The sequence below is a fragment of the Cricetulus griseus genome, chromosome 2 (genome assembly GCF_003668045.3).
Source record: "Cricetulus griseus strain 17A/GY chromosome 2, alternate assembly CriGri-PICRH-1.0, whole genome shotgun sequence".
NCBI classification, from domain to species: domain Eukaryota; kingdom Metazoa; phylum Chordata; class Mammalia; order Rodentia; family Cricetidae; genus Cricetulus; species Cricetulus griseus.
Genome location: NC_048595.1, coordinates 106,775,175 through 106,836,122, shown reverse-complemented (window position 1 = coordinate 106,836,122; position 60,948 = coordinate 106,775,175). Strand labels below are relative to the sequence as shown.

The 60,948-nt window shown below is 39.2% G+C and overlaps 1 protein-coding gene across 4 annotated transcripts; it reads right to left on the bottom strand.

Annotated features, from left to right (window-relative positions):
• Nucleotides 1-243: 243 nt before the first annotated feature.
• On the bottom strand, nucleotides 244-31,096 carry C9orf72 (C9orf72-SMCR8 complex subunit). Of its 4 annotated transcripts, XM_027403386.2 has the most exons (12): nucleotides 30,843-30,891; nucleotides 29,327-29,580; nucleotides 23,394-23,879; nucleotides 22,203-22,262; nucleotides 18,064-18,159; nucleotides 17,020-17,084; nucleotides 15,165-15,237; nucleotides 12,959-13,075; nucleotides 6,240-6,475; nucleotides 3,146-3,203; nucleotides 2,148-2,257; nucleotides 244-2,031 (listed from the first exon to the last, which is right to left on the bottom strand). In XM_027403386.2, exons 3-12 carry the CDS (start codon nucleotides 23,835-23,837, stop codon nucleotides 1,845-1,847), a joined length of 1,446 nt encoding a protein of 481 aa, XP_027259187.1. In that variant the 5' UTR covers nucleotides 23,838-23,879; nucleotides 29,327-29,580; nucleotides 30,843-30,891; the 3' UTR covers nucleotides 244-1,844. The 4 variants fall into 4 exon arrangements, with proteins under 4 accessions (XP_027259187.1, XP_027259188.1, XP_027259186.1 ...); XM_027403387.2 differs by lacking the exons at nucleotides 29,327-29,580; nucleotides 30,843-30,891 and adding an exon at nucleotides 30,972-31,096; XM_027403385.2 differs by lacking the exon at nucleotides 29,327-29,580 and having other exon boundaries at nucleotides 30,843-30,912.
• Between the last annotated feature and the right edge of the window lie 29,852 nt (nucleotides 31,097-60,948).

The window sequence follows — 60,948 nt, the reverse complement described above, 5'->3', positions numbered from 1 at the left end:
CCTTGAACTTCTGGTCCTCCTGCCTCTACCTCCCAAGTACTGGAATTACAAGTATGTACTAACATACTTGGCAGTTTTACTATTATTTTTTAAATGTAATGCTCTAGCATCATTCATAAACTTGAATGTCTTCTCTGAAAAGATTAAAAACATGGTTTGGATTCAACATGACTCAGCATAACAGGAAGCTAATCACGCCCCTCTCTCCCAGCAGTATTTTTTCCTGAATGAAGAACTAAAACAGAATTTCAAAAGTATTTTATTCAAAATTCCCCACCTAGGAGAAAGGACATATAACAGTGTTTACACATGCTTCAATAACTTATTTCACTGTACAACTTACATTCTCTATAACACCACAGTAAACCAGCAAAGGAAAACAATTAGCGCTTAAGTAAGACTCTTCTGTGTAAAGCTTTAAGTGTGGGACACTAAAAGGTGGAATCTACACACTTTACCACAACGACCGGCTTGGAGTTCATAAGCTATCCTGGTCAGTGTGTGTTTCAAAATTAAGATGGCTACACTTTTCTGATTTGTAATATCAAAGCCACTGTGACCTTTCAGAATAGAACTTTTTTTTTTCTTGCTAAATTTGATGGGTGGGGAAAAGGCTCCATTCTTATTCCTTTTGTAAAAAATAAATATATTCTCCCTTTTATGTTAAGTCCACAGTTTTAAATAAAATACTTATTTGTGTTTATGCATACTCCTATGTCAACACTGCTCTATCACAGAACTCTACTAATCAGTATTTCACAGCCAGCAAGATGTCAAATATTACAGGAACAAAAACAGACCACTGAATTTGCCATAATAGCACCTAGAAAAATAGCACTGGGGTCAAATTTCTCCCGCTGTTCTTATGATGCAGGCAACATGGAAAACACACAGATTACAGGCAAAAATGGAAGGAAAGCAGCAAGAAGCCTTCCTGATCTTGAAAGAAGATTTATCAGCTCATGTATTCTCTGACATATTTCACAAGGACTTCCAAGCCAGGCACATGGCAGACCGTGCCCAAGGTAAGTCAGACAGAGACAGCCGAGCAGTGAAATCTGACCCTCCTCCAAGAAATCATATTTCCAAGACTGGGAAAGGCACAGGAGGTGCACTCAGCTCAAAAATAATGAAAATTAATTTTAAAAATTGGCAGCAATTATAAAACAAAATGTCACTTTCTTTGACAAAGTTACGACAATAAACCAACATAAAGCATACCACGGTTCAGTGACCACACACGACTGCTCGGCGTTTCTATACAGACTAAATCTGAAGGACTAAGTCTATCAAGGAAGTTCTAACGATTGATTTCATGTAAAACTCTGCTTTATCAATGCCTTCTTCCAAAACGTCCTGTAGTCAAGCTAAGTTCCTTTCTGTGGAACTGAAAAGTTGGAAGGCTCTAATTTTCAGTTGTTGCAGAAGAATGTAATTCTACACACCACAGAACACTGAGGGACAGAGAGTGAACTTGCACTGTATCTGTAAAAGTTAACTAGGGCTTCACTATGATACATGTAAACCATTAATCATAAGTTTTTATTTTATTTTTTTAAAAAAACAAGCAGTTATGTCAAGTTTATTTCCTATCATTCATATCTTTAAAAGACAGCAATAGCATTTAGGATGACTGTAAACATAAGTCCCTAAGAGTACATCTATTCTAGGAAAATGGACATTCACTGTAACGCTGCACCTGACACTCCTGTACAGACCTCCTGTGACAAGTGTAGTGTAACTAACTCCTAGAGCAGGATGCTGGAGGAAGAATGTGTCCACACCACGGAGCTACTGTAACAGCAAGCCTGACTGTGATGAGATGTACACAGCAAACCACATGTTCAAAAAGTCATTAGAACATCACGTTCTTGTACACTAGTGTAGAAAGGTCTCCCAAAGATGAAAGAGTGTAGGCCTGGCTTAATTTTCTCAGCTAGAGCCATTATTATGTTAAGATCGCCCTCTGCTGTTAAGTCAAGATCTATCTTCAGGTTCCGAAGAGACTTAAAGGGCTTTTTCCCCTTCTGCCTATAAACAAAAGAAACAAACAAAAAACCAAACGTTATATTACAGACACTGTTCAAAGGGAACCAAACAGAAACTTACAATGCATAAAGGTTTTTCTATAGCAGAACAGGACTCACGTATCGTCCTCTATGTATTTGATTAGTGTCAAGGCTTTTCTGTGAAGAACGAGTAGGAACTGTGCAAGGAAAGTACTCCTGAGAGACAGGCCAGGTTTCAAATGGAAGACCTGCAGGAACATGAGACAATACAGTTTCAGTATATTTTTATGTAGCAGCTTCCATGTCATTGTTGACAGGATCTGACGCCCATCACCCATTACAGCCACTTCTTCTGATTCCCGAAGGGCAGGGCTGTGGTAGTGGCAATCGTCTGGAAACAATGACAGTTTTCCAGATTTTCTATTTTAATGTTAAAAATGAACTGAGATTTTGCATTCTACATATAAATGTATCCTTATTTTATTATGTAAAAATCATTATGTGAATTGTTTTAGGTTGTGTGGAGTAGAGGACACGTGCAATTTTATTTCAGCTTCAGAAATGTGGAATTACATGACTATGGATTATCCTCTAACTCTGTACTGTCACACATCACACACAGACCCAGATCGAGACCTAGACCCAGTTAACAGGAGAATCTCATTATGTAAAGCCAGGTCTATGACATAGGGTCCTGGCCTGATTCCCAGAATGGTATTATGATAAAACTCTGGTTGTGGTTAGAAACAAGTCCCATACAATCCACCACCTTTCCAAATGTAGAGCTCAGCAGATATTTTAAAAACTCGAGACAATAAAGATGCTACACTTTAAGTACAAGTATACTAAGTTTAAGAACATTTTCAATTCAATTAAGGCAAATAAAAGTACACTCCTATTCAATGAAAAAATCCTTAAGATACAGGATAGTACTTAAAACAACTAGTAGGATAGGGAATACTGTTTTTAACTGCTAATATACAGGCTATTTCTGATTAATAATTCCAAGGGAAATTTATTTACAGACTTCAGAAAGGCCCATAAGCATTTTAATTCTTTGGTTCTTTGTATGTATTTTGTAGGCATTGTGGGACATATTTTAAAAGAAAACATGTCATGGCTGGTATCATGTTTACCTGATCCAGGAAGGCTTTCACTAGAGTATCTCTGTGTAAGACATCTTGGAAAATATTCCTAAGAAGAAAACAGTCCAAATATTAAATGTTTTTTTTATAGAGTCAGTTTCCATAACCTCTCACTCCAGTCAAAAAGTTAACATTTTATAAACAGATATGTGAGAATATGGATGTGAATATTTGGAATGCATACTTAGTTTGTATGAGGCCCTGGATTCAATATTCAGTGCGCGCGCGCGCGCGCGCGCACACACACACACACACACACACACACACACACACACAAACACAGATTCATTTTAACTCAGGGGAACATTTGTATATTAGTGGTGTCTTTTTCTAGCCAGTATAAGCTGGGTATACACCCAGAGAGGGCACCTGCCTATCTGTCAATGAGTTTTAGAACCCACACCTTACAAATTGGGTTTATGTCAAGAGACTAAATACCTGTAAATATGAACCAGCAACTCAGAAAGTTACTACTACCTCAGCAAAGACTGGCGTGTAAAGTCCAGACAAAACGGCCAATTGAAGTGAGCTTTGTCAGCACAGGTCAGAGCAGAAGCTCACAGACAAGACAGATGTTTTTTCTCAGACCCCATTCCTTTCATTGCTTCCCTTCCATCTTCCCTACGCTACTGTATTCATGTCAGAGGGAAAATATAACGTTCATTATGATAAGACAAATGAAAAGCAAGACCGAGGAGTAGAGATCACAATACACCTGGATAGGAACAGCAGAGGAAGAGCGAATATGCAGAAACAGTGGAAAGCACTGCAGGTTTCGTAGTCTTAGGAGACGAGTGTGCAAGCCAGAGAAAGAAACCAAGAAGGGGAAATACCAGCATTTCACGACAGCACTGGGCACTGACAGCACAATCATTAGGCTTCACGGACAGGTTAGGACTTAAGTCTACCACTTTCCAACTTCTGTTTTACTGAATAAAAATCTGGATCACAAAAGAGCAGGGAAAGCAAAGACTATCTCCAGGGAAATCACATATTCTTTTTTTTTTTTTTGTGACAGGGTTTCTCTGTAGCTTTGGAGCCTGTCTTGGAACTCACTCTGTAGACCAGGCTGAACTCGAACTCACAAAGATCTGCCTGACTCTGCCCGGCTAACACATATTTTAATGTATTGTAAGTGACTGCTTTTATCTTAAAAAGGTTAAAATTAAAAATTAATTGGGGACGTGGCTCAGTGGTACAGCAATTGTCCAGATTGTGTGAATCCCCAAATTTGAACTCCCAAGCTTCCCAAACTTAAAAGTGAATATTATTTAAAGTGTGCTAATACTAATATGAGTCCACAATAATAGAAGTTACAATATAATTTTCTGCTTGAAAATATTTTTGACAATTTTATATTCAAAACATTTACTTAGAACTGGAAATAAAATTCTAAAATTCACAACATTATTTTGTCATGCCAGAATAGCCGATAAATTGCTTTTGTCAAATCAATCAAACAAACACTCAAAAACAAAAACACTAACAGGGTGCAAATCTATTCAAATCTACATTTTCTGAGAAGAGACTCTAAGCAATCAACTAAAAAAAAAAAAAAAAAGAAAGAAATAAGCAGGACTTCAAATACATTAGTTATGAGGAAGATGCTGGCATGCTGACTCAGTGAGAAGACTTCTACATGTTTTCCAAGACTGTCAGTATGTGAACTAGTGAAATGAAATTTCAATTTGACCAATTAGTTTTCTGAAACAATTCCTCTCAACGTTTCTATGCAAATAAAAAGAGCCTAGGGGAACTGTCAAAAAAGGTTCTTCTACATGCTAGGACCTCTGGGCATCATGTTCCTATTGTGCTCATGGCCAGCAGTTTACTGTGGCTATTAGTGTACCCCATGTCTCTTGTTTCAGCTCTGTTTTCTTCTGCAGAGACACAGGATACACACATTTGCACCAAATTTACTGCTGCCTAAAGCCCTTCAACCCATATAATCACAATTAACGTATTCTGAGTATATTCTAAGGACTATCGCTATTTCAAGCCCTTAGTTGATTCAAGTGGACAGTAATACTGTATCAGTTCTTTTTCAGACTTTAGAATATCATTTAAATGCATTCTAGAAGTTTCATAATTCAAGATCATAATTTTTCTCCTAACCAATCAATACTTACTTATTTTTTAATATTACCAACACATTTATTGTCCTTAAATTTTAATTCAGCACTTTTAAACTATGCTCTAGAGCAGTGAAATTATTACTTTGATTTGCAATATGTGAGTGAAATAAGATTTCTGTTAATGTGTAATCCTAAATTAAAACCATAAACAATGTGAATTCTTCCTTCCTTTCTCCCATTCCTTCTCCCATTCTCTTCCCTCCTTCCCTCATTTTCTTTCTCCCCCCTTTCCCTTCCTTCTTTCTTTCCTTGGAACAAATCTAGGTCCCTGTGCATATACGCAAGTGCTCTACCATTGAGCTACATCTTCAGCCTAAAACATATATTTTATTGTCAATACTTACTTATTGTCTTTTACTTTGCTGACCACATTTTCTGGTAGGAAATAAAAAGCAAAATGTACAATGCAAAGGAAGAGTGTTCTCTTCATATATATGAACTACTTTGTTTTTACACTCATATCCAAGAAAAAAAGGCTTTGAATTATTGCAGTTTAGTGTACAAGGATGTTCAATGACCATTAAACACTAAATTACTAGCAGTAGGAGCTGGCATTTTCTGATTGACAACTGTTAACCTTGGCACTTCAACTGTTAACCTTGGCACTTCAGTAAGTAAGTAGAGTTCAGTATGTATTTATATTTTTGGTTGTGAGCCTAGCCTTTAACAGCTGAGGCATCTCTCCTGCCTTCAGTATGCATTTATTAAACATTTGTTTTTAGAGTAAATCCAGTGAGTTCTCAATTGGCCATATAAGAGTCTGCATCATCATCATCATCATTTAAAAATTAAAAAAGTAAAGAAAAAGTGGCTGATTAAATGCTTCTTCAAGCATCATTATGCCTGCTACATTTCTTTCCTTTTAAATGCTACTTGCATTGTTTTTACTTGTAAACGACAAAAGTTTTCTGTTGTTTGACAATGACACCCAAAGCCCAAGTGTCACATACAAATCAGGAGTGAAGCTTTCATCTGTGTAGATGATGGTGTCCTGAGCCATGTCCTCTTCTGATGTTGCCCTCCAGAAGGCTGTCAGCTCTGATCTCATGTATCTGCGTTGATTATAAATATGTTCATGACATGGTGGCATCTGCTTGACAGTATTGACATCCACATCAATGTGTGTGGTTGGATACGGGGCATACATAACTTGCCGGAAGGGTAGTACAAAACTTCCCGTTGCATCCTGTCAAAACGAGGAGAAAACTTACTGCCCATGTGCCAAACAAGCAGCCATTAAAAAAAATAATGCAATAATGATAATAAGAGATCCATACCCTGTGCATCTGGTATAAGGCTCTTTCAGAAATAACATTCAAGACGTCACTATATAAAATTGCAGTTTGGGCTTACAGTAAAGGAAGTATATAGTGTACCATTTAAAAAGTGGGTCAGGCCAGGAGGGGGAGGGTGGTGGTGCATGCCTTTAATCCCAGCACTTGAGAGGCAGAGGCAGTAGATCTCTGTGAGTCTGAGGCCAGACTGGTCTACAAAGCTACACAGAGAAACCCTGTCTCGAAAAACAAAAACAGAAAAGAAAAAATCTACAAAGACCTTGACCAATCATTAAGGGTGATTAGTTGCTGGTCTGTAAAGTTATGATTACCTTTCTTTCTCAATTGTTTTATCCTACCTGTATCTAAACAAGTATGTATATTAATAGGTAAAATATTTGCCTCTTTCCAGTTAGTCAGGCAGCCAGTTACTAAGTAGCAAATACCTGCTGTGTATGTAGTTATTGTGCTAAGTGGTGTGAACAGAATAGAAGATAGAAGCTGCCTAAATCTTTAACTCTTAACAGGTTAGGGTAACCACTGTATGTCAACCACCGGTATTTTCTGGAAAGCTACACAACTTAGCTTGGCTTGGAGAACTCTCAGTGTTTCAGGAAATCACAATTTTACATTTCCCCTGTGTATCTGGTAACAGTAACAGTACATAACAATGTAAGTGACAGTAACAGTACATAGTAGCAGTATATAACTGAATAAGGCGGTGGTGCTAGCAAGTCCTCTGTACTTCATTGTGCCTTTAAAGAATGATAAAACTGAGATTTGGAAAGTTAAAATTAGAAATGTGTTTTCTTTAGTTCTGAGCTCATGGCAGGTGCATGATTGGAAACTCCCAAAGCTGATTTTCATTTTGGGGGTGAAGAGGGAGATCAAACTCAGTGCCTTCAACTTTCTAAGTCAGCAGTTCTTAACCTTTGGGGATGAACGACCCTTTCAGGGGGGGGGGTGTCACATATCAGATTACTGAGGAAGAGTTCCTGCCAGGAAACATAACAAACATTCCTTTGAACTGGAAGCCAGCTTCTCCCTGGCCACTTTGGCCTTTTTTGTCTTTTTTGAGACAGGGTTTCTCTGTGTAGTCCTTCCTATCTGTCCTGGAACTAGTTCTTATAGACCAGGCTGGCCTCGAACTCACAGAGATCTGCCTGCCTCTGCCTCTTGAGTGCTGGGATTAAAGGCGAGTGTCACCATCTCCTAGCCCACTTTGGACTTCTAATGCCCTTAAGCATTCAGGCTAAGGAAGAAATAACAGTGTTAGGAGGGATGATTGATCAGATTATCACGGGGAAATTGGATTGCTTCTCCACAATGGAGGTAAGAAGGATTATGTCCGGAGTGCAGGTGTCTCTTGGTGCTACCATGTCCTGTGATTGAAGTCAAAGGTAAACTATCACAGCCTAATCCAGGTGGGATGTTTTCTTTCCTTATTTTCTTTATAATGTTATATAATACCAATCAAGAGAATATCAATGGTTATCATATTTAAGTTTGAGATACCAAAAGAATGTATCTCATGGAACAATTTATAATATGTTTGCAGTTGTATGTTAGGCATAATTACAATCCAGTCAAATAGATAATGTGTTTCTGATTGTATGTGGGATAGTTATACATGTTTAGGTGTTGTTATGACCTGGTTATTGTTTTCATTTGGAAATTAATCATGGCATAAAGATATATAATTGTATGTCAAGTTGACAAGGGTGAACTTGTGACAGCTGTCTTTGGTTGTTACTTGATTATATCTGGAACTTAAAATCCAAAAACGGAGGGCACACCTGTGGAATATTTTTGCTTAATTTGAAGTAAGAAGATCCACTTCTAATATGGATCTTTGAGGTAGGAAGATATGCCTTTAATTCAGACTATTTGAGCTAGGAAAAGACATACCATTTAATGCCATTTAAAAATTTCATTCCTCCCCCAAATTAATGCCATTTAAAACTACATTTAATCCAGATCTATTCTGGGTCATGCCTTATGCTAGAAGCCCATATAAGGAGTTGGAAGAAGGAAGCTTTGCTCTTTTCCTGCTTGCCCTCGACTTGCTAGCAAATACATTCCTTCACTACCATTAGAGCCTACTTATTTCCGTATATTTCCGAATATACGGAAGACCAGCTGAGACTTCCACTCTCATGGACTGAGAAACTTCTGAATTCTTGGACTTCCTGTTCACAGCTCTCCACTGTCAGATTAGTTGGACTGTACCCACAAGCCATTCTAATAAATCCCACTTATTAGAGACAGACAGACAGATAGACAGACAGACAGAGAGAGATTTATTTGATAAGTTTTGTTACTCTAGAGTCCCTGACTAATACACATCCATCTATCCATCCATTCAATCAACGAAGAGCAATTGTATTTGCAGGGTACAGTGTGACATTTCAAAACATGCATATAAAGTGTATGATTTACTCATGGTGTCGTATCTATCACCCTGGTGGTTATCATTTTCTTTTGTTAGCAACACTCAAAATCCCCCTTATGAGATATTTTAAAAAAATAAAACTAGAGTTGAGGTGATGGCTCATTGGGAAAAGTGCTAATTGCTGTGCAAGTATGAGGACCTAACCTGTGTTAAGATCCCCAGCATATATGCAAAAGTCAGATGCAGCAGCCTGTGTCTATAACCCAATGTGTGTATGTGTGTATGTGTGTGTGTGTGGGGTGTGTTTGTGTAGGCTGATCTCAGGGTCTCACTAATCAGCTGGTCTAGTCAAAGTCAGCCTAGGTTCAATGAGAGCCCTGCCTAAAAAACACTGGCAAGTTATAGATACCCTGTATTAACCTCTGTCCTACATTTCTCTCTCTCCCTGTCTCCTATATATTAAACAGAAAAGTAGAATTGACTGTCATAATCATTCTACAGTACAAGGGAACATTATAAGTTATTCTTTTTATGCAACTGCAGTCCTAAGCCTAATAATCATTCTCCTCTCCTTTCTTCTCCCCCCTCCTCTATCCAGTCCCTCCCCAGTATCCCTTCTATGTTTTGGTAATTCTTTTACCTTCTACTTCTATGACACAAATGTTTTAGCTTTTACATATAAATTATATACAGCATTTATCTTTCTGTGCCTGGCTTATTCCACTTAACACAATGTGCTCTAGTATCACCCATGTTGCAGCAAACAATAGACTTTCCTTTTTGTGATTAAATATCCCATTGTGCATATGTACCGTTTTTTTTGATCCATTCATTTGTGGATGGGCATTTAAATTGATCCTATATGCCAGCTATGGGGAACAGTGCTGCTGTAAACATGGAAGTGCAGGTGTCCTATCCACATAATGATTTCATTTTCTTTAAGGACTTGGCCAATGGTGAGCTATCTGGATCATATGTCTAATTGCTCATTTATTATAGTGATGAACCTTATATGTTCCAGGAGAGTACTCTACCACTTCTAGTTTTATTTTTTTAAATGCCATACTGTTCTTAATAATGGCAAATTAATAATCCATCAGTGATGTGACAAGTATCCTTTCCCCATGTCCCTGTATCCTTGTTAAGTGTTTATTGTGTTGTTGTTATTGATAATATCCATCTAAATGGGGTAATATCTCATGGTTGTTTTGAATTTACCTTGAACCACTTCATACATTTACTGGCTATTTTCCGATCTTCAAAGATGTCCACTCCATCAGTCTACCTGCTCATTTGCTTTGATGAAACACTTATATTAACCATCTGATGAATTGTTCACAAATATTTTCTCTCATCCTATAGGCTCTCACTTCACTCTGTTGATTGCTTTCTTGGTGGTGCAAAAGCTTTTCAGTTTGATGTAATCTGTCAGCTTTTTGGCTTGTTGCTTATGATTTTGGGTTATAAAAACCAAACAAACAAAAAAACCAAGCAAACCAAATCCGTTTCCCAGATCAATGTCCTGAAGTGTTTTTTTGTGTATAGGCTCTCAGTTTCAAGTGACTGATCCAGCTTGATTTGTATCTGGGAAGAAAGGAGCTTTTCTACATAGAATAACCAGGATCCCAGAAGCCCTACTGCAAAAGACTTCCCTTTCTCTGATGTGCATTCTTACTGTAACCATCAGAATTCAGTCACCATAAACCTGAGGATTTAAATCTGGGTTTTTGATTCTGTTCCACTGGTGTCTGTGTGAAGTCAGGTATTTCTATGCTACCAGCTTTGTTCTTTTTGCATTAGATTGCTTTGCCTAGTCGGTGTCTGTATTAATCAGATTTTCATTAGTATGAGAAAATCAGCTTTAGGGAGGAAATACCTCTTCTGACTCACTGTTTAAGTCTATGGTCATAGTTGGCCTTACTTTGGGCCCATGGAGAGGTGGAACACCATGGCAAGGCATGCAGGGCGGAGCCTGGATGGATAGGAGTGAGGCTGCAGGCCAGGCTCCTACTATACCCTCCAAGGGCATGTCCTCAGTGATTTACTGTCTCTTGACATTCCAAAATTCCTAACATTTCCACCAGTTCTCAACAGTAGCACCAGCTCAGATGAAACGTTTAACAAAGTATGTGAGCCTTTGGGGATACTGTGGTTCCAAATGGCAGCAAACGGAGGGGTGCTGTTTTTAGTTCTGTGAAGACATCTTTGTAAGCTCTTCATACACTTCTGCACAAAGCTCTGGACTGGACCGATGTTTTTAGCAGCAGTCTTTCAATCCATCAATACTGGGTATCTTTCTTTCATTTGCCCATTTTTTTCTTTCACCAGTGCTTTCTAGTTTCTGTAGCAGACATCATTCACTTCTTGGGGAAAGTTATCCACAGGGTTGTTTATTTTATAGCTACAGGGAGTGGCATTGCTTCCTTCATTTCTTTTATTTAGCAATCATTACTGGCATAAAAAAGGTTGATTTTTTTAGGTTGTATACTGTACACCCTGGCTCAATATATCATTTATAGCATTATTTTGGTGGAGTCTAAGGCATCAAGCATGTTAAGCAACTGAGGTATAGCCTCAGCCTGGAGTCTATGCTTTTCTGCATTGGCAAAGACTTATGACACTAGCCTGAATAAAAGTAGTGAAAGTACTGCCGGGAGTTGGTGGCGGAGGCCTTTAATCCCAGCACTCTGGAGGCAGAGGCAGGCGGATCTCTGTGAGTTCAAGGCCAGCCTCGTCTCCAGAGCGAGTGCCAGGACAGGCTCCAAAGCTAGAGAGAGAAACCCTGTCTCAGGAAACCCCCCCCCCCAAAAAAATAGTGAAAGTAGACATCATTATCTTGTTCCTGATCCTGGACACAATGACTTCAGCTTTTCCTTATTTGGTATAATGTTGGTTGTAGGTCTGCTGAATACAGACTTTGCTTCACAGAAGTAAGAAAGTTCCTTGAATACATAAGTTTATTTAGGGTACCTGAAGCAATACTCACTTCATTTTCTTTCAGTTTGCTATGCTTACATCCTTAAGAATAATCATGAAAGCCCTGGTGGTGGCGGCACACACCTTTAATCCCAGCACTCGGGAGGCAGAGGCAGGAGGATCTCTGTGAGTTCCAGACCAGCATGGTCTACAAGAGCTAGTTTCAGGACAGCCTCCAAAGCCACAGAGAAACCCTGTCTCAAAAAACAAAAAAAAAAAAAAAAAAAAAAAAAAAAAAAAAAAAAAAAAAAAAAAAAGAATAACCATGAAAGACCTGCAATGATCATGAAAAGCCACTTCTTTATGGCTTTGTGTAGTGTATACACTACACACACATGCATTAAGTGTAACATGCATGCACGTGCATATGAGTATTCATGTGTGCTGAGTGTACATGTGTTTGTACGTGCACATGTATGTTTGTATGCATGTGTGTGGAAAACGGAGGCTGATGTCTGGGATTTTCCTTGATGGCTCTTCCACCTTAATCTTTTTTGACATAGGGTCTTTCAATCAAACCCAGAGCTTGCTGAAAAAATAAATGTTTCTACTTAATTATTGAAAAAAATTGCTAATTTATATTAATCTGTTTTACTTCTTGAAAATGAACTAAATTTAATATAAAAATTAAAAACATAAGTACTAAACACAGACATTTTGCATAAGCTTTAAAACACATTTCAATTACATATCCAAATATCCTCAGTAAGCAAAAGAAACATTACCATTTCAGAGGCTCAGTCTGATTCAAGCATGTGTTTAAAAAGAAAATACTGAGGCTAGACACACAGCTAGCAGGAACCAAGTGAAATGTAAATACTATCTCATGGTGCTTCATGGATGACTCTAACTATAAATCCATAAGACATACACTCCATGTTCAGAACTATTAAAAGAAACCAGTTCCAAGAAAACTACAAATATGATACATTAAATAATAATACACTTTACAAAGATTCTTAGTAATTATTCTTAAAATTCATTTTTACTTGTGGATTCACATATGATAAATAAATGGCAAGTATACCTTTAGCAGGCCTTGTACAAATAGTCCTGATTCATACTTAAAGGATGATTCTGCTTCACACAGCCTAGAGCATTTCCTCTCTGCTGGAGTCAGAAAAAGGCATAATGTTCTCACTATCTAGAGAAGAAAAGATTTGGCATTGAAATGTGAAATAAAAAGATCACTGCTTGCTATGAAAGAAACTTAAATAGAAATTTTTGTTGCCATCACTAAAACAGATCCCAAGTAAGGAGTATCCCTTGGTTACCTGAACAGGGCACATATAGTTTACAAAAGGGATTTTGTGGTCAGTTAAGATTAGGAAGTAGTTGGTAAATCAACTGCATGGTATCTCAGAACTTGCTGCATTTGAATAAACGTTGTTCTCTAAGTGAACAATATTTGTTCTTTTCCAAATTTATTTGACCTGTATCTCAGTGAGAAATAATAACCTAAAGCAATAATTGACTGAACCTCTATCCAGCAATAAGTGCTTTTTAAGTAGGCAAACAGCTCTGGGAAGAAAGTCATGTGTTTAAATGAGGGGACCACCATCTGATGAATGCACAAATTCTGCTACAATGAACAACAGGGACTGTCCAAACTTTCCACAGAAAAAACTACAAAGTTTTACTTGAAACAAGTGCCTGTGGTGGGTTAGAAATCGGTGGCACTAAGAAGAGTTGACCTGGAGCTGTATTAGGGAACAGTAAAAAGCCATGTAAGTGTGTGTATGCAGAACTCTGATCATATCATCAGACAGCTTGAAGACAGTGGTTTTCAACTAGAGTAGTGACAACTTATGTCTCAAAATGAAAAGACAAAAGACAAGCTATTCAACTGAAAAGAAGATGAAAGATGAAAAATGTATTTAATAAATGAAGTCCAAACCATGGAGCTTTTCTCCTTCATAAAGCCAACCAAGATGCCCCACCCTTAGGGAACCTAAGGCTTCCAGCAACTCAAGTGGAAAGCTACTTTTGGGGGGTCTCACATGACAGTCCCAAATGAGAGGTTTATTATTCTCTCATAAACGTATGAATGAGAAATATAAATTTGGCAAATTAAAGTTTATATAAGTACACAGGAACTGCTTGCAAAAAAAAGATAATTCTGTAAAGCAAGTAACCATTCCTAACATATTTACATGTTAAACTTTTTGAAAAAAATTAATATGAATTTTTAATATCAAATTGATATGGATATATATTATGGATATATATTTGTGTATCTTTAGTGACTATAAAGACAGCAGTACACTTGTGGTTTAATTAAAGCAGTACACTAACCTTGAGGAAACAACTGATCACTTATCTTAGTTCTCCCCCCATGTGTATCTCTTTTAGGGAGCGACCCTGGAAGACTCCCTGAAAAGGTAGTTTTGTAGTGTAGGACTCACCTACATCCAAGCTCAAGTCTCTCAGTTCAATGCTGACCTTTCTATAACTTCCCTGACAACAAGAAAATTAATGATTTATGTGCTACCCCTTGTGTACATGGCAATAGATTTATATATTTCATACATCAACTCCAGAAGCTGAATGAATTATTTAACTTGCTCTTTTATATTAACTACTTTTTCTTACTCTCAAATTGTTTTGTTTGCTGATCACGGCTGCTCTATATAACAGTGCTGGCTGCCCTGTTACTTGCTCTAATTTATTTGTTTTAAACTCTGTACGTCACGGTTATATTCACCAATACAGTTTCCCATTACCTCACACATCCAATAACAAATTGTTTAGTAGGTAAAGTCATACAGGAATAAGAAACAACTGGGAAATAGAAGAAAAGTATTTGGAAAATATCTCATTTAAAGGCCAGGCAAGGTAGTGCATACTTTTAATCTCAGTATGTGAGAAGAAGAGGCAAGTGTACTGTGGGGAGTTTGAGACTAGCTTGGTCTACATATGAGTTGCAGTCCAGCCCAGACCATAGAGTGAGACCCTTCTGAAAAAACAACAAAGCAAAAAGAAAAAAAAACAAACAAGAAAAACAACTTATGATACAACTGAGAGTAATGAATTATCAAAATCAAAGTGGAAATTGAATTCTTACACATTTTACTACAGTCATTTTTGCTAGATGTATCAGAATAATTTGGTAAACTTACATTGTCTCCTTATACTATTAGGGTGTTTCAACTGCAACCTAATATTTAAATGATAATTGACAACATGCTAGTAGTATTAAAGTCAGACCTTATTTGAACTATAAAAGGAGTTACCTTATTTACTTTCTCTGCACTGCTGCCTACTACGACAGAACAGCCACAGGTCTGCAGATGTGAGCTGATGGCACTGCAGGTTAATTAAAACATTGGCAGGATTACAACTTCACAAACGAGAAAAATAAGTGAGCTTTATTTACTTGACCAACACCAAAGCTATCAGATAATGTTATCTTTTATTTGTATAAAACTGCATTTTCCAGGGGCCTTTCACAGACATCATATTACTTGAGTCTTAAGACAATCCAGGCTGGAGAGATGGCTCACGGCTTAAGAGCACTTGCTGCTCGTGTAGAGAAGATATAGCATTCATACTAAGACTCACACCATCTATTTCCATGAAACCCAAAGCTCTCTCCTGGCCTTCACACAGGTACACGTGTGGTGCCCATAATACATACATACATACTCACACACACATACAATTACATAAATATTAAAGAAAAAGATACCCCAATTAGTTAATAAAATGCCATCACTTTATAGTAATTCTGTTTAAGACATATCTGGAAACAATATATGGATGACTGATATGGATGGCTGACACTAGCAAACTCTAAAGTGCTTCCGATTCAAGCCATGAAGACCTTTTCTGCTAAAGCTGCACACACCTGGCATTTAATTGTGAGATTAAAGGGAGAAAATGTAGATCTTGAGGTGAATACTTAAAAAAAATGCTCATTCACTTCTCATTTTTAAGAATAAAAGCTGGTGACAGTCTGCAACTTGTACAGGAGCCCACCCAGGAGATGGGGTGCACATGCAGAACAGTCATCACTGCAGATGAGCACATTAGTGTTCAGTAAGTATTGGCTCCACCACTTCCTATTTCGTAGAGCAAATATAAATAAAAAAACATTAGCTATTGGTCACTGAGGGAGCTGACATGCCTGGCACTGTCCGGGTGCTTTCTATGATTCCTCTCACTCAGTGCTTACAATGAACCTATAAAATAGCTGCTATTGACGGGCAGTGGTGGTGCACGCCTTTAATCCCACCACTTGGGAGGCAGAGGTGAGAGAATCTCTGTGAGTTCAAGGCCAGCCTGGTCTACAGAGTGAGTTCCAGGACAGCCAGGACTGTTATATAGAGAAACCCTGTCTTAGAAACAAAACAAACCGAAATGAAAAAAAAAAATCTGTTATCACTGTTCACTTTTTTTTTCTTGGTTTTTCGAGACAGGGTTTCTCTGTGGCTTTGGAGGCTTTCCTGGAACTCGCTCTGTAGACCAGGCTGGTCTCGAACTCACATCACAGAGATCTGCCTGCCTCTGCTTCCCGACTGGCTGGGATTAAAGGCGTGCCACCAACACCCGGCCCACTGTTCACATTTTATAGGTAAGAAAATGGAGGTACAGCTTTTGGTAGTTAGCTTGACCAAGCTGACCCAGTTGTAACCCAGAAAATTGTAAGCAGTCTGGTTTTAGAGCTCATGCTCTTAAGTACTAAATTCCATAGTTAGATGAAAAAGGTCAGTCCAAAATACGATTTCTATTTCTAGATCTACAGAGTTCACAAAAATGTATAATGCAACTTAGTTTGATAGGTTTCTGAGGTTTATCTTTAATGAGGATTACAAGAAGAAAACAGAAGCAAACAAAAGACCAGAACTTCTCTGGCTACTATGGAAACTGAGCTTTTTTAGACTGTGGATGGGGTAATGTCAGATATGTCCCTACTGTCTGAGTGTAAACAATACACATGTGAGCAACAGTTCAAATGTGCAATGCTACCTCTAAATAATTGGAGTAAGTAGATATTCTATCAATTTTTCCATTAAGTCTTGTCATGGGGGAGCATTAAGATTTTTATCTGCTTTATTAAGCATTCAGAAAAAGAAGTAAAATTCTTACTTGAGAAGAAAGCCTTCGTGGCAGCTGTCACCAATGTCATCATCGTTGAGGACTGTATCAGCTATCTAAAAGGCACACACACAAAGTCAGTCTGTTTACCACAGGGGGAGAGAACTCTTAGTAATATGTATGCTGACGTCTAGAGTCAGCAGGACCCAGCACTCTCATTATGAGCATCAAGAATACCTATAAAGTGCTGCCGCATGAACTTTTCAGAGGAACAAAGGGGAAAGTTGGCCAGGCAGGTTAAACAACAATTTTTACAACTTCCCCCTCCAAGCTATCAGAATCAGGAGACCAAGCATAATGACAAGTCAGCATTAGGAACAGTGTCTAACGACAGCTATACATGGAGAATATGTGACTGAAATACACTCAACAAATGTCAAAGAACTGGTGAACAGGGAGCTGGAGAAATGGCTCAGTGCTTGAGAGCACTGGCTGTTCTTCCCAGCACAAATACATGGCAGCTCACAAATGTCTGTAACTCCAAGGTCTTAGGGATCTGACACTCTTCTGGCTTCCAGGGTACTGTATGCAAATGGTATACAAACACACTTGTAGGTAAAACACCCAAACACATAAGAAAAAAATAAATAAAAAAAGAAGTCAGAGAATGAGGCACCCACTCACAGCTTAATTGGTACACTGCTCTGTTCAAAAGCACTGTATGTAACACTAGTTGCTTCTATAAAAGCCTGGAATTTCCCCTCTTCTAGGAAATACAAAAGTGGAGAAGTAGTGAAGCAAACTAGTTTTATCAGAACATGTCTGATCACAAAACAAAACAAAACAAAACAAAAAAAACAAACCTGTTTGGTAAGAAAATTCAGCACTTTATGTGTGCTTACTGGATTGAAGGTGATACTTCATATGAATAGTATTACAACATTACATTATTAAAACAAGAATATTAACTCTCTCTCTCTCTCTCTCTCTCTCTCTCTCTCTCTCTCTCTCTCTCTCTCTCTCTTTGCCCCCCTCTCTCCACACGAATCACTCAAGGGAATCCATAAAAGGGTACAGATGCCCCACGGCAGTTACATCTATTTCTTCGGGAACACTGTGTGACTTCATAGATGCAAGCAGCTCCATCACAGGAATGACTTCCCCAGTAAGCATGGGAATGATACTCTGACCCTGTATCAAACATAACAAAGTGAAGGAAATCACAGTGTGGGTAAGCCAGGTAGTAAAAACATTTTAAATGGATGCAAAGAGTAAAACACCCTCAGAGAAACTTGCTCAACACAGTCCCAAACAAGCCTACCATTCCAGAAACAACTGTCAAGTATTTTCATGCTTTTTAAACTTATTTTCATTCTTTTAGGAAAAATTTCCTTTGGTGAGTATGGTTTATAACATGCAACAATTAAACTACAATGCCACAATTAGAAAGAATCTCCTTTGGAATTTAACTAAGACATAAAAGCTCTTGAAGGCCATCATTATATTTTCCTTTTTTTAATTTTTTTTTTCCTTTTAAAAAGAGAAAAGTCAAGCATGAAGAGACATTGCATCATTAGAAAGGAACCAGGAAGGTTCCTCTCAACATCCAACCTTCACATTCAAATGACATAATCTACTCAAGTGCATACTAAAGTTACCACATAGAGAAGACTCAGTAAGACAGAAGATCTCCTTTGCAGAACTTGCCCAACTACCGTTTACTTTATCTCCCAATCATCACTTTAAAATTTGTATGTTCTGGCATCTGGTCTGTGGCATAACTGCAGTGTGTGAAACAAGAATGACACCACTTACTACCACCTCTCCCGGCAGTTAGTGATCACCTAAGTGAAATGCTGAAGATGCCAAGTGTTTATCCATCTCAGTTAAACAGATTTTAAAATAATTAATCACTTATATTCACTTCAGGAAGTTTTCTTCGTTCACTTGGGTTTCATTAAATGATTATTTAAACCCTCACAAATATTTTAAAGTTAGAACCTCAAATTAAGGGTTGAGGATTATGAACCACTTAGTTAAAGCAGAACAGCTGCCCGACATGTATGAGACTCTAGGTCTAATCCTTAGCACACACAAGCAAACAAGCAAACAAACAAACAAACAGAAATCCATTTTCAAATCCCCTTATCATGGAGGGTACTCATTTCCTTTGGAAAATTATCCTAATCTATAAATGTCTTTGCAGACACAGAAAGTTTTATTATTTCAAAAAATTCATCTTACAATAACCTCCAGAATAAACTACTCATTGTTTCTGCTTTTTAAAGTAATTGCTGAAATGTCTGTTTACAAATACGATTAAGATGTGGCATTCAATAATGTATGTTAAATTTCCTTCCTTGTTCAGTGACTTTGTCAGGTGACAGATGTAAGGACCCCAAGCTAACCAGGGCTGAAGCTGTTTAGGAGTGCTGCACCATCCCGAAGCGGTAGTAAGTCTCATAATAGAGCTGTTGCAAGCACATTTCATCAGCTATGCAAGTATAAAGCAGAAAGGGTGAGCTTATCTTCCCTTGGGTTCTGGCATTTACAGCACTTTAGACATGGACTCCTGGGCATTTGTCATCACCATGAGTAATGAACAGTCTCATTGGGGCTCAACACAAAATCTTACAGGACGAATGCAGAAGAAACTGGCTCCTTGGGTTTCTCTAACTTAAACTTCTGCAAGACAATGTTTCCACTTAAAGTCTCTTTAGTTTATCCTCTGTGTACTTCCTTCTTGACACAGAAGGTGAGGATAACATTTTTAGAGTAGAGCTGAAAAGCAGAAACTCACCCTAGTAAGTAGAGGGCTCTGGCTTTCAAGAACAAAAATCTCACTAAATGCAAATTTTACTTAGTTCTAAATTTCCTTCTGTTGAAATGACTCTCCCTAATTACTCCAGAAATACAGTTCAGAGGTCAGTGAAAGAGACTTTTCTTGGAGACCCTGCTTACTGATCAGCAAACAAGTAAAGATTAGACTTTCAATCCTTTAGTGTCAGGTCTTTTCCTAGACTCTTTCTTTCTTGTTTTGTTTTGGAGACAGCATTTCTCTGTGTAACCCTGTCTGCCTTTGAACTCACTTTGTACACAAAAACTGTCCCAGAACTCACAGAGATCCACTTGCCGCTGCCTCCCAAGTGCTGGGAATAAAGGCGTGAGCCACCACTACACAGTCCCTGAAAAGCTATTTATCATTCATAAGAGTATAACACATGATTTTGTAAAGGTCATGTGTGTGTGTGTGTGTGTGTGTGTGTGTGTGTGTGTGTGTGTGTGTGCTTGAGAGGTATGGTGGCTTGCATAGTAATGGCCCCCATGGTAGACTCATGTTTGAATGCTTGGCCCATAGGGAGTGGCACTATAAGGAGGTATGGCCTTGTTGGAGGAAGTGTGTCACTGGAGGCGGGCTTTGAAGTCTCATATATGCTCCCACTGCCTTCGGATTAAGATGCATAGTAGTGGCACAAACCTTAATCCCAGTATTCAGGAGACGGAGGTAGTCGATCTCTGAGTTAAAGGCCAGCCTGATCTACAGAGAAAGTTCCAGGGTAGCCAGTGCTACACAGAGAAATCCTGTCTGAAAAAACAAAACAAAACAAAACAGATGTGCAGCTCTTTGCCTGCATGCCACCTGCCTGTAAACTAGCCCCAATTAAATGTTTTCCTTTATAAGAGTTGCAGTAGTCATGGCGTCTCTTCACAGCAATAGAAAGCCTAACTATGACACGAGGGATCAAACTGAGAGTCATGCCACCACATTCTCAAATTCTTAGAAATATTCAAAACAATTACTTTTGTCAAGTACCATTCTGTTTCAGTCATGCTAAGGAAAATGAGAGAAAAGACCACACAGCCGTGTTTAAAGGCTGGAGTTTTATAAGGAGAAATAATGAGGGTGGGTGGCATGCTGGGATAATGGGAAAAAGTAGCCCTTTCCCGATGGGGATTCCTCTCCACTGACACCCCTTCAGAGGAACTTGTCTGCCCCATACTGATACAGTCTGCATTTAACTTCTACCTGGGAAGCCACTTCATCATAATCATGTTTTTAAAGCTCCAGGATAAACACGGCAGAATTCTCTAGAGTCAGTGTTACTAGAAGCCTGGATGTTAAGAAGATAAAGGATATTACCAGCAAATTTCAATAATAAAACAAATAACTCTACCATGGAATACATATAAATAGTCTGAGTTTTAAAAACTGCCTACTGCTGGCTTTGAACTTCTAGACAGATACCTCAGGCGTATTTACACTCCCTTCACACTGTAGCATCTTCTGTGAAAATAGTTGTAGAAGGAATACCTTTTAACAGTTGTATGCACACAGGGCTTGCACAGGTCTGGACCTAATGAGGTCCCAATGCTAAGGGGAAGTGGATGTAAGCCCACATCCCTCACCCAAAAACTATCTTCAACTGACAACTGCTCATAAGTGAAAAATTAATTTTCTCCAAAAGTCTCACTGGGTATACAGACCACTCTGAAAGCCAGGCCCCATGCTCAGCAGTAGATGGCCAACACAAAACAGAGTCAGTGGCATTTTTGGAGGTTCTATACTCATAATGCCATGTCAAGGATTTTCCTTTTCCTTACGAACATATTATGATTTTCGGTTTTGTGTTTTTAATGGGATGTCTGTGTATGTAAATGTGTATGTCTATGTCTATATGTGTTTCTTGAGCTTTTTCTTTTGTTCTTTTTTCTTCTATTTATTTGTCTTGTCCTATTCTGGTTTGTTTTCCTTTAATTTAATGTCACTTTATTATTATTATTATTTAGATGTTTGTTTATGTAGTCATTAGAGAGAGAAAGAATGGGTATGGTTTGGGTGGGTAGGGAAGTGGGGGAGGTTCTGGGAGGAGTTGAGGGAGGGGAAACCATAATCAGAATATATTATACTTAAAAAACTATTATAAATAAATAAATCACATGTAATTTCTTACTTTTGCTATGAGTAAATGATCCCAGAGTTATTCTGACAGATTGAAAAAGGGTGGCCAAATATTAATTTGTAGACATAATTATTTTTTTTTAATTCAAGGCTTCAGATTTGGGCTGCAGAAATTTTTATTTAGTTTATTCTATTCAGCTTCACAAGAATTATTCGTTTTCAGGCTCCCTTTGTAAATCACTACATCTTTAGCTCCTTCACCAAGGTACCCACCAGCTTTACACAGACATAAGCAGTGGGCAGTGTCACTGGCAGCATGTGAATTGCACTCTACCTGATCTTCCATTCTCTCTGTGCCTTCCAAAACAATTTTCTGGACATTTTCTTGTCTTTCCTAAGAAAAAGAAAATTTACTTAACAAATACATTTTGATGCCTGTTCATTTTTCAATGTACATGCGTTGTCATGTGTATTTCACAAGAAACTATCCCAACAAGTCCACGCTCCCCAACACAACATAAAATATAATCAAAGTATCCTTTCTTCTAGAGTAAAGATATGAGATAATTTGGCAGAAGAGAGTCCACATAACACCTGTGGCTTCAAAAGAAAATAATTACACACTATTCAAATCAAACGGGATTGACTTGTATCTGAGGAACAGAGGAACGCCTGCTTAAGTTTTGTTCATTTCTGGGACCAGATCTCACTAGGCAGACCAGGCTGGCACAGAACTCAAATCCTCTTGCCTGAGACTTGAGCCCTTCAACTACGTGCCTGTGCTACTACCTGCAGGTAAGCTTTTTAAATCTGGTGATTTTCATCAAGTGTGTCAGAAATAAGGAAGCGAGTCCAAGACAGGTGTAACAAAGAAAACTAGTCTTAAGAAAATGCTATTTCCTTTTATAATACATCAGAGGCCTTATAAAATTAGTCTTATAAAATTAATGGACTTTCAGGATGGTATTAAACCATAAAATAGGAAGAATTGAGTTTGTTCTTTATATATGCCAAAAATACACAGCAAGGTAAATATCAGGAGAAAACAAGATGTCCTTTAGCTAAATTTGCAAATTGAAGAAATGAATTTCCTAGAATCCATTTGGTCTGTGCTCCCCATTTTACAAAACTGGGAATTTGGGAAAGTGGCTTCTCAACAAAATGTTATGTGGCTGGCAGCTTATAAAACCTTTCAACTTTTATATTTTCACACAGTTGTAAGTCATCCGTGAAAGGGAAAACAAAAAGGATTTACAGTCAAAGCTTCCGAAACAAATTGAGACTAAATGTCAATTCTTCTAAGCCTTAACTTTTCACTTGCAATGGAGAGCCACTATCATCTTCCATTATCACCATGAAGACCACAGTCACTGAGACCAGATCTCTCTGTGTCCAGGAAACACAAAATAATAGCTACTGTCTGGATTTGGCTGCATATAATTGCCAAAACTTAAATTTAAATGTACCAGAAAAAAAAAAAACTTTCAATGATCAGGTTACCAGGAACATGCTAAAAAGCCCTTACCTTATGCATCCATATCCTTCCTTTCCGAATAATGTGTGTTAATCTGTCAACACACACTCTGTGAAGTGGGAGGTAGAAACTAAGTTCTGTCTGTGGAAGTATAATTGATAGTCCGTAAGTGCTTCGGTCTCCATTCCAGTTTCCATCGAAGATTAATGAAACAATAATTACTCCTTTTTCAGATAAGACAAAGAACTTTACATCAATAGCTCCACTCTCTGCATTTCGAAGAATTTCTCCATTTAGAGTGTGGTTGGCAAGAAAAGTTATTTCTCCATCACTGAGAAGTACCTGTTCTGTCTTTGGAGCCCAAATGTGCCTTACTCTAGGACCGAGAATATTATCCCAGTAAGCAAAGGTAGCTGCCAACAATGGTGATTCACCACTTAAAGCAATCTCTGTCTTGGCAACAGCAGGAGATGGTGGTGGGCAGATAGTAGACATCCCTGCATTTCAACTCTCACATTATCCAAATGCTTGCAAAAGCTAAACAGGAACATATAAAAACAGTGATTAGGCTCAGCCATTTAAAGATATCCATCCAAACCCCAATTGACTTAGAAAAATGTTATATTCTAATATAAACAAAGAATAAGCCTTTATTATCTCCAAATTCTAATGACTGGATATTGGTCCCTAAACCATTTCAACCAAAGAACAAAAGAGGAAGGGGAGGACTTTGCATAAGTGAATGAAACCTCATTTGCAAGTAGGTACAGTTAGATCAAGATAGTCCATGGTAGAGTAGAATGGATTCTAAGACAATGACTGTGGTGCTTAAGAGAAGAGAGGGAAGGGCAGGGAGAGGAGAGGGAAGCAAAGCAAAGCAAGCCAGCTGCATGAAGACAAAGGGCAGGAACCAGACTGCTGAATCTGGAAGGCAAGAGTACCCTGGAATACTGGTCACCACCAGATGTGGAAGAGACAAGGAAGTTTCCCTGGAGCCTTCAGAAGATTGTGTTCCTGACAACCATTTGACATTGGCATCAAGGTTAGGGTTTATAGAACCGGGACCACAAACTGCTGCTGTTTTAGTTTGTGTTTTTGTTATAGTGTTCTTAGAAAAGTAATTAAAAAACCTGACAGCAGAAATACCATAAAACTATAAAAAGACGTGAGATCAGAAACAACAACACAGAGCAAACAGCTCTGTCCCTTTCAGTGAGTTCTGGCTACTAAGGAACTGAAGCCCAATACTCCTGCTTAAAATGACACTGAGACAGGGAGACAAGCATAAACAAAGACATTAGTTCAGAAGGCAGCAAAGCAATGTGAAGGGCTTATACTAAGTTGTTAAAAATAGAAGAGTTTCAGTTACTCAGAACACAGAAAACAAACAGAAGAGCGAACAAGCTTGCAGCCAAGCAGGAGTCAGGGTTCCACATCTGGATCTTCATTCATTTGAACACATTTCTCTGGAAGAAGAAACTCTACATACTATTTGAATAAAGTCAATAATTTTTACAAATATTATAATTAAAGAAAGACATGTAATCAAAGTAGAAAAACCACTTATAACAAAATGTAAGGTGGCAGTACTGGAGGAAGCTAATGGGTAAACTATGATAAACCTGTAATTTGCCTGTATGATTACTTTGGGAGTGAACATCTGATCTGCAACAAACTGATGTCCACGTAAGTAATTTTACTTGAGAATGTTTATCTACTGGGCTGGCAAAACTGTTCAAACAGTAAAGGTTCCTGCCACCATGCTCAGTGACCTGTACTCAGTCCCTAAGATCCACACGGTGAAGGACATAACTAACCCCTCCCATTTTCTCTCTCTTATCTAATCTTGTCAAGAGAGTTTAGAGTCTCCTGCAAAGGAGTAACATCTATATTTAGAATGCTGAGTGAGTGTTTTTTTTAATCATATTATGATTAGGCATACAGAACTTGGCAAAATGCTTAACTCTAGGGAATAGTTTACTCGGAATTTTTACATGTGCATTTTTAATTTCAGAAATTCACTTAGGTAATATTTACTTTTAATATATGTCAATTTGATAGTCTGAAGAGACCACATACTGTATAAGATGCACAGCTTGAGTAAGGTATTGAATATTTTGGATACAATTGGAAACGTCAGTTTTCAGTGAGGGCATAGAGAAATGTAATGTGAATTAAAACTGTAACGGTGCCATTGTCCTTAACAGCAGCAAACTGGAGGCCAACACGACAAATTAACTGAACATACAACCATAAACTTATATGGCAGACATATTTCTTTTCCATTCTTTCTTTTTGTTTGTTTGAAAAGTGAATAATTCTAGGGTGGGCCCAAATGAATGAATAATGTGCACAGAAAATATGGTCCTTGAAGATGTGACCAGCAGTGAAATAAATTCAGATGACGTTCCACAGACACTTCTTTCCTCGATGACATTAAAATACGATCTTGTAAAAGAATGTTTCAGAGGTGGGTACACATCTCAGTGGTAGAGCCCTTGCTTAGCATGTGCAAGACCCTGGGTCTCATCACCAGCACCAAAGGAAGAGAACATTTCATGTTTATGTCCCATACTTAAACATGCAAAATCAATATAATATAGTCAAATTCCACTAGAACTTTTGTAGCATTACCAGCAATAAAATCTTTAGACATGAGGATTTAAATTTTTTTAAAGACCTATCATTATTCCTTTCATTAGTTGAGAAATATTTTCATCTATCTAAAGAAGCAGTTTTCAACCTGTGGGTCACAACCCTTTGGGGGTCACATATCCTAGATATTAGACATTTACACTACAATTCATAACAGTAGCAAAATTACGGTTATGAAGTAGCAATGAAAATATTTTTATGGTTGGGGTCCTGACAACATGAAGAACTGTATTAAAGGGTCATAGCATTAGGAAGGTAGAGGAACCTATTGTGAACCAAGCACTATCTGATGCTTGATCATAAACCTTTGCCTTGAAAATTGTCTCCATTTTTGGTCTATTCCCCATATTTATATGCTAATGAAATCTATCTTTACAAAAAGGTGAATAACTCTAAATAGAACAGTACAGTTCAAATATTCCATCATTACACTGGAAAGAAAAGCACTTTTTAAAGCAGAGCATAATCCTAAAGAATTATGGGAAAACTTTTAACCTGATTGTTAATTAGACTATTATCAGCCATTAATTTTACTTAGCCTTTATTCCTAGTCTAATTATCAAGAAAAGAAAAGACCAAGGATCATATTGGGTTGTTCAGCTTCAAATTTAGCCTGCCCCCAAATAGTACTTCCTTCTTACCCCCAGGATATGAAGTTTAAGCCCTCCACTGAATATCTAAATTGCAGAGTATATCTATGTGCTGCCCTTTTCTTTACATTTTATTTATTATAAGGTGTAACTTACAAATTAGACACAAAGAGATCATTAACAAAATATAACTATTAATAATGCACTAGAATAATAATGAGCTATATGAATGTGTTCTCTTTCTGAAATCTTATTGGATTAGACTCACTCTTCTTCCTGTGATAAGTCATGATACACACTACAAGATGCCATGAGCTGTGATGAAGTAAGGTGAATGGCACAGGCCTTTAGGCTACTGCTGTCCTTCTGATTCGGTCAGATCTCTGAGCTACGGCAACCATGATGGTTAGATGTTAGGAGAAGGAAATGGTCCAGAAGCTTCCACCACTGAAAGTTATGCCCAATTCTTTTGAAAAAAACCATGTATTGTGTTTCTTTTTAAGTTACCCATTTGTTGCTGCAGCAGTTATAATCCTTATGATGGCTTTATGCTGAGCTCTTTCCGAGGCCTGTATTCCATAGCTCTGTCCTTTAATGCCTTTGCAATTTATATACATCATCCTCATCATATTTCTATGTCTACATCTCAGGCTGTTTCAGTTTCTTCTTCCCCTTTTTCTGCAGATTAGTAAACATGTTCTTTTAATTCCTCATTTGTGATAACTTCCCAGAAGCTTCAGCCTTTCTACACATCAAGCGTGCTAGCAAAGTCTTCAGCAGCTTGAACTGCAGCTTCTCTTTTAAGCTTTATGTTTCTCTAGTTCATATCTATTCCTGCATCAGTGCAGCCACCTTGTGAATGGCTTAGTGTCACTCGCTTTCAGAGAACTTTAAAATTTATTTAATTGTGCTTATTTACTTATGATGCATATTTATTCTTATTTATATATTTGCTATTGTTATTATTATGTATACATATTTAATTTTATGTTTTGCCTGCATGTGCCTGCCAGGTGCCTGTGAAGGTTCCTGGGTCCTCTGCAAGAGCAAGTGCTCTTAACCACTAAGCCATCTAACCAGTCACTTCAGAACTTTAGCTGAAATCTTTTAACAAGACTAATGCGTTAGACACAACATGCTGTAAGCATCTCATCAGAACATGGCTTCTTGATTATGTCTTCCACCTACAAATTCAACTTCTTAAAAGATATGAAGTATTTATTGTGCATTGTGGTTATCACTTTGTAAAATGAATTCAACAGTAAGACCAACGTAACTTTTATCCCTTTTTACAATTTCACAAAAGATTTAGTCTTATAGTAATATAAGCATATCCCACCCCACCCCCACTCCCATTTATGGTGAGAACTTCCACCTTAAAAGAGGTTACTTCATCGCTTCTCTTAGGCAAATCCAAATTACCAGTATCATTTCCTATGCTATGAAGCTATTATTAAGTAAAATGAGGGTTAAATACAGGTGACCTTATAAGTAAAATGTCTACCAAGTGACTAGGAAGCAGGAGGTATTATCCAGTGTGGATACAATGAACACAGATGTACTGGACAAAGGGATCAACCATGTCCTGGGCAGGACCAAGCAGAAGGTGCAAGACAGTATCAGGCTGTTCCAAATAGCATGTTGCTTAAAACTTAAAAATGGTTTATTTCAAGAATATTTTTGGACTGTAGTTGAATGTCAATGAAATCATGAAAAGGGGGAAATTACTATAACCTAAACAATGAAGTATTATTGAGAAGTATAATTAGGGAAGCTGTATGATTTTTACTATCACTTGAAATGAAAATCCATATACAAATGTGGCAAAAAAATTTCAGTTTAAATTTTTAAAATTTTTACAAGACCTGGGTCTTCTGAGGGAAGCCAGGATCCAAACTGAGTGAGATGGTGTCTTGTCACTTTACAAATAAAACTCAGGGTTCATGAGGGTTTAACTAATACTTCCAAAAGTAACAACAGTGTATTTATGTAAATAAACAGGTTAACATTGTTAGCAGACAGGTACATTTGAGTCTTGTTTTTCTTTAAACCTGTGTTAAAAAAAAAAAAAAAAAGAGCTACCTCTTTTTTTTTTTTTTTTAACCTCAGGTTCCTTTTAAGAAGTTTTTGCCTAGGGCTGTGAAGAGCCTTATACCACCATACAGCTCTCACTTGTAACAATGCTTTATTTCTCCCAGTGGGGGAGGGGGGGCACAAACCAGCTCCATTAGCCTAACAGGAACTAGCTAAGGCCTCTGTAAGGCAAGGAAGACCAGCCTTTGACATTCTTTACAAATGTTCAATTTCAGTCAAGACTCACACATTCATGACATGATCACTATACCATCTCTCATAGTTTCTCAGGCAGACTAACCTAACACTTTGGAACTATTCAATTAACATGGGGCTCTAGGGCAGGCTTGAAAAAAATCTTACTCATTCAATCATTCTCTAAAAGCAAATAGTGGATGGCCAACATAGCCAAGCAGGCTATTTTTACCAATAACTTCTTAAGTTATATTGACAGTTCTCTCCCGGAACATTAAATACTTGCTTATTGTACAACCTGCAGTGCCGTCTGTAGTTTCTCATTTTGTGTGGGATGAAATAAGAGTGTGATCACCTCCAGGCAGTCTCCTACTAACTCAGCTTCCCCACAGTGCAGTGCTAGTCAGCAGTGTCTCACACAGACAGCACTAGCTCCTCCTGACCCAGATTATTTATTTGAAGGTTTAGTACCTGTAGCAAACTTTAATCCAAAAAGAGTAAATGAAAATCTCCGGAAGAATATAGTTTGTAGGTTTTAAGCGACATATCATGCTGGGTAGTGTGATGAAATCGTGTGCTGTCTGCTCCAAGGTTGTGAGTCACCCTTTTGTCCAGCGTATTCATGCTATCCATACCGAATGCCACTAGTTACTTCTCTGTCCTCCTGGTTATCAGATCAGGTGTCCAAGTACCAAGGTGTCTGCATTCGGGTGAGCCTTGTCTTACTTAACAGGGGTGAAAGTACAGTGAGCTACTTTGAAACAGAGAGATTATATTCACAGAGCTTTTATTACAGCATTGCTGCAATAGTTCTACTTTATTATTAGTTATTTTAATCTCTTATTGTGCCTAGTTTCTAAACTGTATCATATGTATGATATATAGAGGGAAAAACACCCACACTCAGGAGATAGTATATATACGTGCTTCTTTTCAATGGGTGCCTTCTGGCATGGCCTCTTAAACATATGGTATGATTACAATATCAATATTTCAAATATTCTGATCCCATATCATTAGCATCCATGTACTACGGTCTTTTATTTTCTGTGCTGTCTCTGTATTATAAACTTTCCAAGATGACTAGTGATCCTATCTCAAAGTATTTTCCAGTCTTTTGAGGGGCCCTCTGTACAAAGTAAAAGTACTATTAAGATAGACTATGTATCCGGTTTACACTATTGGTGATGGACAGGAACAATGTGGATAGGAATTTATCCACCTGCCAGGACAAAACTCTACCGGAGGCTAATCCCCAAACCAGAAAACCCATCGCGGGCAAATGCACGATTTCTCTCCTCTTCTCTCCTTTCTCTCCTGGCCAGACAGACCCTACGTGGACAGACTCAATAATCAGTGCGCTTCTCTCTAACTGATTACCATCAGTCAAGTGATGCCCAAGTCACAATGGTCACTTCCTTTAGTAAGTCTGTGCAACCGCGGAATTGTGAAGCAACCAGGTCATGTCCCACAGAAAAGGGGAACACCCTGCCCAGAGCTGCAGCCCACGTTACTGAGCATCGGCACTCCTTACAAACTTCTGTGAAATCCCGCCAGCGTGCTGCCCATCCCTCCTCCCATCCCACCCGCGCTTTCTCCTCCCGGGCGGGGACCCTCGGTAAACCCCAACCGGTCCCAGGACCGTCAGCGTTCCGGCTGTCGCAGGGCCAGGCCCCTGGGGCCCAGGCTTCTGGCGACGGAGGCCGCGCCCGCGGTATTCCCAGCGGGTTACCGCAAGGACCCCGGAGAAGCTCGGGGTCGGGGCACGCGGGCGGACAGCAGAGACGAGGCCCACGTCAACCCCTCCTCGCCGCCGCGGCCCCCGCAACTCCACCGCTCGCTGCGCTGCAAAGCCAAGGGAGCTTTCGCTCAGGGGACAGGGAGGAATTCAGCCCGCAAAAGAAAAAAAGAAATCCCGCTGGTACCCGGCGCCGGCCGGCAAGCCGACCGAAGCAGCAGCCCCGCTCCGCCCGCGAGTCTCACTCACCCACTCGCCGCTGCTGAGCTTCCACCGCGGGCGAAGGGACCACAACCGCAGCCCTCTCCGGGCCCCGCCCCGGGCCCGCCCTGGCCACGCCTCCGGGCCCGCCCCGTTGTGGCCCCGCCCCCAGCCTACCCAGGTGCGGGGTTCCGCGGGGGTCTCTCTGCAGGTCTCCGCGATTTTGTTCCCTCTTTGGTCTTTGGTCACCCTTGTGGAGCAAACACTGAGCTGAGGCAACCAGTACGCACCTCCCTAGCACATCCTCTCTAGTCTGTCTGGACACGCCCACAGAGAAGGAAAGGGCAATTGGGGGGGGCTGACACTACAAACGCCATCTTTTACGTGGGCGGAACTTGTCTCCGCTTGACGCGCCTCTGTTTCCTAGTGGGACACCGTAAGTTCCGGCTTCGCGCTTTCAATTTGCTCTGCCTTTGCCTTGCGACGCCAGTGACAGAGTGCCAGGCGGAGGCTGACTTGCGCTTTTTGTCTTTTCTTCCAAACCCTGGTTAGGATACATAGTGCCATCTGCGTTAGGGAAACCTGCTGGGCCCCCAAAAGTATACTTAGTGGTTTTAAGTAGTTTTGGTTTTGGTCGGCAGGTAGTGGGTGCTCAACAAATATTTGATGAATGAGTGGATTTCTTTTTGGCCATATGACACAGTTAACTACCATTCGCTCAAGCCACAAGAAGCACAATTTGTAATCCCCCCCCCATGCCTTTTCTTCTAAACGTCATTCTTGATAAACTGCATAATGCCTAATCTTTTTGGTTTGTGTTATGGTTTTTCACTACAGATGAGTAGCGTTTAACATTTTTTCAGCAGGTTGTCATTTACAGAAAAAGACAGGATAATACCTCTCAAGTCCACATCTTCGGTAAAAACAGACCTCTCACCGGGTATTGCACTTTTTTTTCTTTTTAAACTAAACAATAGCCATCTATCAAGTTCTTACACTGTTTTGTATTATGCTCTTCAGTTTACACAAAGAATTATACTTCATGTGTGGAGTTAAAAATACATCCAAATACACAGAACCAGAATACAATCATGTTTGGAAGGCTGGGGTTAGGAGTGAGATGCAATATAGGTGGGTGAATTTACAGGTAAGTCAGACAAGTGAGGCTAGCCACCCAAAGTACAAGATGAGGAAGATGTTTATACTATATCCCATACTGAAAATTCACTAAGTAGGTTTTAGGCTCTCTCTCTCTCTCTCTCTCTCTCTCTCTCTCTCTCTCTCTCTCTCTCTGTGTGTGTGTGTGTGTGCTGTGTGTGTGTGTGTGTGTGTGTGTGTGTATTTGTTTATCTGTAGTAACCCAAAGATGTCAAAGTAATTGATTGGATCAATTTTTTTTTTTGTGATCCCTACTAGATGCAGAGGGCTTTTGTTTGGTGTCTGTTGAAACAAGCCCTTCTCTTTTAAAGGTGGTGATTAAAATTAACACGGCACTTCAGAGTAAGGACTAGAACTTGAATTAAGTGCCTGAGGAAAGAATATATCTCCCCAGTTTTTCCTACTTCAAACTTTTGCCTAGAGACAAAAATAAACAGTGTCTACCAGATATCTGACTTTGTTCCATATCAGTCCTAGAATAAGTAGGTTTTATAAAAAAAAACAATAAATAAAAACAAACCAAGAAAGGACTAGGGGTTTAGCTCAGTGGGTAAAGAGAGGGCTTGCCTAGCATGGATGACTCACTGGGTTCATCCCTACCATATCTCCCCCTCCCCCCAGATAAATAATGAAATAAAGAGACCTAAATTTTGTATGACCAGCAGGGTGGTGGTGGTTATATATTTTTAATCCCAGCACTTGGCAGGCAGAGGCAGGTGGATATATGTGAGGTAGAGGCCAGCCTGGTCTACAGAGTGAGTTCCAGGACATCTAGAGCTATACAGAAAAAACCTGTCTTGAAAAACCAAACCAAACCAAACCAAACAAACAAAACCCATTTGTAAGACCACAAGAAATGAAACAAATCATGATATGTTATGTAATATTCCTTTACATTATGTGAAGATGTGTCACTATGATTGGTTTAATAAAAAGCTAAATGACCAATAGCTAGGCAGGACCTCTGGACAGAGAGAGCTCTGGGAAAAAGAAAGGTGGAGTCACCAGGAAACAGAGGGATCAGACATGCAGGAGGAGAGGTAAAAGCTTCTGAGTCATGTGGCAACATGCAGATGAATATAAATGGATGAATTTAAGTTTTAAGAGCTAATAGGACAAGCCTAAACTATAGGCTAAGCTTTTAAAATTAATAAGTCTCTGTCATTACTAGGGGGCCAATGGTCCTGAAGAAAAATCTGCCTACAATGATAAAACTTATATCTTTGCACTGTATTTTGTGACTAATAAATGGAAACCTTTTCTTCCACATCTGATGGAACAATTACTTAGTCACTGGTGCAGTAGTATATATCTTTAATTGGATTGGAGCAAAACTTTAATAATCAGGAAGAAAATAATAAGTGTATATGTTGGCCCATAATTCTTTTGTTGCCTGAAGGTGTAACACAGTCTAGCACACATCTTCACATCTTTCCTTCAGGGAAACAAAGAAAAATGTGTAGGAATGTGATCTGTGGTATTGATGTGGGAGATGTTTAACCCATATTCTCTCAAACTTTCTAAATAAACCACCTCAAATAACTCTAGGCTCTAAGTGGAAATACATTTTGCCATAGAACTATGTCTCCAGGGCTAAAAATGTAGTACATTTGGTAGAGGGCTTGCCTAGCATGCATTGGTTCTCTCCCCAACACCAAACCTGGTGAGATGGTAAACACCTATAATCTGAGGCAAAGGGTTAGAAGTTCAAGGTCATCTGAGGCTACATGGCAGGTTGATGGCTCTTGATGGGGTATACATAAGAGACTCCATCTAATAAAAGGACAAGGAGGAGCATCTCATCAAACAAGACCAAGAACTGTACCCCCTTCCCAACCACAATTAACACCCTTAAAGACCCTATATAGAAAAATTTGAACTATTCATGTTTAATTAACGTTCAACTGTACAACGACTCCAACAAGTGGAATGTTAAAGCAGATTAACGGGTTGGGCTCTGCAATCATAACAGATATTAAGTATTCTCTCCTTTAGCTTAACCATTAAACTTTGGACAGGTCTTCACTTCTTGGTGCTTCATTTTCTACAGTGTTAGATTACTTTGGGTGACTTCAAGGAAGGAAGAAAAAGCAGAAAGAGAGAGAGTCCAGTCTGACCTTTAGGCAGGACTCTTTATTCATGGCAAGGGGACATTTTGTTATCCATATGTGAGGATGGCAAAATGCCTACAGAAAAAACTGGCCGTGGCCCTCTTAATAGGGGCACAAATGATTACCAGAGGTATATTCCTTTTGTAGTTCCTCCCTTCTGGAGCTGTCTGCAATAGCTGCAAAGGACGTTTGTAAGTGTACTCTTTTAGCAGGAAACAGTCACTCAGCAGCAAAATAGCATGCCCAGTAATCTCTTGCCTGGTTTTTGTTAGGTCTGTGTGCAATCAAGCAAGTTATAAATTTAGACCAGGTCATTCTAGAAGTGATGATTCTACTTTCATTTTGGTAACTACTACTCAGAGATAACAGATGTGATAATAAATGACTTATAATTCTCTTATGCCATGCATATATGTCAGAACGCAGAGAACCTTCTTGCTACATCACAAATGCCAGTTGTCAGGAAGGCTTTTCTCCATCTTCTCTGCTAGTATGCTTCAGAAGTGTAATATATATTGCTTCAGAGCTGGAACCAAGGGCTTGTTGATTAGCTCCTTCTTACAGAGATTGCAGAAAATTAGATGTGACTGAGACTTGCAAGTGAACAATTTCATGACAGACACGGATGAAGAATATTACTATATAAATTACACAGTCCATTTTAATTTCTCTTAGGTAATGTAATTTTATGTGGTTGCCTTCCTTAATCATTGAAGACTTAATAAACACTCACTTTATGATGCATTGCTGTTTGTTGAAATATGAATGGAACAGCACTTAAATAAGACACATCAAGGTGGAACCTTAGTTTGTTGAGCCACTATGATATAATGATTTAGAAAAGGCTAGGGAGTTGCTGTCTGGAGCCAACACTTTATAGTTCTAACAACACACAATGTAGCTGTAGCACTGCAAGAAAATATCATTAGGACACAATAACTTTTTGGCTCCTCTCAGAACTCATGATTTTATCAACGATATCCTCAGTGAGAGAAATGCCATCCTTTAACCAGGTATTAGATTTTGTTCCTATACATTGGTGGTATGCACCTTGTATGTAACTGTTTCTATTGATGGAAGCCCCAAAGTAGTTCCAGGGGAGGGATTTCCTAGCTCATTGCATATCATAAAACACAGGAAAGCAAAACATCATCTTAAATCTTAGACATTAATGTATAACCACAAAGAGAATATGAAATTCTGTTTCTTTAAAGGAAGAGAGAATTTGCGCTTGCACATGTCTAATACTTGGGTAGATTACAGATGCAGCCAACAGTGCATTTGATAGTGCAATTGCTAATGGTTTCCATGCAGAGGAGTAAGAGCATTCTTTCCAACCACACACTTCCAAGGTTAGCTCAGAATGTGCCCTGAGCAACTCTGTCAAGTGTCACCATCTACTTGGAACCATTAGCAATTTTGCAGTTGTGTTTATATTTTATTGCATCTAATGGGGCTTGGTAAGCAGGACTTTTCAATATTATTGGTATGAAAAACTCTCAGTGGTGTCACAATCTATTTGAAACCGAAGACCATATGCCTATAGTTTTACCTGTGGATTCATCTGTTTTTTAACAAATTTTGATTAGGAAAAGTCATGAGTCTAGTTGAAACCATTCAAACTATTGAAAAGTGTTATCCTTGAGATGGTTTTCTCCTCTTCCTCCTTCTCCCCCAAACCCAAAGGGATATCACTCTGTATCCCAGGTTGGCCTGGTACTTGAAGCAATCCTCCTGCCCAAAACTCGGTTGTTTTGAAAATCATTTCATTTAAGAGTCAGAGTCACATTGGTTTAAACCAAATGAGAAGCTATGGGGAAGCTTAAGTCTTTCTTGCCACCAGCTTAGCTTCTTTCTTATTGCCCTTTTCACTAGTTCTTTAACTCAACAGAGGGACAGAAAACTAATATCTCAGGGCCAGTTTAAGGTCATTTAGTTAAAACAAATATAGTGTGTTCTTTCATTTGCTTTTTTTCTGTGTAAAAGTTATGTTAACAAATTTGGTCCTTTCTCTTCTACACAGATAGGGCCTGGCCCACCTTTAACTTTCTAGAGATGCCTGTGTGAAGTTCTCACTGGACCTGAACTGATTTTGTACATCACTTGTGCAGGAGCATGGCAGAGCAATCTACACCATTTCTAACATCATTTTATCTGAGAAATTATTTCACACATTTTGTGAGATTTTCCCATTATATTCTAATGTGTTATGAAATCATTTTTCTAAAAATGACATTTTCTATTTTTTCTGACATCTAGCAATACTAATTTCATATGTTCATCTTGCATTTGCCAATCTGGCTGAATATCATTTCTGGTTATGTTTTTAAAAAACATAAAAATCAAACAAAATAAATATGCCTTAAACCAAAGCTAATAGTCATTTCACTTTTGTGTCCCTCCAGACTTCAGTAGCTTCCCATTTTCTTGAGTGTAGTATCCCTTTTATGTCTTCAAAGCCTCATCATAACCTGGTTCTAGTTAGCTTCCAAGGGTTCATTCCTAACTACCTTTCTTTTTTCTCTTGCTGATCCATGTGCTGACTGCTCTGGGGGTCACAGACCTAGCTTGGAATAACTTTACCTCTCAGTTTTGTGTAAGTAAATCTTTATTAATCAATCAATTAATTTAGGTTTTTTTAGAAAGTGTTTTTCTGTGTAACAGTCCTGGCTGTCCTGGAACTCGCTTTGTAGACCAGACTGTCCTCAAGCATACAGAGACCCACCTGCCTCTTCCTCATGAGTACTGGGATTACCAGACCCACCAGGCCTGGCTTGTATAAGTAAATCATAACTCTTGCCATAGGCCATCTCTCCCATGAAGCCTTCCTGTATTTTTCCAGTTGTAACGAATGAGTCATTACTTTGTGTATACTTAATCTCCACTAGTAATGCAAAAGCCAAACTGTCTTTACACTTGACATTTTTAGGGAAAATAGTAGTTATCTAATATTGACAGATATAATAGAAACACTTAGAAAATGTTGGGATGGATGTAGAATGTAAAGTCATGAACTTCGCCGTCATGCCAACTGAGACAAATTTGACTCAAACATTTTATACATGGGTTGCGTCTCTAGTTATCTTTTAGCCTCAAATTCTTCCTCTAGAAGATGATGTCTCTTTGAAGACTAAATGAGATCATCCATGAAAAGCGTTTAGCTTGATGCCTTCCCCAATGTAAGTGAGCCACTATTAACACACGCCACACGCTAGATACTCAGTTGGTGATCAGTGAGCAAATCTGTTCTGAGATCCTAGTTTCAAGATGAAGACACTGAGAGAGAAGGAGAGATGAGAGAGAGAGAGAGAGAGAGAGAGAGAGAGAGAGAGAGATATGAGAGAGAGAGATATGAGAGACAGACAGAGAAGGAAGAAAGGAACCTAGGAACCTGAAACCTGAAGAGAGGAGAGGAAAAGAGAAAACCAAAACCAAAATAAGGACGGGGGTGGGGGGAGAGGGGGTTCTTGCTTAACTTCACAACTGAAGTTTGTCAGATCTGAAATATTTTTGTATGCTAGCAACCAAATCAGGGTCCATTATCAACTCAGACACACACACGCCTCTCCTCAATTAGAGTAATAAGCTTCCTCAAAAGCAGGGTCTTGTTTGAGTCCCTTTCATCTCTCTCTGCATCTCAGCACAGTGATTATCTATGCCAGGTTTCCAATGTGGAATACAATTTAAATTCATGGAATTTCCATTAGAAATAAGAAATTAATAAAATATATCTTTAGGGTATCAGTCTGTCTGACTTCACAAAATGTCACTAAGCTCCAAAAATGACACGTGCTCACATACCAGTACAGAAAATTTTAATCTGAACATCATTACGTTTTTAGGTGACAAAACAGCAGTCCACTCCACAATGAAGGTTTCTATTTAGATATTTCACACACTGCCAAGAAAAATGAGTAAGACACAATGTGGTGGTTTGAATAAAAATGCCCCCTTCCACAGGTCCATAGTGAGTGGAACTACTAGGAGGTGTGGTCTTGTTGGAAGAAGTATGTTTCAGTCACTTCCTGCTGCCCACCCTCAGCTACCTCTCCAGCACCACATCAGCCTGTGTGCCACTATGCTTCCTGTCATGAAGATAGTGGACTAAACCTCTGCACTATGAGCCACCCCCAATTATGCTTTCCTTATAAGAGTTGCTATGATCGTGGTGTCTCTTCACAACCACTTAAGACACCCTGACACATGGGTTTGACCTGTATTTACAGCTAAAGCATTTGTCATGAGTTTGAGATTTGTATATACAATGTAATTAAGTGTTGTTTTTATAGATGCAAGGAAATTTGTTAAGTTGTCATTGCACAAGGGTAGTTCTCTCCCTAAGAGTAAAGGACTGAGCTACAGGCAGGAAAGTCTATTTCAATAACTTAAGGGATGAATTGTGGTGCAATTGTCTCTCATTTCAAAATATGTGGAGAAATAATCATGTTAAATAGCTTATCTAGAAAATTATAGAATATCTACTTGGGCAAATTTAAGACTGAAATTTCACAAGAATTATAGACATAGAGATATCATAATGTACAATAGAACTGAATACTAGGAAGATAGATAGGAGACCTTAAATTTCTTCAAATCACAGTATTTTACCAATATTTACTTTCTTATTCCTAATTGTTCCATTGTCTGCACACTTGCATCCCATGTTCTGGACTATGAAGAGAAGCAGTGTTTGCACACTGCTGGTCATGTCTTGGACTCTCAGTTGCCTTTACCACATTGATCATTAAGGAAAGAGGACACTGCACAGAAAATGTCATAAGAATCTGATTGAAAGACATGTTTCCTGCTAATTAACTGTACATTGTGAGTCAGCAGATTCTTGTTTTATGATCCAGAGAAGGGGGTCAACAGTCCATTTGATGAAATGTATGCACTTTTGTATCCTCCCACCCCACCTTAAATCCAGGGTCTTGTGCTTACTAGGCAAAACACTTTACCACCCAGCTAAATCCTGGATGAAAAGCATATGTGCTGCATTCTTTCATTCCTCCCCCCTCTTCCTTGAGAGAAGTTCTGTTGCTACGTAGCCCAGGCTGCCCTGCCGTGTTGGAATTACAGGTTTGTGCTTCCACACACGGTTCTTCTACATCTTGAGTTTTTACAATCTGCCCTTGCAATCTAATATAATTAAAAAGGAAAAGAAGAAAGAAGTCTTGGCTTACTTGTGTAAACGTGAGGACCTGAGTTCAGATCCCAGCATAAACACAGAAGGCCTGCACAACCCCGTGAGTGCCTCTGACACCAGCTCTGTTGGTAGGAAACAGGAGGATCACTGGGTCTTGCCAGCTGCCAGCCTCACTCAGGAACAGATTCTGTCTCAAGGGAGTAAGGTAAAGAGTGATAGACCCCAGGAATGCAGAGCAGGACACCATGTCCTTTTTCATGGGGATGCATACCACACAGACCTTTTTTTTTTTTTGTAAAGGATCCAAACAAAGAAGAAAGAAAAGAAAAACACAAAAAGGTGCAGGACAGATAACTTAAAATGACTAAATAGCAATTTTTCTTTAACAAAAAAGTGTAGCTTGAATTCGTAAGGCTGCTTGAGCACTGTCCAGTTCAGTTTTCTGAGCGCTTGTTAAAATTAATTATCATACAGCAGCTTCCCTCCCATACCCAACTCCCAGAAAATATGCTTGGAGTGGAAAAAATGCAAATTGGGTTCTGAGGTAATTTTGTACTCCAGGGACAGATTTTTTTTCATTTCACATTGCTTCATGTTGGAAAAGGTTCATTATTATTTATAAAGTGGAACAAGCCCCAAAGCCAATCCATTTTCAGCCGCATTGTCACCTTCAGCATTCCAAACACCACTAAATTCCCAAATGAGGAGGCTAATTCTTTCCTTACAGAGCCATACAACTTGCTTAGGGTATTACAAACATAAGTGACAGCACTTTATCCAGAATAATTTTTATTCTCCACTATCAGCACTCAGATACCTTGTTTAATTTTATAAAATATTTATCACTATTAAATTTCATCTCTTTGAGTAATGTGAGCCTATACTGCCAAAACACTCGGGAGTGTGGACTTTGGAGGTAATTATTACCTGTCAATGATTCTGTTTGTCCAGATGTACTTCTGAAAATATTCATTTTCTTAGTGTGTTTGGTCTGTGAGATGGTTATTTTTTGTGTATGTGCAAATGTGTGCATGTTCTTGTGTGTGTGTGTGTGTGTGTGTGTGTGTGTGTGTGTGTGTGTACATGTATATACATGGCCACATGGATATCAGAGGACAACTTTAGGTGTTGTTATGTAGGTGGTAGAACCAGTTTTCTTTTGAGACAAGGTCTCTTTGGTCTGGAACTTGCCAAAGAGTCTGATCCCAAATTACACTTTTCTCTCATTCACAGCACTGGGGTTTTAAGAACACATTGTCAAGCATAGACTTTCTTTAACATGGGCTTGGGGTAATTAAACTAAGGCACTTTGTCAACTGAGCTATTATTGTTCCAGTTCTAAATAGTATATTTAATATAAAAACTGTAATACTCCATTTTGGATAACCAAACATTATCCTAAATTATCTTAATTAATAATTCTAAATACATAACGGATATATGTTCAAAGCCAAACAACAGTGGATAAAAATGGCCCCCTCTCCTGTACTTCTCCATCCTGACATAAGAACTGTACTTCAGGGCCATTCTTCTGAGTGACAGATTTTACTTTGTGGTACGGTGTTTGTCTGCATGTCTCCAAGGTTACTGTACAGGGTGTCAAAGTTAAGAGATTTCCTGTCTCAACATGAGAACTTCTGGCAGTCAGAACTGCATCAAGACAGCTGTGGTGATAAACTCTGTCAGGGGCTGCTCAAGGGTGGGCTAGCTGTGCTGAAGAGGCCACTCAGGTATTCCGTGTTCCTGCACCAAGAGTGGACACACATGGCTTCTTTAAGTGTTGAATTTCCTCTTTCCTCACCGCTTGGTTCCTGTGGTCCAAAGAGCATTCACAAATCGAAACCATTTGTAAGTCTAAGACAGGAACAGAAACGGGAGGCGTCTCTTCTGATGCCCCTATCCCATGCTGAGAAAATTCTCCTGACAGCTGTCAAAAGGAGAAACTTCTGACAATGATAGATCTGAAACTGGAAAAGAATAAAATAAATCAAGATTGTTCTTAAAAATGCAGATTTCAATCCGACTATTACTTTGGTAGACTGCTTTTAAGAAAGAGAGGAGTCTGTTGGGGAGCCTAATTTTGCAAAGTTATTCACTCTCTGATAATTGAGTGGCAACCCTAGCTTATGGCCTGGAGACCACTCTGCAGGAGAAAAGTACAATCAGAAAATGCTCTTTGCAGCAAAGCTTTTTAGAAAAAGGTTTCATGTATGTGACATCCAGGATGGGTTTTTGATTTAGCTTCATCTGCACCCTTTCTGGACTAGCTCAGGCACAGGCCTCTTCTGCCGCAGTGCTAGAGCACTGTTATTTAAACCACCCTTTCAGTCTTTAGAAACAAGTTTAACCACTACTGGAAGATGGTATAACTTTTGAGAGGTAGGGCCTCAGGAAAGGATTTAGGTCATCACTGCTTGCAATGTATTTCTATATGCGCTGTTTGCTAGAAGCCCAAAGCCATCAGACAACTGATCATGAACCAGCACTTTGAAAACTGAGCCCAAATAAACCTCTTCTCTTTATGAATTAACTATATTAGGTATTTTGTTATGGTAAAGGAAATCTAACAAGTCTTCCAAATAGCTCAATTCTAGGGCCAATTTTATATGTTAGGCAGCAGCTAATCTTACAAAAATCATTTTACACCAATAGAGACATCATTGCAACACAAAATCAATATTCCGTATGTCCATGCTTATGGCTATTCTTTGATAATGACCAAAATTGTCATTTAAATAGAGATGTGTTCTATTTTGATAACGATAGAAAAAGATGATGACTTTGGAGACTATCAAGATTAATGCTTCTAATATCAACATTTACTCCTAGTCAATGTACTGTCAAAGTCACTAGTACAGCTTATGTGAAGCCCAACAAATTTGGTCAACAAAGAGTATCATAGGAAGTCATTGATGGTTGTCTTTATCTCTTAAATCTACTCTTAGGATTTGTTTAACTTTTAATTATGTGTGCATATTGTGTCTGCGTACAGGCATGTGGACCTGAGTGTGGGTGATCACAGAGGCTGGAAGAGTAAGTAGGCTTCCCTGGAACTACAGTTACAGGTGGTTGTGAGCTGCCCATTGTGGATTCTGGGGACTGAACTTCATATCTTCTGGAAGAGCAGTACCCCCTTTTAATCTCTAAGCCATCTCCCCAACCCCTAAATCTAACTAAAAGCAAGTGCCCAATTTGTAAGTGCACAGCTCACGGATGTTATATTATCAGCACACTCAGGCAGTCACTACCCAAGTCAGGAAAAATAACATTGTTGAGATGGCTCAGTGGGTCAAGGTTCTTGCTGCCCAGCCTGAGTTCAATTCCCAGGACCCACAGCTTATTCCTCCAGCTTGTCTTCTGACCATGACTGTGCACAGAGGTGTATGTATCCACCCACTTCTCATCTGCCCACCACAAATAAAGGTAAAAAAATTGTTTAAAGTCTTATCTGCTTCAGGAAGAACCCAAGCTCTTTCTTCATCACTATCCTGCACCTTATCATTAAACAGCCACTGTTTTGATAATCAAAAGATTAGCTTTGCCTGCTTTGGGATTTTATACTGCATAAAATTTAAAGCCGTTTTAATTAGAGCTTCTAGAAGCCATTCCTTCTGTGACATCCCATCTCAGAGGTAGAGTAATTGTTTCTTTATAGGTAACTCTGTCATGTAGATGAATGGCTTACCCTATAAATCACTATCACAAAAATTTATTTATAGTTTACGTGAGCAGTAAGCATCAAGAGGAACATTATGACCTTGTGACCTAACACACTAAAAAATAATGGAATTATTAAGATTAAAGACAAATGAGTATTGAATAGGTCAATTTGTGAGTCTCTGGATCTCCATGTTTTATTCTTTTTTGATAGTATGACTTTAACCTTTGGAACACAGTAGTAGCTGTTTGATTATTGAGATACATTTCTTTCTACTTGCTTGGTCTCTTATTGGAATGTGTTTTTCTTGACAAAATATGTGAGTATTTAATAGTTTAAAAATAAATGATTTTGAGGGCTTGGCTATAGCTCAGTTGTTGAGTGTTTGTCGCACATCCATGGATACCTGGGCTTTATTTAAAGATAGTGACTTAGTTTATGGTTTCTACTGCTGCAATGAAACACTATGACCAAATGCAACTTAGGCAGGAAAGGGTTCATTTGGCACTTCTGCATTGTAGTCCTTCATTGAAGGATGCCAGAACAGAAACTCAAACAGGGCAGGAACCTGAAGGCAGAAGTTGATAAAAAGGACATGGAGGGTGCTGCTTTCTTGTCCCTCGTGGCTTGCTCAGCATGCTTTCTTATACCAGCCTAGGGATGGTACCACCCACAGTGGACTGGGCCCTCTCATATCAATCACTAGTTACCTAGAAAATTCCCTACACTGGATCATATGGGGGCATTTTCTCAAGTGAGGTTCCCTCCTTTCACATAACTCTAGCTTTCCTCAAGTTGACATAAGACTATTCAGCACAGATGGAATGCAAGGGTATGTCTTTGTGGGGTGTGTGTGTGATGCTTGGGGAAAGGACTTGAAAGGCTCATATTTGATTATATTTTCCTTCCTTCCTTCCTTCCTTCCTTCCTTCCTTCCTTCCTTCCTTCCTTCCTTCCTTCCTTCCTTCCTTCCTTCCTTCCTGTCTTCCTTCTTTCCTTTCCTTTCTCTCTCTCTCTCTCTCTCTCTCTCTCTCTCTCTCTCTCTCTCTCTCTCTCTCTCTCCAGGGTCTCACTATGTAGCCCCAGCTAATCTTTGTAGATTAGACTGACCTCTAACTCAGAGATATGCCTGCTTCTGCCTTGTCAGGGCCAGAATTAAACATGTGTTTAATTGACTAATTATGTATTTCTAAATTTATGCCAGACCTCCAATTCCTGTAAACACTTGTGAATATTATTTTTACTCAATTTCAAGGGGGATATCAGGAATGAGGTGCAATGAGGAAATAAAATGAAAGAACACACTGAATAGTTGTGTAAGTAGTAGTCTAATTTCAGAAATACTGGTGTGTGTGTGTGTGTGTGTGTGTGTGTGTGTGTGTGTGTGTGTGTGTATGTGTGGTTTATTGGGGGAGTATGTCATAGAACTCAGGAGGCACAGTAGTGTCATTTGCTGATAATAACAGCAGATGATAATGGCCAAATTTGGCTGGATGTTGATAGAATTCTTCTAAAAACCACAAACAAACACACACACAAAATGACAAATGTCTTTAGAAGGGTACTCTGACATTGTGATTTCAACAGATTATTCTGGAAAGTTGGATGATGCCCCTCCACTGTCACTGGGAGTAAATATAAGTTACCTTTCCAGATAATTAGGACATCTATGCCTTAAGTTATTTACAAGAGTTGTAGGAAAACTACATGCCCTTTAGTGTTTGCCCCATGGCCCACCCACCCTCTCTTTCTACCATCTTAGGATGTTTGGGAAAGGAAGCTGGCTCCTTGGTTTCTCATCAACTTTCTCTCAGTTCTTTTGCACAACTTAACTGTGTATGGACATGATCTAAGATAAATAGCATGAAACTATTATTACTTTCCATAAATATTTCATATTTATCTTTAAAGTTGTCTCCCACTTTTGGAAATGGCTTAGAAAAATGAATTTTGGATTTGGAATCAGACCAGACTTGTCATCAGGTCAGCTGCTTCCAAGTTCTCTGGTTAAAAAAAAGTCACTTCTGTCAGGTGGTGGCACACGCCTTTAGTCCCAGCACTTGGGAGGCAGAGGCAGGTGGATTCAGTGCGTCTGAGGCCACCATAGTATACAAAGCCGAGTTCTAGGACAGCCAGGACTGTTACACAGAGAAACCCTCTCTTGAAAAAACAAAAACAAAAAAATTAATTCTCTAAGTCCTAGTGTCTTCATCTGAAAGGGAAAGGACATGGTGACAATGCCACTGCAAAGGGTAACTGGGAATAAAAGAAATATTTAAGGGATGGATGAAAGTGCTCACTGCAAAGGAGATTTATAGTTGACACTTGCTTGATACCCCACCCTTCTTTCTTTCTAGAATATGAGACCAACTATCTTAAAAAGGAAAATAAATGTTTCCTATTAATTTTATGCACAACATCAATGCTGGCATGGAGCATGGAGCTAATCTTGAGTGTACAGATAGCTTAATTGGTAGTGGTTTGTGGGTTGCTTCCTTGAGAAGGGCTGGGTATTCAGTGCTGTAGCTGCTTAGTGATGTTTTCTCCAAGCATGTAGGGAAAGTTGCCTGGTACAGCATATCTGACATCACTTACTCTGCTCTTCTCTTCAGCAAGCCCCTTAGTTCTCCAGAACATATGCTGAAAATCGCCTTTCACTTAGTGGGTACTCTCTTCTCAAAAAGCTGCCCACAGTCAACTCAAGTAAATCACACTTACTAAGCATCTTTTCATCCTGAAATAGTCTCCTGGTGTGAAGCCTTGTCAGGCTGTTCTCATTCAGTCTTTTCTTTCTCACTCTGCTGAGAGAACACACCATGCTACCCTAGGACTCCTGTGGGGAGAGATAGATAGATAGATAGATAGATAGATAGATAGAGAGAGAGAGGGGGGGGGAGCTAGGGAGATGAGCTGCTTGTGAGGTTGTGCCAAGGCTTTCTCCATCATGCCACAGAAGGCAAGCAGATCCCTTTCCAAGGAGGCTGTGGTAAAGGAACTCTGTTAGAGGCCTGGATCCGCTTAGTGTTGGAGTTTCCTCAGCAGCTAGCTGAATGCCAATTTACTAGGATCTGCAAGAGTTGCTGCAGTGGAAAATGCTATCAATTGTGATACAGTAGAAAACCCATGGGATGTAAAAAACCTATTTATGACACTTCCCTTTTCTCCAGCTCACACTCTGGAATGAACCAATAAGCAAACCATTAACACACAGAAAAATTCTTCTGAGGCTTACTGCTCTGTCCTCATAGGAAAAGAATATCGTGGAAGGAAACTTGACAAAGAAGACTCAGAGAACTTAACTTTGAAATGACATTTTGATGCCAACAGACTCTAAAAGCTGACATCAATACTTCTGATATCTGTGCATTGCTGTTTAATACAATAGGTTAAGTGTTGCTTAGGGGGGTTTGGAATCATTCAATTCTCAGAAGCAAAGGATGATCATTATCTTCTTATTACTGCTCATGGAAATTTGCATTGCTCCTACCATCCACAAACTGCTCCTCGACAATTCTTATTACTAACAAATCCATAACCTGACTGGCTTCTCTTGAAATAGAGGGTATGGCAGAGTCACTCAGGAAATAGATACTGGACTGATGGCATCAATTGAAATGAATTGTAGCTGAGGGAAAGGTGCTTTGTGAAGCATTTCAATGTGACAAAGAAGAGTTTCGAAATAATCACTTACTTTGTGACTGTGTTTCATAATCTCACTCACCCAGGTATTTGTGACAAACACATCCTGGACCCACACAAAGGATGCTAGAAGAACACAAGCTGGAAACATGACTGAAGAGGAATTGATGTTTGTCGAGGGCCACTTAGGCATTTCAAAGGGTTTTCAAGAGAAAGCATCTTCTTTTTTGGACAGCTAAAGGAAGGGTGTGGCATCTGTGAAACTTCTCACTGTCTCCTTACTGCAAACCCATACTCTTCCCCTGCCTATTACATGGAACCAAGCCTGCAGACAGCATATTGGGAAAAAAACAAGAAGCTGCTTCGCTCCTAAGTGTTGCCTGCAGGCCTATGTCAGGATGTGTATGAGGCTGTCCTGTTTTTCTTAATTGCTTATTGAATCGAGTGTCTGAGCTGTATAATTCTTATTTGGGAATCTGAATTCAGTGCTACTCAAGAACATTCTGAAAATAATGAGAAGTTTAAAAAAATTGTTACTAGACTTTCTGAACTAGAAATTGGAGCTTTTCCTGGAACTTACTCTGTAGACCAGGCTGGCCTCGAACTCACAGAGATCCACCTGCCTCTGCCTCCCAAGTGCTGGGATTAAAAGTGTGAGCCACCAACGCCCAGCTGAAACTGAAGTTTTAATTTTGGCTTTTTTTTTCTTATTTTCTAAGACAAGACAAGGTTTCATTGTGTAGCCATGGCTAGCCTGGAACTCCCTTTGTAGAACAGGAACTCACAGAGATCCACCTGCCTCTGCCCCTAAGAGTTGGGATTAAAGCTGTATACCATCACATTGGGCACATTTTCGTTAATGTCAGCTTTTATTGAAAAGCTCCCCAGGTCATCATGGAAATGCAAACCAAAACTACTTTGAGATTTCATCTTACACCAGTCAGATTGTCAAAGATCAATAAAACAAGTGATACCTCATGCTGGCAAGGATGTGGAGTAAGAAAAAAAAAAAGGCTATAGAGTAAGGGGAGCACATATCCATTACTGGTGGGAGTATAAACTGGTAATCCACTATGGAAATCAGTGTGGAACTTACTCAGGAAGCTGGGGATAGATTTACCTCAGGATTCAGCTGTACCACTTGTCCATGGCAACTCTTATAAAGGAAAATATTTAATTGGGGCTGGCTTGCAGTTTCAGAGGTTTAGTTTATTATTGTCATGGTGAGAAGCATGGCAGCATGCAGGCAGACATGGAGCTTGAGAAGGAGCTGAGAGTTCTACTTTTTGCTCCGAAGGCAAAAGGAAGTGAAGTGTGTTCCACCATGGGCATAACTTCAGCATTTGAGATCTCAAAGCCACAGTGACACACTTCCTCCAACAAGGGCACACCTCCTAAGAGTGCCACCCCTTATATATATAGGCCAGGCATTCAAACACATGAGTCTATGGGAGCCATACCTATTCAAACCACCATGTCACTCTTGGGCATAGACCCAAAGTACTCTACATCCCACTACACAGACACTTGCTCAACCATGTTCACTGGCATTCTATTCATAATAGTCAGAAATTAGAAACAGCCTACATATCCATTAATAGACAGGTGAATAAAGAAAATGTGGTATATTTACACAAAGGAATATTTTTCAGCTGTTAAAAAGTGAAATCTTGAAATTTATAGGTACATGGATGGAGCTAGAAAAAATCAGCTTGTGGCAACCTAGACCCCAAAATGCAATATTCTATGTATTCTCTTAAATGTGTATATCAGCTGTTACATACTTAATAAGAAGCCTAAAAATCTATATAACCACAGAGGTTATGTATAGAGTAAAGGACTGGTGGGGGTGGGGGATGGATGTCCTTAGGAATAGAACGTAGAAGACATAGTTATGGCTGGAGGAAGGAGATGACTGGAATGGGAGGGTCAAATGGGAAGGGAAAGGATGAGTGGGTAAGGAAGGAAATACTGGGAAGGACAACTAAAACTAAGGGCCTTTTGAGGGATCATATGCCCAGCAATATATGGTCAATTCAAACAAACTCAGTGGCCTTCGTGGAGGCTCTTTGCCTCACTACTTTGTCACAGCAGTTTTGTTTTTTCTTTTTAACCCTACAGTTCTTTTTCATATATTATGATTTCCAATTCTGTGTTTTTATTGGATCCTGTGTGTCTTTGTGTCTATATGTGTTTCTTGTGCTTTTAGGTGGGGGGATATGGAGAGGGGAAACTGCAGTCAGAATACATTGCATGAAAAACATATTTTCAAAAAAAGAAGTAAAAAGTTCCCTTGCTTGTACCATTTTAAGCACTACCTTTCTGGCTGCTGAGAAACAGGAACTTCTGCTCAGTTTCTTTTTTTTTTGCATTACCTCTTTCTCCCTCTCTTTTACCGTCACCAGGCTCTGCACTGCAATCGTCCTCACACTCCATCTTTTCTTCCCTGTCCCCATCTACTGACCTTCATGAACCACCCTTTCTTCACATCGAACTTTTCTATGTGTCTCCAAATCAGAAAGATAAAGGCTTATTTCTTCCAGGGGACCCAACTCAGTCTGTTCACTGCTAAGTCCAGTGCTATCCCATGGAAATAAATGAAAATCCCTTATGTAATTTTTTGTTTTCTTGAAACAAGTAAAATCATTTTGATACGTAATGTTTTAGATCTAGTATGTTCAAAATATTGTCATTCTCTATGCAATCAGTTGAAAGTCATTAATGAGATATTTCCATTTTTTCCCAGAGTCTTGGAAGTTTGGTTTGTAATTTGAATCCATAGCACATTTCACATTTGCATGGGCTACAGTGTAGGGCTAATAAACAAGTTTCAAGACTGTAGCCTATCCTCTGCCTCTTCAACATGTATTTTAAAATCTATTTACTTGGATCAGATTATATAAGACTTGGAGGCTAGGATTTTTCCACTTCTGGTTTCCTATTTCATTTTTGAGTGTGTAATAAGCAGTTCGCATTTTCCTATTATTATTATTAACAGTAGTAGTGTATGACTGTTTTCCCTGTACACTCTGTGTATCACATGTATGTTTGATGCCTGTGGAGGCTGGAAGAGGACGTAAGATTCCTTGCAACTAGGGTTACAGACAGCTGTGAGTCACCATGTGGGTGACTCTGTGACTCAAACCTGTGTCCTCTGGAAGAACAGCCAGTGCTCTTAACCACTGAGCCATACCTCAAGTCTCACAGTTGCAATTTTCTGTTGAAATATTGGATGTCTCAACCTGTCTGTCACTTCTGTCCTGAAGCACAATCCCACCGTGATGTCTTCATGCTTGAAGTTTCCTTTCTCTTTCTGCACTCATGTTATGATTCAATAGTTGCGCTGTTCCTGCTTAAGTTGGAACCTTTGTGTTGTTGGATGAGGCTGTGGGAAATGGATGCGCATTATTTGCAGATCTGTTGCACTAGAGAGCAGCACTTTCACAGAAACTATTCAGACAAGTCAGTCACATTGGATATGCAGCCGAATCATGGAATAATTGCATCCATTGTTTTTTTTTTTTTTTTTTTTAACTTCCTAATGGAGATGTGGTCAAAGGCATGCAAAAATGTTCTGCTTGCAGGATGCATACACGAAGCAGAGCTTTTCCAGTTTGATTATAGTACAGAGACAGAGTTGTATAAGCTGATGTCACATCACTGTGTAAGAGTGGCTTATAAACCAGCAGGGAAGGGGATGCCAGGATGTGCAGGACACAGAGAGGAACCCAAAACAAAACAAAACAAAAAAAACAGATGAGGCAACTGCTAACCTCCTACAGGCTTGTTGACATTGGGAGATCAGGGAGGACACATAAACCTTACCCACTTCATAATTTTATGGATAAATTGTTGATGCATGCATGTATTATTCCCAGCCCTCTCATTTCAAGCGCAAAGCCCCCTACACAGAATTCTACGATTATAATTCTAGAACTAAATCAAAGTCCATGTTTTTTTCCTTATTACATACATTGCTATTGAAAGCTACAAATGCTGTCTTCATATAGTCTAACATCCAAGAGACCTTTAAGGATTTTCCAAGTAGTCCTTATTAAGTATGCAGTGTTTTTATTTAAGTTTAAAGTCTTATTTCTGTTTCTTATTGACAGTATCAATCTTAGTTCCCTATTACTTTTCTCTTCGTATAGTTAATATATCTGCTCCTGAGCAGAACTCCTTATCTGGCTTGATATTACATTTTAAAAAGTGCCCATTTTAAACCTCAGTTCACTTATGAGCTAGAGGGATTCTGACTCTTGGTCCCTGTCACAGCGGTTCCCTGACAGCAAAGGTCCTAGTAAGTTCATGCCCTTCAGATGAGGGGGGTCACCGTGAGCTAGAGTGAAAAACCCTAGCAGGCTCCTGCTGTTACTTTCTTCTCCTAGTACCTGCCTATGCTTGTTTTCCATGTTCTGCCCTATTTTTTAGTCTTGAACATGGATTTGAACATGTGCATGCTAACTTCTGAGAGGTCTGGAGAGCTCGACCTCAATGCTTTTTCACTTGGTGGGTGACAATTGGCATTCTGAAACAAAGGAATCTCTCCTTCTGCTTCCACAGTTTTTCATTGGGAAAGGAAACGGAAGGCTTTGCTTTTTAATAACTTTTGCTAGTATTTGACAAATTGAGTGTACTTTTCATATCGGGTCAGTCTATGATGCTTATTTTTCCCATATTATCATTGCTTTGTTTTTTTAAATGAATATAGCTTTGAGTATATTAATGCAAATAATAAGGGAATTGAGACTTTAATTTTGAGCAGTTTGGATTTTCATTTTTTAGCAACTAATTTTTGGTGTAGGGAATAAAAACTTGTCCTTCAAATGGGTCTTTTGTCATAGTTTTACTTCTTGCTATATTGAGTGTGAGTGTGCATAAGGAGTTCTCACCTCTTTCTCCCCCTCCTTCTCTCTTTATTATGTTTTACAATAGATTTTGACAAGAGGAAGGGAACACAGAACCTTGTCTATCAAAGAGAATAAAGGAGAGGGAACAGTTTTAGTGAATACAGCCACCTTCATTATTTCTCCTAAGGTTACTAACTGCATCTGTTAGCAGCTCTGCCATTTTGTGAGTGTTCTTTAAATAGACTCTATGCTCAAGACATTGTCCTTGGTGATCAAGGGACAGGGACAATCTCTACTTTTTTTCTTGTGAAAGCTCTAAAATAGTTATTTTAAAAATTAGCTATTGTAAATAAAAATCACATGGAAGGTACATGTGAGGAGGTATAGTAAAGAAACTGGGACATGACTGATCTGTGACATGGTTAAGGTTTTTATTGTAGATATGAGAGAAAGAGAGAACAGCCAGAGTAGGAGTTCATAGAAGACTGAGAAAGAAGAACACTGAACATGGTCAGTAGACTGGACATGGACAGGGCTAAGAAGTGGGTGAGTGAGAGGAAACAGCGGAGATAGTGAGGTAGAGAGAGAGAGATTATAGAACATAGGGAAAGAGAGAGAATAAAAGAATAAAAAAGAATAACTCTAGAGACAGTAGAGAACAGTGAATGTTGGGGGTAGAGTGCACTGTTCATCAGTTCCAGAGCCTCCCTGAAACCTGGAGACAATCAGGTGCAACAAGCAGTTGAGTCAGGCAAGATCTCATTTATTGTTTAACAGTGGAGCCCCCTTAAAGTGAAAAACTGCAGGGCTGGAAAAGTATTACCCAGTTATTTTAAAGGTGTTCCTGTGATTTCTCTAGTGTCCCATGCCCTCTTGGTCATGGTCTGCAAGTGTGATGACCTCATCTTGTGTGAGTTTGGGCAGCCAATTGTTTTTCTTAGTAAACACTTGAAGCCTCGCCTCTGTAGCTTCCTCCCAGCACCATCTTGTAATGGCTTTGTTTGTTAGCTTTGGGCCACTCCCTCTTTTGGCAGAACAGTCATCAGTTTAGGTCACTTCCCCTCCTGTGAAGGCATGATTTGTGCTCCTCCACAAGTAGAGAATTAGCTTAGCTAGAATTTCTATTGCTGGGAAGAGACACCATGACTATGGCAATTCTTGTATAGGGAAATATGAATTGGGCTTGCTTACAGTTTCAGAGGTTTGGTACATTGTCATCATGGTGGGACATGGTGGCAAACAGGCAGAGATGGTGCTGGAGAAGAATCTGAGAGTGGAGAAAGAGCTACATCTTGATCCTGTCGGCAACAGGAAGTGGTCTGAGACACTGAGTATGGCTTGAGCATATATGAGACCCCAAAGCCCACCCCCACAGTGACACACTTCCTCCAACAAGACCACACTTTCTTAAACAAAACCACATCTCCTAATTGTGACACTCCCTATGAGCTTAGGGGGATTGAGAGGGGGTGTCAATTACCTTCAAACTACCACAGAGGGGGATGAGTAGCTGAGGGGAAGGAAATGCCAGGAGACTGGCATGAGAACTTTAACATGTATAGCAAGTTATAGTGCTGAGGAAGCCTGGAGTCATAGGCATTGATATGCAGCCACAGGTATATGTCAATGGAGCCATATGTCCCTTCTGCCAGAGGTAAGGGAAATGACTCCTTTTGGCAGATAGGAATTGATTTCAGAAGTTCTTGAGGAATACTGGGTTTTATCAAACAGCCAGAAATCCTATAGCTCAGCATGATTTCATTTCTGGACATATTTGGACAGCTTGAGACCTCTCAGAAGGCTATATAGAAAGTATAGATTTTGAGGTTCCATCTGAAAAACCTACACAATCTCTGTGTTGGTAGCCCCTCTGAATCTGCATTTCAGAAAGTTTTGAGCCAATCATTTATCCACTTGGCTTGGATAGTATATTATTTTAGCTCTTGATCACCCTTTAAAATGAGGGAAAGGGAAATCAGTAGCTACTGGGATATGAAAAAAAAAATGTAATCCTCTCAACAAACACATAGGAAGCACTGCACTTTTCCAGATAGCAGGTACAAAGAAGTTGTTCTAGTGAAGGTAATTCATGTGAGTTACTGTAATGGCAGCATTTATGTCTTGGGCATTGAATACAGTAGAGCACACAGGTCCAGGGTAGATATGCTGGTCAGACTGTTCTCACGAAGCGGTCTTTTCAAAACTGAATCAGAAATCGAGACTTCACACTCAATGCCCCTTCCTACACGGCCTCCAGGTTGGCTATATTGATAAAGAATTTGTAAAGAACAAGTAGTATGCATTTCCTATGGTCATATTGCTGTCTAGAAGTAGTCAGAGCACCTCAGTGAGATGAAAGAAGGCAAGGAAAAGGCAAGGAAATGAGATCCTGAGTATTTACAAAGGACAGAAAATAGCCTGGAAAGCAAATAGTATCTTTGCCACTGGTATATAAAGTGGAACCTCTGTTAATTAAGCACCTGTGAAGAGAGCACAAGCTTCTGCAGAGACTGTTCGGCTCCTACTGTTCCCTTCCAAAGAATTCACGGTAAAGGAGGCAGCTTGATTTTATATTACAGATAAAATACTCAAATAAAATATGCATGAGTTGTGCAGTATTTTCAGGAGATAAGTTATCTATGTTGAAACACTAATTGTAGCACTGAATATAATGAATTATTACTGTGAAATGCAGAGATATTATGCATAAGGAATGTCAAGTGTTTGAGGTCACAGGCTGGCATAGAGAAGACAGAGACATTCTGGCTTATAGAAACTTTGAAGGCTTTACTGATGTTCTCTGGTAAGAGCATTGGAGCAAGCTGGATGCTAATCTTTCTTCCTTTCTTCCTTCCTTCCTTCCTTCCTTTCTTTCTTTCTTTCTTTCTTTCTTTCTTTCTTTCTTTCTTTCTTTCTTTTTTGAGAAAGGGTTTTTCTGTGTAACAGCACTGGCTGTCCTGGAACTCCCTTTGTAGACCAGGCTGGCCTCAAACTCACAGACATCTGTCTGTCTCTGCCTCTCATTACTAGGATTAACGGTGTGCACCACCACTGCCCAGGTTGGATGTTAATCTTAAGGGTGAACAAAATGAACCCACACACAGCTTTCATAGTTGGTTTGTTAACAACACACTCTTACTCAGTCTTTCAGCCATTAGAACTACACTCCCTCTCATGTAACACAGTCTTCACCAGTGTGCCTGGAGGTAGATAATGATCACATCTTTATATTCTATTTCATGAAATTTGGTATTGCCAACATATTTATCAGGATTTGATACCTCCAGATATTTTAATTTTGCGAGTTATATATTTTAAGACTAGCGTTCTATCTTGTGAATCCCAAGAATCCCCAAAGCCTCCAAACTCACAAAGTTCCCAAACAAACAAAAATCCGGAAAGGACAAAGGCTGAAGCATTTTTTTAAGTAACACAATGCCCTTGAATTTAATATAAAATATTAGTCTTCTATAAAACTTCTTCAATATTAAAAATTTCAAACTTACATAATACTAATTTTTACAACAATCCTTCATTTTTACCTTTTTAAAAATAAAAATTACATTTAATTAATTCATTAATTTGTGTGCATGTGTATGAAAGTGCCAGGGTGAAAGGCTAACTTTTGGGAGTTGCTTCACTTTTCTACTATCTTCAGTCCCAGAGATCAAACTCAGGTCATCAGACTTGGCAGTAAGTACATTTACCTGCTGAGCCATCTCTCCACCTCTTAAATTTTATTCTTAATTATTACTGTGAGCTGTTATTTAGTTTTCAACCCTGTCTTAGTTAGAGTTTCTATTGCTGTGAAGAGACACCATGACCATGGCAACTCTTATAAAGGAAACATTCAATTGTGGTGGCTCGCTTACACTTTCAGAGGTTCAGTCCATTATCATCATGGCAGGGAGCATAGAGGTAAGGAGGCAGACATGGTGCTGGAGAAGTAGCTGAGAGTCCTACCTCTTGCAGGCAACAGGAAGTTGACTGAGACACTGAACTGTTTCCTGAGCATAGGAAACTCAAAGCCTGCCTACACAGTAACACTTCCCCCAACAAGGCCATACCCACTCCAAAAAAGCCACACATCTTAATAGTACACCTCCCTATAAGATTACAGGGGCCAATTATATTAAAACTACCACAAACCCCAAATCTAAAGCTCATCTGTATTCTTCAAAAGGGTTCTGCCTTCTTTCCAGTTGGTTACAGCCACTAAATTCTGTAGAGAGTATTTTCCTAAAGTCTTTTCTTTTTCACAGATCACACCTGCTAACTTACCTCTTGCTGATTCCTTCTTTGGGCAGACTCCATGCAATTGGACTTTTTAATGTGCTCTTTTGCTAAAATCCTTCTGTATTAGTATTCTGGTAAGCACCAGATGACCCTGATCTTGGGCACTTCTAGTGTGTGCTGTTCTTGTTCAATCTACTAACAGCCATGGCCCTTGTCACTGAATGTATAGGGACTTCTGTAAGGATACTGACATTCTGTATCCACCACTCCTAATAAGACTGTATGTGAATTTGATTTCTAATATAGGTTTTGGTGTCTAAGTATGAGGAGGTGGTGCATTCCTGTTTGTCCAGTGAAAAGGAACTCAGAGCTTGGTGAATTGAGGTGCCATAAACTATCAGTCAGGTAAAGAAAGGACCTCTGTTAGTCAGTTCTCCACCACTGCACCAAATCTTGAAGCTAAACAATGTAGAAAGACTTATTTTGGTTACAATTTCTGAGGTTTCTGTTCAGGGTAGCTTGGCCCTCTTGCTTTGGGTCTGTGGCAGTGCAGTGCATCATGGCAGGAGCATCTGGTAGAGGAAGCCTGTCTGCCTCATGACAGCTGGAAAGAAAAAGGAGAGAAAGACAGACTGGAAAGGACTCGGTTCTCAGTATCTTCTCTTATGGACGCATCCTAATAATGCTCAATTTTTCATATTGTATAAGATTAACAATTGATCACTGTGATGTGGATTACATATTTACTATATTATACTACTTTCACTCCTAAGTAGATTTCCTAACTACAAAAAGAAAATAAAACAACAAACAAAAATGTAAAACCATTTATTGCAGAGCAGATGTCATTTTATGACGGCAGCAACCTCATGCATCTTTGTTCATTGCATATCTTCATTGTACCGTTTGTTTGGGGGCTTCAGTTAATCTGCTGTTGCTCTTTCTGTTCATCATGACCCTGGCATAGAGTCCTGTGGCAGTATACCACAGGATATACCACTGAGCTTTATATATGTATCTCCTATGACATCACGAAATGAAGAAATCTAATGATGCATTTCTCAGAATGTGTCCTTGTTGTTAAGCAACAAATGATGATAGATATTTAATTAGGGGAAGGATTAGCCACTTCAAACTTCATTCTCTTATCAGGATTATGTGCTGAGTAAATTGTCAGTAATTATAGTCCTGGGATGCATCTCTAGGAAATAAGAGGCAAAAAGTTAGATGCATAAAATTGTTCATCGAGCCATTATTCAAAATAGCAACACTTTAAAACAACCCATTGTCCACTAGTGAGGAAAGGTTGAATATTGATGATGTCCCCAAATGACAGATAATTATCCTATTGTTTGAAAATGACAGCTGATGACTTTATAGGAACTTTCAGTTTACCATATAAAGTGAAATTAAAATACCAGGATACAGACATGTGGTTTTTTCCTACCACTGGAACAAAGATTCACTGGGCAAGGGAGGAAGTGAGGAGGCAAGCAGAGGCTCTGAGATAACGCATATGCTAGCATCTCAGTGGGGCTGGTCATATGAACAAATGAAAGGCAAGATAGGTGAGGAAAGTTGCAGAGTTCACTCACTAGTGATAAGGCTGGCATTGCGGCTGATCCCATGAGGAGGTAAAACTGTCTCCATAGGCCCTTGTCTATACAAGGTTGCAATTTCATTGGGAACTTTTGGTAAACTTTGGAGCATTTTAGTTGTTAATATATTCAGACTATATTTTAAAATTTTCAACAAGGTATGATTTATCTTTTAAAATAATAGCCCTTCCTAGAGTACACAGTATGGCACAGATAGTTACTGAACACTTAAATTTTAACAGTTTTTAAGACTGTCCTTGAATTTTGTTTAAAATGATTTGAATATATCTTCTCAAATCGCAAAGCAAGTAGAGGCTGAGCTCACACCAATGACTCATTATTTTGCCATCAAGAAAGCTGCAAAAATAGTATTTATTAAGCTCTTGGGAATATGCTAAGAACCAAAAGAGTTGCTCAAAAGATGTCAGAGTTTGCAAGAGGTTTGCCTTGACTTTGAAAGTAGACCGGCAAGGTTGGAGCACAGACTCAAAAGGCCAAAGGGGGCTTGAGAAATCATATTTCCCATTACTCACTCTCATGCAGAACTTCAGTTAACCCATCCTAGAAAAATGAGACCTTGCTTTTTAATGGCATTCAGGGAGGCGTGCGGTAATCATATTGAGGAATGACTTTGTGAGTAGACAATAAATATGTCTGCGTATCAGTGTTATTGCACTTGAAAAAAGCATTGCTCAGCCATAGGAAAACTTCAAGGATTAAAAATGCCCGTGTTAGTCAGTAGCTCTGAGGCAGTAGTTTGTTCCTCTGGATTTCTGCAGTCTGTGTGCAGGGAAGCAAAGCAGATCCATACAATAAATTGTGCGTGCACACACATGATTATATTTAAAAGGAAACCCAACTACACACATTTCTACAGAGGACTTAAAAATTAACTATAGTTTTATCAGATGGCACATAAAATAGCTTTAATGCAGTTGAAGCCACCCAGGATATGCAGTAATTCATTCATTGCTTATCAAAAAATATTTATTGAATCTCCTATTTATTTGGGATGTGATATAATCTTGTGTTGTTCTGTTCATCATGACCTTAGGAGAAACAGGAAGTGCCACATATTTATGATATAGAGACCAGTGTACCACCAGATAAATCCATTGAGCTTTATTGTAAATGTGCTCTGTGACATCACACACTGAGGAAATCTCCTAATTATGCATTTCTCAGGGTGTGGAATATTTACTTTCCCCTTAAATAGGATCTTTCTCTGTAGCCCAGGCTGGCCTGGAGCTCATTATACAGCCAGGTTGCCAGGGAACTTGTGGAACTCCTCCTGGATCAGACTCTTTGCTGCTGAACTTATAAGCAAGAGTCCCTGTGCCTGGATATGGAGCCTCCTTCTTTGTGAGAACTACCATCTTAGACACTGTGGAGCTTGTACAGATACACAAAGATGGTCCTGGCTATAAATCAACTGAGGAGTAGGAAGGAGACACAAACAGCATGTACCTAGGGCATATGTAATTAAAGACTGAAAGCTGAAGCTATTAGGGACCTTGGATTTACTCTATAGAGTAAATGTTCCTTTGATTAGCACATACTTTCCATCAACAAATATGTGCTGAGTGACCATGGGCCAGGCACTGTACTGGCAAAGAGTAAACAGCATTGCAAACAGACTAGATCCAAGGTTTTTTGAGCTTATCGTATGATAAAGAGATAAGCATGTGATGTGGGAAGTCCTTCTGTATGCTGCAAATATGTGTTGCTTTTATTGGTTGATGAATAAAGCTGCTTTGACTAATGGCCAGGCAGAATAGGGCCAGGTGGGAAATCCAAACAAAGATGCAGAGTGAAAGAAGGCAGAGTCAGGAAGATTTCATGTAGCCACCAGGGAAGCAAGATGTGAGGTAATAAGCCAAGAGCATCTTGCCAAAATATAGGATAATAGAAACAGGTTAACTTAATTGCTAGAGCTAGTCAGTAATATGCTTGAGCCATTGACCAGACAATTATAATTAACATATGCCTCCTGTGTGGTAATTTGGTTAAGCAGTTGCAAAATGGGGCAGGACAAAAACTCACCTACGACTGCAAGCCTGAAATCACCAAGTAAAGCCAAAATAAAATTATTATAAGTGTAGAGGATAAAAGTGTATTTGTTTCTTAGGGATGCCATCAAAAAATGTTATAGCCAGGTGGTAGTAGTGTACAAATCCCAGAACTCTGGAGGCAGGGACCAAGTGGATCTCTGTGAGTTCAAGGACAGCCTGGTCTATAGAGTGAGTTCCAGGACAGCCAGACTACTCAGAGAAACCTTGTCTCAAAAAACAAAAATCAAACTAAAACAACAACAACAACAAAACTACAAACTGAGCACTTAAAACAACAGAGATTCATTTTCTTGTAGTTCAAAATGCCAGAAGCCAGAGATTAAGGCACTGGCAGGTTAGAGGCTGAGGCCTGGCCATCTTGTTAGCTTCCTGTGGTGACTGACAATCCAAAACATCCCTTTGCTTGTGGCAATATAGCTATCCTTTCTGCCTCCTTTGTCACATGATGTGAAACCCTCTTTTTGAATCTGTTTCTGTGTCTCAATTTCCCTCTTTTTATAAGGGTGCCAGTTATATAGGATTTAAAGCTAATTTAGCATGACCTCGATGTAACTTGATTACCCAGTTTCAAATACTGTCACATTTACAAGAGTCAAGACTAGGGCTTGAATTCATCTTTTTTTTTTTTTTAAATTCTGGAGCACACAGTTCTAACAAAAAAACAGGGGAAAATAGGATTAAAATGTGGGATGAACAGGACAGGATATAAAAGGAAAGAACAGTAGGTGCAAATGGAATGTGGACTCCATTCAGATTGAGGGCACTCTTTCAGAAGAAATGGCATTTAATTTAACTCCTAGAATGAAGAATTCTGTTGAGTATAAGAACCTTTACCTCATTGTATGATCTAACCAAAGGAAGGAACATAAGACTCGAATTTTCCCATCAGTGCCTTGTGAACCCTTATGCACGTTTCATCAACAGGAAGCAGGAGGAGTCTGTGTAGCAGGGTCCTCACTGGGAGGTCCCTTGAGGTGAGCTTTTATTTAAGGATGCAGCCTCAGTATTTGCAGTCTAGGAGCACTGGGAACCACAGGCAACTCCAGCCTTTCTAGTTTTGCAATTATAGATTGCTGCCTTCGACCCAGATGCCATGTGGTGGTTTGAATGAGAGATTGTCCCACAGGCTTGGGTATTTGAACACTTGGTCTCCAGTTTTTGAGACGCAGTTGGGAGGTGTATCCTTGTGGAGGAAGCACACCCCTGCCTTGACTTTGAGAGTTTAAATCCTACTACATTTCCAGTTTTCTGTTCTTTGGGCTTGGCGCTAAAGGTGTGATCCTTCTGCTTCCTAGTCTCACCACCATGCCTGCCACTCACTGTGAACCCTTCCTGCCATGATGGACCCTTCTCCCTCTGAGGCCATAAGTTAAAGTATGCTCTTTCTTCTACAAGTTGTGTTGACCGTGGTATTTTATAATAGAGACAGAAAAGTAACTGATACATTGGCTTAGGGTTTCTGTCACTGTGCATCCTGTACACATCTCTCTGATCAGACCTCTTCCTGAAGATTAGTGTGTCTCTGTTCATAGTTAAGTCTTTGTCATTAGTTGATGTATCCTAAAGAAAATGAAAGGAAAGGCCCATGTAAGTCTCACAAGGATAAGATTTCTAAATTGGATGCCCTGCTAACAACCACTTCTGTGTTCAAAGTCACATTAGCACTACTTTTAGAGAATTGCTGAT

Bases quoted from the DNA above. Each gene is read 5' to 3' on its own strand.
- C9orf72 (XM_027403387.2), bottom strand. From the start codon at position 23,837: ATGTCTACTATCTGCCCACCACCATCTCCTGCTGTTGCCAAGACAGAG. The intron at 18,160-22,202 runs GTAGAGTGCAAT...TGTTTGATACAG, and splicing joins CAGAGAGAATGGAAGATCAG to GGTCAGAGTATCATTCCCAT. The intron at 17,085-18,063 runs GTAACTGCCGTG...TGTGCCTTTTAG, and splicing joins GTGTTCCCGAAGAAATAGAT to ATAGCTGATACAGTCCTCAA.